Consider the following 72,089-nt stretch of genomic DNA (forward strand, 5'->3'; position numbering starts at 1 on the left):
TTTTGTTTTTTTTCGTTGTTTGCGCGCGCTTGAAGATAACAAAAGCGAAGACTTCGTCCAGCTTCCCTCCTCTAGAAAAGCGCACTGCAAAAGCGGATCTAGAAACGCACCCCCTCCCTCCCTTTCATTCTTAGGCACCCTTTTTTTTATATTGAGCTTTTCCCGCATGAATAGTTGACCTCAATTTGGTGATCAGTTTGTTTACAGTCCCCTCGTCGCCGTGTTGAAGACGATTGGGGTGTCCGAGAAATGTGTTTTTCGTGCAAGCTGGATGTAGTTTGGACGGTGTCGTACGCAGTTGCACGGGTCCAAGCGGATTCTCTTTCTCTTCGATTGAATGTGCTGTTCACTTTTACATAAATCAAAAATAAACGCCGCATGGATAACCTTTTTTTGTGGGGTAAGCACATTTTTTTTATTATCTCTTGGGTAGATTTTTCTCGCAGTGGGGACGAAGTTAGGACCGCTTAGACGCGGGTCGAAATAGAGCAACATCTTGGGCAGCTACGTGATCATGCTAAAAGCGCAAACGGCAATTCGTTCTGCAATCGGCGAAGCGGAGAAAGCGTTCACTTCGGTTTTCTGTAACTACGATCAAACGTCCACACAACGTCGTTCAATCAAGATGTGTCCGCGAAGCAGAGAGCAATGAGAGTGTCAAAGAAATGACCTGATTTTAGAGTCATCGCATCAAATCCAAAGACAACGCCGGGCTTTGAGCGCCTTAATTCCAAATATCGAGTCAAATATCGCATTTAGAATTGCATCTCAAGTCAAGCAATGTGAACAGAGTGCTTATTCTATACGCTTTATCACATTTATGCATATCCGACGGCGTTGCATTTTCCACAGTTTCGACGGAAACCTGCGGAGTTTCACGTCTGCTAGGATTCCAGGGTTGCGACCACTGATCTCAATGACAATTGCTGGATCGCGTTTGCCCGCTCTGCGAATGCGGTCACTGGCGGCCATCTTTATGTAGAGTTATATTACCTCTAGCCAAGGTACAGCTCCTGCAGCCACTGTAATCCATCCATGGCAGACAGCGTTTTGGTAGGTGTGGTGGCAGGCAGTGGCAGGCTGCCGTCAAAATAGGGTGGATGATATTTCGTGCTTGATTGAAATTGTTTGACGAAACATGTTCTTGAAACCCAGCGTGAACGGTAGCGCGATTTTTGAGGACCTGGTGAAAGTTTCACGAAATCGCAGCACCGGAGGAAAAGCAGCACAGCTCGCATCGAAAGTCGCATCGAAATTGGCATCAAAAGCAGACGCCGGTACGGAGTCTGCTTTCGATGCGAGCTGCGCTGCTTTCCCCCGGTGCCGCGCTTTCGTAGAACTTTCTCCGGGTCCTCAAAGATGAGGCTACCGTTCACGCCGGGTTTCAAGAATCTGCGTCGTCGAACCATAGAGTTATTATAATGTACGCAAGAGGTTCAAGTGGCGCTAGTGTGCTGACGCAAATTGAAGCAGACAGCAACCAGTCGAAAATTGACTTCCGGTAATGCATTTTTATGGGAAAAAGTGAGTGCATTTTCTCTCTGCGCTCGATCATAAGAGCAAATATCCCGAATAATTCATAGGTACTAGGTAGCTTGAAACATTTCTCAGTCAGGCCGACGAAATAATTGGTCAGTTTCGGTGTTTTTCTTTCAAATTCATCGCATTAAAAACGGTGCTAAAACAGCTTCGTACGTGTATCTATGTGCACTGTCGGACACTGTTAGCGCGAACACGACGTCGGTGCTTTTCAGCGTGGGGGATATACGTGCCAAACGAACGAAGAACATCTGGAAATTAAGAAAGACGGCAAGAACTACGCAGTAACAACGGATCAGTAACTACACGTGCATATACGATCAAAATTAATTGAAGGCCACGTAATCTATTCCTATTTTAAATAAGTAAGATAATTAACGCTTTATTCTCTCTGCTCTGAGCGAAGCTGCTTGTTCTACGTTCAAAATATCACCCGCACGCTCGAAATCTTTGAGAACAAGTGCCCGATAAAAGCTGCCCGGCAGAGAAAACAATACAAAGAGACACCTTTTATCGCCCACGGACTTTATTCTCTACGTTTTTGAATGTTTTTATCCGCTCATGCACGACGGGGTCATTTTTATATAGTGACAGGACTGGCATATTATCAATATATAAGCGTCACCGGATTGCTGGCGAGCCTTAAACACACTCTACATTCCTTTCAATTGTAATTTTGCTTCGAATCGTCGCTTGTTTCTACACACCTGCTGCGGAACACACGTTTGGGACTGAAATGTAGCGAAGTTAAACATCGGTCACTGATGAAGAAAAATGCGCTAACTAAAGCAATTACACTTTTACAGTGTTAATCAAGGTACATACTATTCGGTACGACCCAAATAACCAAAGTGTACCGTGTTATTTTCCGGCGAAGAGACAAAATGCATGCGCGCTTTCCCATAGGAATACACAGGAAGACTGGAAAAGTAGACTGGTTGCTGTCTGCTTCAATTTGCGTCACGGAAGTCGCATAGACACTAGCGCCAGTTGAACCTCTAGCGTACATTATAATAACCCTATGCGTCGAACAACTTGAATCAAGCACGAAATATCTCCCACGGTACAGTGTACTAGATCCACAGCTATTTTATGGCACCCGGCCGCCATTGCGCTGCCCGCCATATTACTATGATGGCTAGAGATGATATAACTCTACCTAAAGATGGCCGCCAGTGACCGCATTTCGGTCCATAGGAGGAGCTGGTCAAACGCGATCCAGCAAATAGACATAGAGATCAGTGGTTGCGACAGTGCGGTACGCAACAGTGCCTACAGCTTCGGCGTTTGCTCGTCTGCGACATCCGACAGCAATGCTAAGAATAAAAGGCCAAAAACGCATGAATCAACTCCTTCAACTTGATGCGTGAACAGCCCCAGGAGCAAACAGGCTGGCGAAAGGGCCGTCTCAGTGTTGCAAATATTTTGAGTTAGATGGCGCAACGTGTCACACCAAACTTGACTGCCCGAAGGGTATAGACTGGGGAAAAGACGAAGGACAGCACGACACAAAAAAGTTTTAAACACAGCTGAATTTTATTTTGCAGAAGTTAGTGTTTATATAGGGTTTCGCTGACCCCCTGAACCAGAAAAAAAAGAAAAAGAAAGAACGTGAGAACGCTCTTTACACGAACGCATACGAACTAAAAATACTTGGCACAAAGCCGAAAGAAGTAACACAAAAGGTTAAGTTGAACCTTGATCATTTAACTCCAACATTCAGGTAAGACAGACAAAAAAGAAGAACTACCAACTACCCTTTCCCTGAAAAAAACAACAGGACCGTGGCCAAAAATCTCGAACATCAAAACACTCAAACGAACACAAAACAAAAGAAAGGATATAAAAAGTGAGACGCCCAGGGCTAACACTCATTTAAAACCAAGCGTGCATCAACGGCGTTTTCCTCTTCTACCTTTAGAGCAGAGGAGGCTCTGACGTAACGTACCGCAAAGATGGCGCCGAACTGAAGCGCCCTTCGAATTTTGTCCTCCGCGTAAGCGCTACGACGTGGTTCACCCTCGTTTCTGCGCTAAAATGTTTTTGTGAATGAAAGGGGTCTCTCGTTGTGCGGTTTTCAAGCACCACACTGCTCCGCAAAATTTACAGTGCCGAGTAAAGTAGAACGCTGCGATGTATCGGCAGCACTGTGTCCCCACGGAGGAATAAGGTGCAGGACCCGACAATAGACCGATCTCACAGCCAGTTTTATTACGCCACCGCTGCCGCCATGAATCGTGGGAGATGTAGTCTTTCTGTACGCGCGACAACCCCGCTGAGGGCCTGCGCAAGCAGAGCCCGAGGCGGTACGAGCTGCCTCGTGAACTGGCGCCTGCCTCCTATGAACTACAGTGATGGCGGCGTCGCGCATGCGTGGAACGCTCAGTGGGATCGGTCTATTGCGACCCTTGTTTGACGTCACACAAGGAACGGGAATGCAGCCATTGATACTTTCAAAATTTTGCATGGAGTTTCGCATAATTATCCGTCATTGATTACCCTAAATTGGGGTGTAGTTTAATAGAATAAAAAAGGCCTATGTTAATAATTAGGCTCCTTCCATAAAGGCATCACTATGTATTAAGAACTTCAAGTTTTCACAGGACAATTAATTTAAGGGTTAACGGAGGACAGTCGGTCACTCAAAGCTCACTGACTCGGTGCCGAAACATGAGTGCAGCGAAAAAAGACACTACAAAAAAGAAGACGTGTTTTTTCATTGTCAGAAAGCCAACCAGACCAGTGGCAGCCACCACGTCTTCGATCGACAAGGTGCTCAAGCTGCCCGGTTACAAGCCCGACCGCGAGCTGGGAGATATCAAGGCCCGCTTTCGCGAAGACCGCCACCCGGCACCACCGTCGGACCGTCTGCAAACTTGCCAAGCAGGGTGCCCTCGCCAGGTGGTCCAACCTGGCCTGCTAGAGGTCACTAGCCCAAGGCGGCCCCTTAAAGATCACCGTTGCGATGAACGCCGCTGGGCCTGACGCTCCTCTTCACCCTCTTCATCAAGCCATCATCATCGTCATCATTCACACCATTCATTTATAAGATACAATTTATTCATCATTAGAAGCGGCGTCGCACGCCGTCAGGGTACGGGCGATTGCCTTTCTGCGGCGCCGTGGTTTTCTGAGCTAAAAAGGTATATCATATCATATATGATATCATATCATGTTATACTGATCAATGGATTCTCCAATTAAGGTCGGTTGCAGCGTTCGATGTCGATCGTCAGTACACCGACTCACGGGGGACTTTAGACATGAAGCAGTGTTCCAGGTTGGAGGCGCTGATTCTCGTTGCATATGAAACACGCTTTGCTGTCCTGCCGCGTTTTCAACTTTCTGTCAACAAGGGAGCACCAGTAGCGTCAGGACAATAAAAATAATTCGGCAACTTTTCTCACTGATTCGATAATGCGAACGCACGAAAACAAACTATTTTTTTTTTATTGTTAGAGCACGAATTAATGTTGAAGTTACGTATGGTGCTTTAACAAATCACAAGCGGGCATAAAAAAAAAGCCCCCTTGGGGTGTGAAAGCCATAACTTGCCGTACCGAAGGGGGACGCACAGGACCTCTGTACTACCACTTCAATTGTTGTAGATTTATTGCCAGTCACCAATCTACCAGGGTTCTAGACCATTCCGGAGGTATACAAACATTTTCAACAAATGTAAACTTAGGACATTTTTTCTTAATTTTGTTTGTTGCCATCTTTTTCGGCAATACTTTTACTGTGCATCCTTCCTCAAGTACGCAAAGAAAATTTATTTCACTCATATTTGCAGCTTTTTCATCCCGTTTTTGAGGGAGATATTACATTTTTGTTGAACGAAGCGAAGACTCATTTCGAGCACGCTGTTTGGCGATGGTATTCAAACACGACAGGTCGGTGAGGTGAAAACGTCGCCTGAAACTCTCTACTCTTTGAATCAATAATGCAGATAACATTTTTCATATTTATTTCACATATCATGGGCTACAGAGAGCCATTACGCGCGCTCCAGCAGGTCACCGCACGACTGATGTAATTGTTGTTTCAACCACTGAGTACACTTCAGCTTATCTTCAAACACCAAATATATTAGATGCTCTAGTTATAAACGAAGAATGCGATGAAAAGAATAATCACGGACAGGAGTATGTAAAACCTCGGGAGGCCGCGCTTCTCTGTCTGGAAGCTCGTGCAGTTGCTATTTAGCGGATAGAGCATTCTCATTTGGGATCCTAAGACGGCGTCTCGTGCTCCAGTCCATGAATGAGGGCCTTCGAGTCTGAATTGGTATGGCACACAAGGCCCCAGTAGGGCACGGAACAGCTTGTGGTCGGTGAAGAAGTACTTGAGCATCCCAGGACTGGCCCCAATCTTGTCCGCCAGATCATCCATGTACTCCATCCAATCCACGCGTAGGGTGGTATCGTACGAGTTTCCATAACGACGTCGCATTGCAGCTCTTTCTCTTGCAATGTCCTGGTACATTTCGGGATGCGGAGGAAGCTTGCACTTGCCAGCGAGCAGCTGCGCCACCCATCGGGCCTGCGGAAAATTAAAAGCGGAGCAAGAAATTAGATGGTTTGTTAGGCGACACACGTAACGGTGTGCTTCAGAGCTGTGAAGTGTTCGATAAACATTCATGTAAATTAAAGATTGCCATTCCCACGAGTGAAACGTTATGACGTAAAATTTGAACAAGTGGCACACGGATTCTTAGCTTGTCAAGAGCTTCACAGTTTCACTAAAACACAAAGTTTACCGTAAAATCTCAAAAGATTGCCCATCACTGAAAAATAACTCACCCCTACATTCTAAGAAAAAGGGGAGCGCGACGAACTGTCAGGCCCTTGCACTTGGACCCCTGAGACTAACTGTTACACCGTTTCAATTGAATCCCGAGGACCAACTGTTAGGCCCTTGCGATTCGACCCCTGGGTCTAAACGTTGCGCCCTTGGACTTAGACCCCTGGGACTACCGGTTTATCCCTTACATTTGGTCCCGAGCCTCAAATCTCTGAAACGAAATTGTGGAGTTCAGGTTAAACGTAGCTTTATTGCCTCATAGATACAGATCGTATTCAAGGATGACTGAAGTCGAAGTTCCTGAGGGGTAGACTCCACGATAAGGCCAAATTCTGAAGACTGCACTTGCGTCGACGATGGCTTGAACACTGGGACGGCTGTCCAAACCGGTCGTGGTCCAAGCACCGTTTATTGGGGCACGGGCAGCTTCTTGCCTGTTTGCGAGGCATTTGGATAATTAGCAACAGAGGCAGCGTGAAATAACTGATCGCTCAACAAAAGTGCACGCACACGCATAAGAAAATAACAAATAGGCTACAAAAGTGCCCCAGTGGTTCACATCTAACATGCGATCTGTTGACAGTAGACCAACGCACTATTATACTTTTAGTAGACCGTTCGCTGCGAATTACAGGCCCAGTGTGAGCGTGCTCAAACTATGATTCAATTTGACGGAACGAGCTCCCGCCATCAACGCGGAAGTCTGTACAATCCAATAAATGTCTCCATTAAAGCCGGTTCTCACACGCAGCGAAGCGCTGAAATAGCGCTGCTCCCGTGTCGTCAGCTGCTTTTCGTCTGCCATGAGTAACAGCTTTGACGGTGCGATACAAGGTTGGTGAAAGCTCCCGTCAGCACGCGCTTAGCGCTAGGTCAGCGCTATGCTTGTAACTCTCTGCTGCATGTGTGAACAGGCCTTTATAGTAAAGCGATCCTGCCAGGGTCTGCAGAACACAAACAAATAAGCCATCGGTAGAACTGGCGCTTTGCTCAATACGATCGAATATAAGGTCTCTGTGCTGCATAATAAAATAAGCAACCATGGTGCCAAAAAGAATAGAGCATGGCGCGCGCTTTGGAAGCTAGAGAACGCGCTCAAATTAAAAGGCTTTCTGAAGTTGCATTTAATGAATATACCACAAACTGAAGTACATTGACATACCTTAATCGAGTTCCCTGGTCTTGTGACTTCAGAGCAGATCAAGTGGAGTGTTGCAGCACCGCGAGTTTAACCCGGATCCCGCAATGATCGGAGACAACCAGCTTTTAGTTCTAACGAAGGCTACACTAGAAACAGGTTTTTTTCAAACAAAGACCGCTTCCCATTTTCCCAACTGACCCTCTCTGCCCCATCTGCCGAACCCCCCGCGTGAGCGAGGAATGCCGGGTAGGGAGTTGGTGGGTGGGGAAAGGGCACGTACACGGAAATCTCTTAGGATGGATGGCGGCATATCTATGTCCCGCTCAGCCCGTGGATTCACCTTTCATTCCCCATTTCAGTCGAAGAAAAGTGCCTAATGCGGCTTTCGAGAACCTTGAAAGCACTTATATCTGAACAGGGAGAGACATAAAAAATACGAAATTAGGGAAGGCGCGCACATTAGAAAAGCGAAAGCAGGCAGAGAAGCGGCGCGATGCCATCAGAGCTGGTAGTTTCACCTTATATCATTCTACGAGATTTGAAACGTACGTTTCGTTTTGAAAACATAGAAGTGCCAACAGTAAAGACGAAGATTGAGAGATTTGAACAAGCCTAACTTATCTACCCTTTACACGAAATTCTTCGAATGAAGAAAACAAACACATGCAAGCTTATTCACGTAATCGGAGGGTCGTCGCTTTGAAATGTTTTACCCAATAGTGACGATAGTTGAATGCGGCTATTGAAGGGGCGGTGCAACGATCTTCACTTGGAATGCTTTTCACTTTACACAAGCTTACTGGCAGTAGTGGAACTCAAGGATACTCGCACGCAACACCCCTGGCCAAGAAACTCCTTTGTTGCGGTGTAATAGACCCTTCTCAAAAGTCCGCGTCAACTCCTGACCACCATTGATTGCTCACCTACTCGAATGGACGCCAGCCTTCGGCGTCCACTCGACGTGCCTCGCATCGGACACGAGGACTGCGTCAGCGTTCGGTGAGGTCTAAGATCCAATCACGCACTTCATGTCCAATCACTGGCGACCACCAATGTTGCCGGACGTACTTCCGAAAAGGGTCTTTTCCAAGGCCAAAACCGAGCGTTTTCATTCACATCCTTTGCCAAACTTGATGACGTAACTACGGAATCGAAGTATCATCAGTGACGATAGTTGAATGCGGTTCATTGATTGGACCCGAACATTGCGTGGACACTTGATTTAGGTTTGTGAGAGTCAATTGCTCAAGAGGCATTCGGGTAGTGGCCCGTGTCCAATCGCTCCAATGACAACAAAAGCCAAACCATAACAATGTCTGGAACTCAGCGCGTGTCCTGTGCCTTGCCAACCCCAATGCGTGGCTATGATCGACATTTGCGCCATAAAATCGGCTCCAGATAACGTGACTGCGTTTTCTGGCTGCGACTTCAGAGAATGAAAGCTGCTCGTTTTTATTTAATTATTTTTGAGACTCCGATTGCGTGTGGTAAAAAACGAACGGGTGTTTTACAGGTCATTAACATCAGGGATTCATTCTACACTGTATTTTCACTAAGTAGAAAAATCATTGCATCGCCCCTTTAGCTCACGTGAAACTTTTAAAATCTCCTATATATGTTCGTTACTCTCACATGGCAACGCCTAAACATTTAAGACAGTTTCGATTTCTGTAGTTTACTAAGTAAGCAAACTCAACGTAAGGAAGAACCCCTTATCATATAATACTATATATACTATCAATGTATAAGTTTTGCTTAACTGTATTTTGAATTCGATAACAAATAAAACTATGAATATGTTACAAAAGTATCTAATATTAAAGTGAAAAACGAAATGATAAAGATAGGCATCGTGGAATTAAGGTTCAAATATATCTTTCTTTCAAAGGCACTGCTTAATATGACAAAGCTATATATGTCTAAAAATTATTTTTACATTTATAAGAGCAGATAAAACTCTTCGTATAAAAATTAACAATATGTCCTTTCTTAAAATGACGAAGAATTTTCTACTTTTAGCTTTTGTTCTCATGTTTAGAGTCTTGTTTCTTTGATATAAGCAATATATAAATTAGCGATATTAGCCTTTTTAAATAGGTTTAGATAAAAGCTTTCCTTTATTATATTTCTGATGCATTAATTAATGGTACATTGAAAGCTGGCACGATTCAAAGCCAGCCAATTATTGTCAAATGTGCAAGATTCAAGAATATTTATTTTATGAAATCAAATTTAAGTAAAACAAACTTTTAGAGAACTTTGACCTTTCTATATATAGTATTACAGAAGCAAAAAAGCTATCATTATTATGAAAAAGATAGCCCAAATTTGCGAGACTCCAAAATATATCACTAATGAAAACTGCGAAAATCGCAAGACCTAGTTTTTTCCCTTTCGAAGCCCAAACTCCAGAACAAAACTATTCCTGTAGTTCTTATTTACAGTTTTGTTTAAGCCACGCAGTTTCTACCAACATGTATTTTTCCAAAATGTTTTGGAGACCCATCCTTTTTTCTTGCACGATTCCAGATGAAATCATCCATCATGTATGAAGCCGCGTTACGATGGAACTTTTTTCTTGTAGAAAACAATGTTGTGTAAGCAGAATGACGTCAGACCTCCAGAGGATGCGGTTGGCATAGCCGGGTCCTGGCTTTCATGGTGTTCAACAAGGACCCGTGTTTTAGGGTCTGTTTTTTACTGAAGGGTCATACACGCGGTATTGATGACAATGAAGAAAGGGTCGTCCGTTTAACTTTCTCCTGGAACAGGGTAAACATGAGCACGAGAAAAACAGTCCGCGTCGTGGTTTTTGTACCGACGTGAGCACGACGGTACTGTGAAATTCTTGAGGAGTCAGGCTCCAGCGCGCAAGATTTCGCTGGAAGGGTCTTTGAGACTGGCTAGCCAGCATACTGAATGCTGATCACTGACTACCTTGAAAGGCCTTCCGTAGACATAAAGGCGAAACTAGATAGAGGCCCAAAGAAATGCAAGACAGTTATTTTTCTCAGTTCTCTGTCCTGGACAACGTATGCGATTACTCGTTTGGCCACTGGACTAAAACGGCTCGGAAACGAACGTTCCAGGCATCAATGTAGATTCCGGTCTCAGCGAGTTCATCGAATGTGCAAGAACCAGTGGCGACTGTAGGCGACTCGGAGCACTTGGAAAGCATTCAGCTGCTCTTCCGTCCACGTAACCGAAACATTCTCCCGCGTCTGTCAAGTGAGCGCTTCGGCGATTGGGGAAAATCACTTCACAAAGTGTCTATAATAAGCACACAGTCCAAGAAACTGTCCTGCGGCTTTCTCCACTCTAAAAAAAGCCCGTGCGTCTACTTTCCCGCACGACACTCGGAGAGCCTATCGCCGAAACTTACGGAGGCAGCTCAGCGAATGACGATGCTAAAACATATGTTAAACCGAAAAACGCAGTCTTAGTTATGAGATTAAGCGATGCAAGCATGACATTTTCTATTACTTAATGTAGCAATGTGTAGCCGTGTCGACCCCGAGATGAGCGAAGATGACAAGATCCACCATCTATTCAAAGTGCTTTCAGAAGGATTATTTCCCATCGTAGCCACCAAGTCTCCACCGATCGGGGCTCAACTTCTCCCTGAGTGTCGGAAGTATGAAGAGCTCGACAGGGCGAGAATACTCAAGAGGCCGTTCGAACGCCTCAATGATGTGTCTCTTGCTTCCCACACCGACATGAACGTCCTCAAACCTGATACGTCCATACCTCTACTATGTTTTATGAGTGACAAGTGTCAAGTGACAAGAGCAATTCGCTTCGACGCACTTCAAAAATTCGCTAAGTGATTTAGATCACACAGTGGTACTGGTAGCGCCTTTCATTATTTTTTGTCTCTGAGGAAACAAAGTGAGTTTAAAACAATAATAATGTGCGTTGTGATTTACAGCTAAGATAATGCACCACGCATTATCTTAGCTATCGTTCCTCTTGTATGCTTTTAAGGGAACAGACGCGAAAACGCTTCGCACATATCTGAAAATGACTGACAAGTTCATCAAAAAGCACGCACCTGCAGTTCAATCAGGGGGAGTGGAGATCCATTGCCCATCACGAGTCCAATGATAGCCAGGGTCGGGTGCTCCAAGCCGGGCGGGAAGACGTGCTTGTAAAGTTGTACCTGCTTGTGAACAACCGGGATCACGTCCTCGGAGAGCATGGGGAACTTGATCTTGTAACCCGTGGCCAGAATGACGGCGTCTAACTTTGTCACCTGTGCACGTGTGTTTATACTTGTTTAAAGGGATACTTCAACGACATTTGAAATATACCCGTCGTGTTAAAAAATAGGTTGAATATGATCCACAATATCCGTAAATGACAATCGCACGTTTGTAGTTTGAGCCTGGTGGCTGTATTTTTCGTTATAAACGGCCCATTCTGAAAAGCGCTCGGAAAGGCCCAGCGGAGACCACGCGACATCCGACGCAATCGTGACGTAGGTCGTCTCGGGACGAGCAAAGCTACAGCGAGGCTGACGTCGAGAGGAGGGCCTAGTCGTTCCAGCCACCGAAGCGGCTCCTTTTCTACGAATTTTGATTGGCGGGTTAATCTTCTATAACCTTGTGGGGGGACAATAGCGACTTCTAGGACACACAAAAGGAACTCTAGGGGACAGGGGAGTTCCTCCTTCCCCTCTTCCCTCGTCGTGACCGGAGGTGAGACAAGCATCGACACTGCCTGTCAAGGTTCCCAGACGGGCATTACAAACGAGGCGTCAGCGACACCCACCAGGTGCTCTTATCTAATCGTTTAATTCGTTTTAAAATTTCTTTTCGTGACTTTAAAACAAGATATTGGTGTGTTCGATGTGATACTGCTCCTTTGAACACGTAGACCAAAAAATGAGCGCCAAAATTTCGTTGTAGTATCCCTTTAAAGAGCTCACCCCACTAAGGTCATAGTACTTGCATCTACTGAGTGCTAATTAAAATAATAACATGTAGACGGTCATTTGCCTGACTGACTTGCATTTCTCCTCATTTGATTACAGGATAGTTTATCAAAACTTTGATTAATCCATCTTCTCTAAATAATGCAATGTAATTAAGAACCCTTATATTTCTAATCTGCATAGTATCCAAGAATGCTGCAATAAGAAACATGTTTTCAACAGATTATTTCATATTTTTATTAGTGCAATCATCACAAAGGATCTTACCACTACATAAATTTATTTAGTCATACCAGAAATGGCATGCTTTTATATTGCTATTGTATACTTTTTCTCTCGACCATCTGCCGACTGCAATAGACAGACTTAATTTGCTACGAAAAATGAATTCTGCCCCCAAATACTCTCCCGGACAAATTATGGTCTATGTTCCTTCATCAGAATCAAATATTAAAAAATATTGACAGCATTCTGCAATGGCCCGCCGGTACAGGGCTGCCTCTACTGTGATGCTTCTCAGCGAAAACGTTCAATGCGCGTCAGTGTCCGTTTGAACCTTACCTCCTTGTCATTCTCGAAGAGGACGCCGTCCTCTGCAAACTCGACCAGGTTTCTCTTAAGGATGACGATGCCACTCAGGATCAAGGATGGCAGCACGTCGCTCATGCTAACACGCTGGCTGTTGACGCGGTTCTTGGGTCGGAGCCCGTAGGCCTCATGGCTGAAGTAGTTATTGAACCGAGATTCTGGTTTTTCGAGATTCATGCACGTAGGCACCAGTCGTTTCTTCAAGTTCATCGCTCTTGTCGATAAAGCTGCGTCATATGGCATGCCGTTTGGCCCAAGCCTCTTCAACATCCAAACTCCCCCTCTTGATGACAGGTAGACCTGCGGCAGAAGAGAAGGGTTTCTGAGACAATGACCAACAGGCGCTGTTTATTGGTTGTTACGCTAAATCACTAGGTTTTCTTCCGCATTCGTTAAAACGCACAGGAACTCACATGGCAAAGAACGTTCGCCACGTTTACGTTAAATAGTGACGCAGATTCTGTCACCTCTGATTTATAAGTCTCCTCCCCTAATACGCCCAAACACATCCCCATGCTGAGTCAAACACTCCTCGCAGTCGCACCCTTTTCAAAAAGAGAGAAAAGGTGTGAGAGATGATAAAAAGACCGAAGGACGCCTACATCAGTTATCGAAAGTATCCTATAGAAAACGTGGACAAACATTTTACATATCGCCATCTCCGAAGTCCCTCAGAGGAAGTATTAATATCGTCCCGTGTTGCGGATTGTAGTTGAGCTAATTGGTTTATAGTTGTACATGTGGAAAGATAAATGTTGCCACTACATAAATTAAACATATAAGGAAGACGCTGAAGACACCTTTGTCTATTTCTTCCATGCGTGTTTCGTGATACTTCTGCCGCCCACATTCAAACAACGCGGGTTGTTTTTTACAATGAGTGACGTGGGCATTCGCTTTTCAGTAAACGGTGAAGAGCTTCATCAGTATACAGTGAAGAGCTGCAATGAGTTTTGTGAAAGCCTAGCAGAGGGATGACGTCGACGATCAAAAGAAAGGTGTTGTATGATGCAGATTTTGTGTATAGCAAAGTGCTTTGTTGGCGAGAGTTCTAAGGGAACAGAGGACAAACCTAAATCAAGATTATCCGTTGCTTGTGCACCACGTGGGCCTGGACACAATACTTGTAGCTTGGCGGGATCTGGGCGCGAGGCCAGGACTCGCAAACAAAAAAAAAACGGTAATCCAGCATGCTAGGTCTTCGGGCGAAAACAAATTATCATGTGAGCAGCGCGTACTCCTGTAGCATTCACTGCGTTTTGTTGCGGATTCTGAGTGGGTGTTGCCTTTAATGACTATGCCATATCTCACTGGACTTTTGCCTAAACAGAGCTAGCAGTAATGAACCTGATAAACCCCCTCTCTTTTTCACCGAAATTCCTTGGTCACCGTAACCCTGGAATTTATATTTATTCAATAATGGATCCATTGGGCATAAAAATGAAATGGTGTGACCTGACCGATATCAGCAAGGCGAAGTTAAGATGGTAGCGTGAAACATTTCATCTTGCAAACGTCAGCTAGAATACAGCGGTTTGAAATTCACTTGTACAAGAGGGCCCTAAAAGCATCGGCCGCACGCGGCTTAAAAAACTTTCAGGACTATGTGACTGATGAACAAAAAAAAAAACAGAGTTTCTCTTCTTGATGTCCCTGGATTCAGAATTCTCTCGTCCATTCTGTAGCTCTGGAAGTGGGAAAGCTTGATCACTTTCCTGTCGTTCTAATTTTTTCTGTTACGGAGTCGCCAGCACTCTCTACACCGGTTGGCTATGGCGAGGCGAAAACAACGCAAACGCTTGGCAATTTGTTCATGTCAGCAATAAAAGGCGCGGTGATCAGCACAACATTCGAAGGGGGATCGACAGATTTTAGATAAATTATGCCTAAAATTAGTGCCGCTAAATTTGCCATTGCGTAATTTATAGCTAAATGTGCTGCTTAAGGTTCAGTGCTTTCTGTTTTTTTCTTTTTTTTTAGGAGGGGCATATAAATTAAAAATTTAAGCTGGAATCAAATTAAAAGCTGCAAAATAGTGGCCAAAACGTTAACGTCGACTTAAATATCGATATTATCAATAAAAGAAAGCTAAACAAAATGCACAGTCAAGATTACAGCACCTTTCTGCTTATACCTCAAAGACCGTGTGCAGCCAAATTCCGGCGAAGTATTAAAAGTGACCGCATAAATCGGCATGGTGCTATAGTGTGACGTAGGTTGGCCACTCACTTAGGCCCCAGCGGCTCACTCAAATTCCTGCGCACCTAGCGGCTGTTGTAAAGTTGGACTCGGCTAGGTGTGTGTCGAAATTTTGTCGAATCTCGACTTTGACGTCGAACCTTAAGGTTCGAGTGGTTCACCGAACCTTCGACCTTTGACTAGAGTTCGAAGAAGTTGGACTTATGGACAATGTTTCCCGGCTTCTACCCGAATATATTGAATTTCGAGAAAGAAATGAAATAGAAAGTAGTTAATTTTATATGTTGTAACATGTTTACCAATGTTTACAGCATTTAAAAGCGCAAATATGCGCCTTTAATGTTTTCCTTGGTAATGTGAACCAGTGATGCCAATACACAATACAAATACAGCACTTTTTTTCCACCATGCTGTATTTTTTTATAATTTTCGCGCATGCGCACACAAGCTCAACTTCCATCGAACCCTTGTCGAACATTTCTTGAAGGTTCGGAAATGTAGACCTCTGTCAAACTTCAGCCTAGGAAACTTAGCAAAATCCCTAGCCTGGTCTTCTTTAGGCGCCTCGGGTGGAACCAGTTGAACAAAGGAAGTAGGGAGTTAGCAGAAAAGAAAGGCGAACCGACCGCTGGACTACTAACTGTTTTATTTCATCTTCCCATTCTTCTATTAGTTTATATTCATTCCCCCTTTTTGCCTCTGCATTTTTCTTCTTTTTTCCCATTGCGTTTATTTTTTTGGGGGGGTTTTATTCAACTAACCACAAACGGTGCCGTGTAGGAAATGTTCTTTTATGGCTTGCAAGGTAATTGAAGGGATGTGTTGTATTTTAGGAAAACAGACCTCCAGCAACTGTGACGTAGTCACCCTGCGTGATGTTGATTTTAATTATATCCCTTCTTGCTCTTTTTTTCCGTCAGTCCCCGTTCCCACTTCATCTTCGGCCAACATGACATGCTCTCCCCCTCGCAAAAAGACTGCAATGGAGAGTAACGATCAGGAGGCCGTGCATTCCTTTTGGGTCTGGACTTGACGGAGTATTCGGTACTTGGCACCTTTGCTGCAGTACCGGAATCTGTTGGAGCAACCGTTCTAGTTAACTTCGAGGCGTTCCAACAGTGTCCGTCTTCTGTTCGGGACGTTTTGGGTCCGCGTGCTTTTTCCATTCTGACTGGGGCACTAAACGATGGAGTGGCCTTTGTCGTATACCCTGGCAGTCGGACGCGCACGTAGTCCCCTCACTTGTACTTCGGAGTTTTGACCACCCTGCGTTTGCCAGCATATTTTTTAAAGTTTCTTTGGTATCTCTCCAGCCTGCTACAAAGGTCCTCTATCGCCTTCCTAACATTTTGTGCAATGTCTGGATGGGGTAGTTGCATTATGTCGAGTCTCGTGCGCATTGCTCGTCTCTGTAACAGCACTGACGGGGACGGATCAGTTGCTGCTTGAGGTGTACAGCGGTAAATTCCCAGGAAGTCCACCAGGTCAAGCTCTATGTTGTCCTTCTCTAACAAAATGCTTTGAGTGTAATCCTCGAGCACTCGTTAAAGCGTTCCCTCTGTTTTTTTGCCTGTGGGTAATAAATCGATAATGTTGCGTGCGTGATTCCTGTCTTGAAGAAATGCCTTAAACTCTACAAATAAGAATTGTGAACCGCGGTCCGATACCAGAACTTCCGGGTAACCTTCTCTGCTGAAGAATCCTTGCAGGAAGCCTATTACTGCATCTGTTTTTGGGTGTTAGTAGAACCCAACCTCTGGCCACTTGCTGTAATAATCTATTACGGTGATGGCGTATCGGCAGTTTCTATGAAAACTTTTGAACGGTGCGACAAAATCAATTCTGATCAGCTTCCTCGCGTCCTCGGGGTTGCGAGCTGGTTGCGTGGGAGCCGGTGCTGTTTTTGCTGTTCTTTCATGTTGCTGACAGTGCAACAATGCTTACATCCACTAGGTGATGTAAGCATTGTTGAGTTTCAGGTCACTCTTTTGTAAGTGTGTCAGGTCTTGCTCTAGATTCTCGTCGTCTTCGTTTTGAGATATCCCTGCAACGAGAATATCATCTGAGTAGTTGACGGTGCCACAGCATCCCTTCAGCACTGTCGACAGCCTCTTCTAGAAAGCTGCTGCTGCCAAAGCTAGGTCAAAGCAAAATCTCTTGCTCTCCTTGGTCAACTCCATTTGACGATAGGCCGATGAGAGGCCAAGCTTGGATAATACTATCATCCTAGTCAGTTGATGAAAACTTTCCTCTGGATAAGGAAGTGGATGACTTTCAGTCACAATTGCCTGATTTGGTTTTCATAAGTCGACGCAGAGTCAAATTTCCCAGTTTTCTTCGCGGCCATAATGATTGGAGAAGCCCATTCGGAGGCGTCGATGTTCTCGATCACGCTTGTCACCTCTAACTTTCGTAATTCATGAGATACCTTGTCTCGTGCTGTCAGTAGACGACGACGAAGTTTTCGTTGCACTGGCTGAACAGCCGTTCGTGTTTTGATTCTGTGGACAAAGTCCTTCACGAGTCCCATATCCTCTGAAGAGAGTTGTGGAAACTTATTTTTATACCGCTAAGGATTTTGTTGATTTCCCGTGGATAGTTGGTGGGACGGATGTTTTTCGATGTCTACCGTTACCTCCATGCCTCGAAGGATGTATAAATCAGCCAATGGTTTGCCTCATATGACACGGAATATGCAGGCAGTTTGTCCTGCACCAAACGGTACTTCAGACTTGGACATCCCCTCCACCTGGATCAACCCACTGGAGTAATTCCTAAGTTCCGGGTTATAATGCTGGAGTTTGATGTGTCGAACTTGTGTATTGTATAGCGGCGAAATTATGATAGAAAATGGCAATCCTGTGTCCACTTGCAACTTGACCGGCACGCCAATGATGACCGCCTCGCAGTACGAGGTGTTCTGAAGTCCCTTAATGTACATCAGCCCTTTCGCTTTCATGGAAGACGTGGTTTTTGCTTTGGTTGATTTTCTGCATACCGGCGCGAAATGACCTCGCGTACCGCATTTCTCGCATATCTACGTTTACGCCGGGCATGAAGTATTGTCAGGTAAGTGAGCCGAAGATGCGCATCTGTAGCACTTCTGACCTTTTTTTGGAGAATTCGCAGTAGTTCTTGTAAGAGCTGCAACCTCAGATGTGCTTGAGACTTTCTTGTTTTTGTTGAAAAGCTTAGACTCGCGCAGAGCTTGTTCCACTTGTCTAGCAATGACGAGTGCTGTGTCCAGTGTTAGTTCTTGTTCAAGCAAAAGCCTCTTTCGCACTTTCTTGCTGCTGGCTTTAACTACTAGCTGCTCACATATTAAATTATCCGCGAGTTCTCCAAACTTGCATGTCTTGGCCAGGCTCCGTAATGTCGCGACATACTCTTCGACCGGTCCTCCCGGTAGTTGTTCCATTTGACGGAAACAATAGCGTTCGACAGTCTTGATGACGATTGGCGAGAAGAATTTGCTCAGAGTACGTACTGTGTCTCCGAATACCTGAGTAGTCGAAGCACTGTTCGCACAAGTTGATGGTTGAGGGTCTTATGTAGTAGCAGGTAGAGAACAAAATACTCGCTCACACTCCACTTCAAGGCAGTTGAGAAGTATTGCCTTCTTCCTGTCGTCTGGATAAGCAATCGCTCCGCTCACCACCATGAAAGGCTCCCAACAGTGGGTACCATTCCACTCATGGAATTTTCTGTTCACCTTGAGCCGGTAGAAAAGTCGGTGGCCTTTCCAGGTGTATTGTCGACAGCACCAGTTTATCGCATTGTAGAAGAACAGAGAGGAAGGAACTTTAACTTAGTCATTCTGCGTGACGTCTATCTTCATTCTGTCCCTTTTTCTTCCTCCTTTTTTCCGTCAGTCCCCGTTCCCACTTCTTCAGCCAACATGACAGCGTGCTCACGCATTTGTCATCGTCGTCTATAGAGAGTATTTACTGGCGGCCATAGCTGTGCGCACGAATTCTGAGCGCCTGCTGATGACGAGCTTGCACAGTTCTTTTGCAACGCGCATTCCTCACCATCGAGAATGCCGGCCTTAGCAGCCTATTGATGTGAGCTCGTTCTGAGCATGCGCTTTAAACAGCACCCACAAATATGGCGTCCAGTGAATACTTCCTATAGGAAGGGCCTCTAACACATCCCCTGCAACTTGATTTTTATGATGTCCTGTTATCTGAACATGGTCGAGCTCTGCTTTATACAAATATGTCCGACAATGACCAGCTAAATGTCCTGGTCCTTGCGAGGTTCCTAAGTTTTACTGCATGTTCGCGAGCTTTGTCGTTAATACATCGACCGGTCTGTCTTAGTTCACTTCTGTTGCAGCACAGCCGAGCTCGTTATCCGCGGTTCCAGTTCCACACCAGCGGCATGGTTTCTTGTCGGCGTCTTCGTCGTAGTTGAGTCGCACCTCAGAGGACATTAGTGTCGCTCACCGCACTGCGTGTGGCACTGCGCACTAGCATAGTGTCGTCCTTGGCCCATTACCTGTTGGTTATTCAGTATATGCAGGGTCGCGGCGCGCAATGCAAATAAACGTAATGCCCGGCGAGGACGAACGAGGCGTAGCCTCCATAGCGTCACATCGCTGTTTTTATTGGGACTAACTTCGAACGAGGGGGAAGAAGAAAACAAAGCACACAAAAAAGAGAGAGCTCTCGCGCGCCCCATCTGGTGGTCGTGCATGACACCTGCTAACACGAGTTTGATAAAACCGACTTCGGGGTTAATTTTTCTGGTATATCGGGGTTTACACAAAACACTAAACCATAGTCTTAGGTCATGCGAAGTGGGCACAATGATAAATCAAGATTCCGTTATCCACCCCCTCCCCCTTCAAGCTGGAGATATCGCAATCATGTCTTGAATTACGACACTTGGCGTCGGTGAGCAGGGAAGATTTCTCTTTACTATTTATTCGTGCGTTCAAGCAAACATCCAAAACGCTATGAGGTGTGCAGCGAGCGTTCCCTCTCTACCCGCTCCTCCTTTTTAATATTAGTCCCCCCCCCCCCCCTCAGAGGGTCCTTTGGATCCGCCCCTGGTGCAGACACGGCTGAAGAGTTTGAACTCGCCAGACGTTTTGAGATCCGACCGCGGCACCTCGTTCAATGTCGCGGGAGGCGACGGCTTTGCCGGCGACGCGCGTATTGGTTGGTCTTTGTGATGCGCACTTTCGAAACGCATTGTCATAATATAAAGTCACCTATAGGCTTCTAGTGCTAAGACCTTGCGGTAAGTGAGTCAAGATACATGAATTCAAAATCGCAACGTACGTGATTTAAGGTTGTTTTTTGTGTTTTTTTTGCGCATTGGAGACGTTCGGGTGCGATAACTTCGTCTGAAGAATATAAAGAAGAATTTTTTTTTTTTAATCAGAGTGGTTAGACAGTTAAGATTTCTTGATGCTGATATCATTTAGACCTAGCAGGGACCTGCTTGGATAATCTCAATATAGGTACAGAGTACTTGAATAAACTCGAATTTCGGTTTCTCTAGAAGCCAAATCATTCTAAATAGCAGATGTGCCCAAAATATTAAAAATTCGAATACTATGAATTTGAAAAGCGAACCATAGTATTATAGAAGTCCCATTCATTTCAAATTCGACGCTCGAATATTCGCGCAAGCCTACTTCTTCAATTATGGGAAAACAAACGCAGGGTAGCCTTTATCTCGCTATTAGGCTAACGTCTCCAACATTTAGCATAATTAGAGCATTAGACGCTCGTGAGTTGCAGTGTTTAGCAAACATCAGACTCCTCTGTGCACGTACTTGTGACTATAAATGATGTAACACTTCGAAACCGGAAATGTCTCCCAGTATTTACAGGTATTTTAAGAGGCACCCAGAACGAAGTGCACAATAATATCAGTAAATCAACTCGCCATTCTTACCTTGCACATGTTTCTTGGCATCCGCCTGATATATTTTTTTTTTCAAGCTGTGCAGGTTTGCTTAAAAATGCCGTGAAATCTACATTTATGCAGTTTGTGCAGGTGAGTTATACGGCGAGGGCACATAGTGTAGGGGCCTGATCGGAACGATCAATAAGTTAAATAAATAAAGTTTTTGAATTAACATTTTAATTAAAAAATAGACATACAGTTTCAATTAGAAACTTGCTGAGCATCATCAAAACCACCAAATCCCTAAATGAGTGTTTTTCAGAAATCATTTGAGCGCTTGAAAAGCGCATTAGAGCACTAAAGCTGCCACTGGTGCAGCACGAGGATGGCTACCGGTGCAATAAGGGGCCGCGTGGTTTTTCCGTCTCTTATCATAGCCACAGCCTTGTACCTGTTGCGCGACTGGTACTTAAAACACGATGCTAAGCGATGTCATTCCTGATAGCAGTATTTTTCTCACGTGGGCAGAGTACAATTTTTTTCGTTGTGACAGGAAACATAGAAGGGGAGGTGGCGTAGTTCTGGCGATAAAAAATGATGTGCTTGCGGTACCTGTGCTAGTTAACTCTTTTTTGGAATGTGTATGGGCTTCCCTGAAGTGTGGTGGCCGTGTCATACTTATAGGTGTTTTTTACCGCCCACCAGAGGCAAATACTGACTTTTCTAGTGAACTTACCCGTGTCCTGACGCTACTGTGTTCTCGTTTTCCTAATTCTCTCTTAATAATTTTTGGCGATTTTAATTTTCCGAGCATTTGCTGGTCAACTCTATCCGTTAGGGATGGCCATAGTGAATCACATAATTTCGTCCACTCTTCTCTCGACTTTTCCCTGGTTCAGCTAATTACTCATCCCACACGGCGGTCGGCCACATCAGCTAATATTCTAGACCTAGTATTTACCAACAACCCTGATATATTTTCTGAAATTACTCATCTTGACGGGCTTTCTGACCACGACGTCCTTACTGGAAACGTCCGGATTTTCCCTAACAAGCGCAAAACTACCAACAAGCAAATAAGGTGCTATAATAGAGGTAATTACGATAGCATTAACAGTGAATTCCTGTCATTCTCAAATAAATTTTTGGAAGGGTATTTATCCCGGTCCGTGGAAGATAATTGGCTCATGTTTAGAAATGTACTTACCAATTTAATCAACAGGTTCATTCCTCTTATCACCATCAAAACTGTAAACACCGCTCCGTGGTACAACCAGCAGCTTCGACTCCTCAATAACAGAAAGAAGAGACTTTACCGCCACGCCAATAAAACAGACCCCCTTTCAGTTTCCTGGTTACGCTATAAAACATGTGATAAGGAATATCAGTCACTGCTTACAACAACTAGACGTCATTTCTTCAAACATGATTTATCATCTATGCTACTAAATAACCCTCGGAAATTTTGGCGTGTCATTAACCCTGTTGAGCATCCTGATATCGTCCTTACCGCCAGTAATAATGACGTCATTCCCATGTCTCAGTGCGCACAGGTTTTTAACGACGCATTCATATCAGTATTCACATGTGAAGACATCTCGTCATGCCCGAAAGTTAACCTCATTCCTGATATCAGCATGCCAGAAATAATAATAACTGAAGCGGGTATATACTCCTTACTAAATAAACTCAAAATTTCTACCGCTTCTGATCATGTCGGCTTTAATAATAAGATACTAAAGAATATATCAGCTAGCATCTGTCCCATACTGTCAGCCCTTTTTTCACAAATGTTATTGTTAGGTTGCATCCAACATGACTGGCGAATCGCAAAAGTAATTCCCATCTTCAAGTTTGGTGAACGCTCATCGCCATTAAACTATCGTCCCATCTCGTTAACCAGTACCATTTGTAAACTTCTTGAACATATAATACACACACAAGTAATTAACTACCTGGAAGATCATAACATCATACATAAATATCAGCATGGTTTTCGCCGAGGATACTCATGTGACACGCAGCTCACCGGCTTCATTCATGACATACATTCAGCTTTGACGGTGGATCCCAGGTTGATGCTGTTTTCCTCGACTTTTCTAAAGCTTTTGACCGTGTCCCTCATCACCGGCTTCTAACCAAACTGTCCAGGCTTAACATTCACCCTAACATTTTGGCATGGGTAAAAGATTTCCTTTCGTCTAGAAAACAGTTCACGTCCGCTAACAATTGTAACTCTTCCTTCAAACCAGTAACCTCGGGAGTCCCACAGGGTAGCGTACTAGGTCCACTACTGTTTCTAGTCTACATTAATTACTTGCCATCCTGTGTCTCATCCCGAATTAGAATTTTTGCTGACGACTGTGTAATTTACCGAATAATTTCCTCTGTCAATGACCAGAAAGCTTTGCAAACTGATCTAAATGCTATTAATGCATGGTGCTCTTCCTTGCTAATGACCTTAAATTGCTCTAAAACAAAGTCAATGTCTTTTACTAATCACGTACCCCGGATTCCTACCTCCTATGTGTTAACTAATAATACTGTTGACCTAGTCTCCACCTATAAATATCTTGGAATTCATTTGCAACCTGATCTGTCATGGCACTACCATATAAAGCTCACCCTGGCGGCTGCTAACCGCTCTTTCGTATTTCTCAAGCGTAACCTTAAACAGGCTCCTCCTAACATACGCAAACTTGCCTTTTCCACACTAATACGTCTGAAATTAGAATATGCATCAGCCATTTGGGATCCCGAACATGCTTACATCATAAACAACATTGAATCACTGCAAAATCGTGCCGCTCGCTTCATATTTTCAAATTATTCACGTCATTCCAGTGTCACAGCACTAAAACGCCGAGCAGAGCTACCCGAACTACTCCATCGTCGCAAACTTTCACGCCTATCTCTTTTCCATAAACTTTACCACCACGCGTCACTTCACGGTGATTTCTTCGAGCCACCTGCCGTTATTCTTCCACGCCGCGATCACCCCTACAAAGTTAAGCGCGTAACCTGTAAGTCATCTGCTTTTTCCCGGTCATTCATTCCACGTACCACAATCGATTGGAATAATCTACCATCGCACATTGCCTCAAAAAAAGACACCACGAAGTTTCAAGAACAAATTCAAAATACTGATGCCATCTAACTTTTGCTGTTTTACATTGTTGTTTCCTCTTTTCCGGAACGTGCAGAGCAAATGTGTACTATTTTGTTTTTACCTTGACTCAGCTTTATTGCAGTGTGATGAGTGAGTGTGTGTTTTTTTTATTCGTTTTTGAGTGTATCCTTTATTTTCTTTTTATTATTAAGTGTATTGATTGTTTTCTAGTATTTTCATATGTTGTTCACTGTGTACTAGTTCCTATTGGAACGATTTATGAACCCCCCCAATGTAATACCCTCTCACGAGGGCCTTTAGGGGTAATATGAATAAATAAATAAATAAATAAATAAACGATAATGTGGCCAGAATGACCTTGCCTAGTTAGTCGAGCCCTAGCTCTTTTCCGAACATTTTAGGTCGAATATTCGAAATGACGAGCATGGTAAATAATGAGCCGAGCGCAGTATTTCCGGTTTATTCTCTGATTCTCCGTCGCGATAGCCTGCTATTACGCCGACCTACCGACGCTTGTTGCTGCCGCCGTCAACGCTCGCTGCTGCTTTCTCGACGTAAGTTCTTCTTTTTCGTTTCAGGCACAAGTTCGACCCCCATTTAATGTTTATTTCAGTTTTCTTCTGCCTCATCGTCTGTCATTCGTGACATTTCTGGTGGAGGTGCTGGGTAACGCAACCCTTGAAGCGTCTCCCTCCAAGCCGCGAGCCTAGTCTCCGGCTCAAGAAGATTTTCCATGGAAACGACCGAGACCCAACGAAGCCACCGTGTTCAAGGTTTGCCCCCGTAATTTGGTCTACTGCCGGCGAAGACCCTCCAGTAGACGAAGCTGACAATGAACAACCAATCTTCGCAGACCCTTGCAGCCGCTCCCATCGCCCGTCACTCCTCGAACGCCGACACCCTTTCACGGCGAGATCCACGAGGACGTCAAGGACTGGATTCAAGACAACGAACACGTGGTACGCCACAACAAATGGACTGCTGAGCAGTACCTGCAGAACTTCTACTTTTCGCCGAAGGGTACTGCGAGACACTTGTTCGAGAACCACGAGGCTTCGCCAACGTCGTGGGACATCTGCGTGGCCGAGTTGGAGCGGACCTTTACGACCCAACACCGACGGCAGCATGCGTAGTATCTGCTTCAGACAGAGATTCAGGCCCCCAACGAAAGCGTGAAGAGCTTCGTTCAAGATGTGCTACGCCTAACTCTACTCGCCTACCGTCAAGCCACCGACGATAAAAAGTTGCGCTTTCTCATGAGATGCGTCAAGAGCGATATCTTCGGCGGCTTCATCCGCAACCCTCCAACGACAGTCGATAGGTTTGCTGCCGAAGCAACAAACATCCAGCGCGAGCTAGCGGCCCGAGTCAGCACCTCCTAGACAGCAAAGCCTGCCCGTTACGTCACATGCCGTCTCGTCCGAGGGTCCGGCATGAGAACTGATTGGATGCGAGTGCCCGTCAGCGTTCGCCGTAAGGCCTCGTCTCCTACCATAGTCCCACGCAAACGCTGACGCGGCACTCGCACCCCATCAGCGTCTGTGTGGGGCTCCCGCATGTGACGTCTTGTGACGTAACGCGCAGGCTTTAAAGCTGTCTAGAAGTGTTACCCGAGCTCGCCACTATCATCGGCTGAGCTACGTTTCAACTCTGTAATCGGTCCGCGCTGTGTTCAGCACCAACGCCGTCGAGCTTCGCACAATTATCCGCGACGTTGTCCGCGAAGAACTCACGAAACTGCTGCTTTTTGGCAATCCCCCAGCATCGATGCCCATCGCCGAAGTTGTGCGAGAAGAGTTCAAGAGAGCCATCAAATCACGGACTCCTGTCAACCCTGCACCGCCCGAGCAACCTACCCTGAGCTAAGCCGACACGGCCGGACGACCGCCGCCAGAGACGCGCGAGTACCAGCACCCGGCGCCCCTTCGACGGGAGCCCCTTCGCATTACGCTAGACGCACTGAGGAACAAGCACCGTACGTCCGAACCGAACCCCCGGCGCCAAGAAAGACGGACGTGTGGCGCACGGCTGACCGACGTCCGCCGTGCTACCACCGAGGGGAAGCCGACCACGTGTACCGGCGATGCCCTTACAGGCAGACTTGTATGTAATCCGTTACAAGTAACGAAATTACTTGTAAACTCTTACATTTATCAGTAATTTAATAACGGATTAATTACATATTTTCTAGAGTAATTTTAAAGTAATTCCCTTACATTTTTTACGTAACGGATTCCTTGTAATCCGTTACACTTTTTTTTCAGGACCAACCCCCCCCCCCCCCCGCCCCCTAACCTATCTAAAGAAGAGTTTTTTTGTTTGTTTTTCGGGGAAGGGGGGGGGGGTTGATGTCGAGCGCAGTGACACTGTCACGCGAATTGACCAGCGCCAGAGGGAGGCTTGACACTTCAATTCCGCAAAATATTAATTTTTTTCTTTTTGCAACACCAAACTTTTAAATTTATTTTTCTATATCCTAATAACAATGTCAAAAAATCCAAATGAACATTTCTACTAAAAGAAAAAAAAGGAGGGGGGGAGGAGGGGTCAAGTTATGTTAGCTTTTTTTAGTCCCTTTGTTTTTTCTTTGCGATCGAAGGCGGGGAGAGAAAGACGCCAAGGGATTGTATGCCTCTTCGGGAAGCCCGAGGCGGTAAGTGCACTGAAAAGAATAAACAATGTCCTTCTTGGTTATTGTGACTACGACCATTTTCATAATGTCACAACACGAGACAACCGTTCCGTCTACCCTACCCTTTTTGTGAGTCGGCTTTTTGCGAGCACTTAGAGAATGGTAATAGTCTTCCTTTTTTCTTCTTCCTGTTTTGCCCCAGCAGGACGCATCTTTTCTCAAGCAGATAGTTTTACAAATGAAACATAATGGTGGCTGACGTAGACTTAATATTCTGGGCTTCAGGAGAGAGTGAAATTCGTGAGTGGGGCCATAGCGCGGCTTACTTAGTACCTTACCCTTCGCTGCCCGTGGCATCAGCGGACGTCTATTTGGAGAACACCTGAGTAAGCTGCAGTCGGTTCGTACTCCGTGCGTTTTTTAACAGCACGAAGAAAGGTACACAGGGCAAACGTGCGTTTACATTTCCTTGTTTTAACCACAGTCCTAATTACTGTTGTTATGAGTGTCCTTTTTTTATTACTTATATTTATTTATTGGAAACCTTTTCTTTTCTTTTATTCACCAACGTCTCAACCGAGGCTCGACCTGTTCAGAACCAAAGGAAGAATATCAAGCCAAACCTTATTTATTATTGAATTACCAGCTTACAGTTACAACTATGTTTTGCTATTGTCTGGCAATATATGCCGGTATAGTAAGATGTACATACTTATTTTAGTTTTGGCTAGATCCTAGATGCATGATGACTTCTGCAGCTTCGCGATTTCGACGATGGAGAATTTTGGTAGATCGTCCCGATGAGTCCGATAACGATACCCGATACTCCGCCGCCGCCTTTGCGCATTCATCATATCGTTATGGGGGTATCGAGGTATCGGAACGATATACTAAAACTCTCGAATATCAACCAACGGCTGCTACGAGGAAGCTTTGCTCTATCTTCGAGATAAATAGTACTTCCATTGCTTCGCAGAAAAATCTCAATGCAGAGCATAAAGCATTCGTGACGCACAATATGGCACTCCCTTGCAGTGCTTCAGTTCAAAGGGTGTTCAGCGTAACAGTCGACATATTGAGTAAGAAATAACGCAAAATGTCTGACGAGAATTCCCAGAGTCAGCTGTTATTAAACGGAGTCATTAAATGGAACAGGTTGCAACAATAAGAACTTGAATAACCCTCTTCCCTTTGTTTCTTTCTTGAGGGCAATAATGATGAAAGTAACGTCACGGAAGTAACGGATTACTTTTTGGGTAACGGTCACTTACTTTTATTCGAGGGTTATTGTAATTGTAATAAATTACAATTTAGCCTCGAGTAATTATAAATGCAATTCCTTAGTATTTTTCAGTAACGTGTACAAGTCTGCCTACAGGCCGACCCACATAGGGCGTATTTTTAACGAATTTACGCGCGTTTTAGTGGCTGTAATCATGATATTTGGCAAGTGCTTTTTTCACAGAAGGGAAGAGGGGAAGGTCGCCAAACCACACACGACGCTTTTCGTCGACCTCTTGTCGGCGTTTGGTGCAGTGTAACCCGACTCGCGCCTTTCATGAAAGGAGGCAAAATGTAGACAGGCTGCTATTTTATTGCGTTTCGCGAGGAAACAGAAATAACTGAATGTTAATAAGCAACAAAAGCCAAATTTTCTTACACCTGTTTCAAAAATGTTCGTTGCAACCGTCAAGTTGCCAAACACTCTCGCAGGAGGACGGCCGCGATCTGTGCTAAAAACCCTTCCTTTTGGAATTCTTTTCACATCGCCCGCAACATCGATGGTATTGTCCTCTGTCTGTCGTTCATCGCTCGTTCCAAAGAGATATAGCGATTTCGTAGAATTTGCCGATAAACCGACGAATGCGACAAGTGAGCTCCCATTTCGGCGGCCGAGTCAAGCCTGCCAGCCGGCCGCATAGCTAGACAAGCCGATTTTCGAGGAACTTCCGACTCTCAACTCGGGAGCTGATCGGTCGGCACCGCGCCGCACATTTCTGGATACGCCACGCCGAAATACGCCGATGCGCCGAGATCTGTCTCGGTCGGATCGCCGAATATGCGCGTGTTTACGCCGACCTCGGAAGCGCTCGTCATGACGCCCGCTAGAACGCCCGCAAATACGTCGCAAATACGCCCCATGTGGTTCGGGCTTACCAGCAGCTTGGGCTTCGTGGGTTCGTACCGAACGCCTCCTGCAGGAGGAGCGGAGAGCGACCGTGGGACATCGAGGAGTACCTGCATCGACCGCCGTTACCAGCGCCCACTTCCCACCGGGGTTCCCGTTCGCCGTCACCACGACGTCCGGCGTCGCCACTTTGAAGCTCTCGCCGAGGGACCCTGTCTCCCCTACTCGCGTCGGGTAAACTAAGCGCGGCGACTCCTGAAGGCGGAGTTGTAGAAGACGACTGTCGGAAACATCCTCCAAGAGCGTCGGAGGGTACCCACTCTAGCGACGACAAGCATCCGAACGACGATTCTGCAACAATGCCCAACAACCTCAACGTTGTCTTCGACGGCCAAGACGCGTCGGCACTTGTGGACACCGGAGCAGATTACTCCGTTTTGAGCCGGAAACTCTCTCGCCGCCTTCGGAAAGTCACGATGCCCTGGAAAGGCCCGCAAATACGCACCACCGGAGGACACCTCATCATGCCTGTTGGGACGTGCACTGCTCGCGTCGAAATTCACGGGGAAACCTGCCCAGTCAAGTTCGTCGACCTTCAGGAGTTTGCGAGAAAAGTCGTCCTTGGCATGGACTTAACGTGTTAGATTGGTGCCGTGATCGACCTTGGAGCAAACTGGTTGACGCTGTGAAAGCCCGGCCTACCTCTAAAAATGACGCCAGCAGCCGTCTGAGTCATTGCGGACCACGTGAACCTGCCGCCGCTGTCGAGTGTTCTTGGTCCCGTCGTTACCCGTGCAGTCTTCTGCGGGGAAGCTCTTCTAGAAGGCAACGTCCAACTGCTTCTCGGAAGAGGAGTAGGCGTCGCAAGCTGCGCACCAGAACTGAAAAATGGACACACTGTGATCCTCGTAACCAACCTTCGACAGATGGCGCAGGATCTCAGGAAAGGTGCCGCTGTAGGCCACGTCGAAGAACTTCGTAACGCCGCCGAGATCGCCGCGGTCTCCGATGTGGTCTCGCCATCTCAGCCGCGCAGCACACCGCCGCCGCAGCTCGACGTTAATGTTTGAAAAAAAAGTAAAACAGCGCCAAAAAAACGGAGGACAAGAAGACGAAGTGTACAATGAGAGCGCTGACTCTTAGGCGATTTATTGGAAGAAAGCACACAAATCGACAAGCGTCACGATCATCAAGAAACATCAAGTCACCGCTCCCCAGCGCGTGTCAAGCCTGCGCCAGCCAGCTGATTATACACATCGTCGTCTTGTCCTTCGATGTTTTGGTGCTGTTTTACTTTTTCTTCAAGCGTGTACCACCAACTTTCCCAACGTTCTACCATATTGCTCAACGTTAACACCAGCACCAGAGCCACGGAACGGCGACAGCTCATAGACCTCCTCTCCGAACTCAGCGACTGCCTTGCGACGACGGAGACAGGGTGTGGGTGTGGACACACATTCGTCGCCGCGGCCTCAGCGAAAAACTGTTGAAAGGGTGCTTCCTACCGTACAAGGGACTTCGTCGCCTCGGGGAGCTCAACTGCGAAGGGGTGTCTGACAAAATGCAAACATCATCCGGACGCCGACCACAGCCCGAGGTAGTTCACGTCGGGAGACTCAAGCCGTTCTACGCTTGATAGCACTGAGGAGTTTTTTGTTTATCAGTACTTTTTTTTGTTTTGTGTTGCATTGGGGTGATGTGCTTTTAAAGGGAGAAGTAATGCAGCGTGAATGATCGACAAGATAGCCTTCTCCGTTCATCATGAAGATTCGCGTAACCTATTACCCCGAGCGTAAACCACGAGGAAGCACGAATGACCTTGTCTAGTCAGTCTCGCCCTAGCATTTTCCCGAACATTACAGGTCGAATATTCGAGATGATGAGCATACTAGATAAACAAGCAAACGCCGTATAGCCCATCCATTCACCGACGCTAGCTGCTGCATTCTCGACGTGTGTTCTTTTTTTTCGTTTCTGGCACAAGTTTGCCCCCCTTATAGTTTTAGTTCATTCCGTTTTATTTTGCCTTTTCCTCTTTCATTCTTCAAAATACTACTCCGGTGACTTTCATATTTTCTTTAGGCTGGAGGATTCCACGCTTGCGTCACGTTTTCTTCAACGTGATCCCGAATAAACACCTATATATTGCCCCGTATAAAGAACTGACTCGTAAATCACCAATATCTTGGAAAGATTAATCCTTTAAAAAACTCTTCTGAACTCGAAGGAAAATAATTTAAAAAAGGCCGAACTTTAGTTATAGATCTGCGTGCTCGGGTCTGCGGGCTGGCATATGTATGTGTGTAGAAGTAGGCGATAAGGATGTGAGACTCACCTGTGCAGCCACGCGGGAGGCGTCTACGGCAGCGTCGATGCCCGAGTTGCCGATGCCCACGACGGCAACCCTCCTGTCCTTGAATTGCTCTGCGTCCTTGAGGCTGTGGGTGTGCACGATCTTGCCCTTGAATTTCTCCATGCCCTTGAACGTGGGCACGTTGGAAAACCCGTTGTGCCCTGAGGCCACCAGCACTGCGTCGAAGGTTTCTCGGCGCTCGACGTTGTCGTTGAGATCCTTGACGACGACGTCCCAGCGACCGGTGGAGTCATAGTCCTCGGCTTGTGTCACCCGGAGGACTTCGTGACGAAGGCGTATTTTACTGGTAATACCAAAATGGTCCGCGTAGCTTCTGATGTACTCCAGCACCTTGGTGTGTTGCATATAGTTGGGAGTCTCTTTGGGAGGCGGGAAGTCGCTATGAAAAACGTAAAGCAGCAGTTTTAGCGTGTTATTGTGCTAGGCGTCATGGGCAGTCTTCTAAACTTTACGGAAAAAAGTAATCAATTACCATCATAAAATGTTTCGTTTTCACAGCATTAGTTTAGCTTGTTTGATTATTTGAGAAGAAAATAAGTGAGCATTACTTTAAAAAGAACCGTTACTTTTTCGATTACTTCATATTTATTTATTTATTTATTTATTTATTTATTTATTTATTCATTCTGCCAGCCGTGAGGCCAAGGCAGGAGTGGTACATATTTTCAAAAACATACCAAGGACACACAAAGAATTCAATAATTCAGTCACATCCCTTGGTGACATGGGAAGAAAGAAACATTTCAATTTCCTTCACAAAAGTTGACACACTTTGAGAGTTGACTATACATTCAGGCAGCTTATTCCAGAAATCAATACATCGAACAAAAAAGGAGTGCTTAAAATGATCCGTAGAGTATTGATAGGATTGGATATTTAAGCTATGTTTTATTCTGTGGTACACCGGAGGAGACATCACGACGTATTTTCGGGTATCCAACATCGAATGACCATGAAATATCTGAAAAAAAAGTTTCATTCTATTCGTTTCTAATCTGGTCTTTATGCTAGGCAGGCCTGCTTGCTCCTTGAGTTTTGTGACCGACTCAGTCGACCGGTAGCAATTAAAGATAAATCTAGCAGCCTTATTTTGAATTCTTTCCAATTTATAAATATTTTGATTTGTGAATGGCTCCCAAACCGGACTAGCGTATTCCAGAGTTGGCAAAATTAGACACTTAAAGGCGGTTAATTTGACATCGGAACTAGCGAACTCCAACTTTGTTTTAAGCATCCATAGTTTTTGAAAGGCTTTCTTACATACATAGTCAATATGGGAGTTCCAGCTTAAGTCACTTCTTAAGTGCACTCCAAGGTATTTATATTCGTTAACTTTAACTAGCGGAAGACCATTAATACTGTAGTTAAATTGTAAGTGTTGTTTTTTGCGCGTTACATTCATGTAGACCGTCTTACTTATATTCAGTTCCATCTGCCAGTCAGCACACCATTTCATTATCTTACGCAAGTGCTTGTCCAAATTTAGTTGGTCTTCATTGGAACTGATATTGGAGTAAATCACAGTGTCATCCGCAAAGTGCTTTAAAGTTACCGCGGAGTCAAAGTCCTTTCCCATGTCGCTGATAAATAATATAAAAAGAAGCGGTCCAAGTACCGATCCCTGCGGGTCGCCGGATATTACTTGTAATGATTCTGTTCTCTCCTTTTTAAAATACACATACTGTTCCCGCCCTGATAAGTATGAGTTCAATCAATCGACTATCTGATCATTCTTAAGAACGTGACTAAGCTTGTACAACAATTTCGGGTGCGATACGCGGTCAAAAGCTTTAGCGCAATCTAAAAATATAATATCTGTCTGCCCCCCTTTATCTGCGGTTATGCTCAAATCATGAAAATTTTCGATTAGCTGCGTAGTTGTAGAACACCCCCGTGTGAATCCATACTGATTAGAGCCCAGAAGTTTGTTACTCTCAATAAAAGTGATCAAATGTTTCGATAAGATATGTTCTAAAGTTTTACAGCACGTGCTCGTTAGGGAAATCGGTCGATAATTACTCAAGATAGTTTTATCACCCTTCTTATGGACCGGAATTATCTTGCCACATTTCCAATCTGGGGGAATTATTCCTTTGTCAAGTGTTAGGTTAAAAATGATTACCAGGTAATGGGAGCACCATTCTGCATATCTTTTTAGAAATATATTAGGTATTTCGTCAGGCCCGGATGATTTTTTAGCATCAAGGTTTAATAACAAATTGAACAGACCTTGCTGGTTCACTGTCACGTCAGTTATAGCAGGAATGCCACAAGACACGTAGAAATTGGGAAGGATGCCATCGTCTCTTGTGAAAACTGACTGAAAGTAATGGTTGAATGATGAAGCAGCTTGCCACTTGTCTGTTATAATAGAACCGTTCTTGACAATACCTGGAGCAGTTTCCTTAACCGGAGATAAATGTCGCCAAAACTTTTCTGGGGAATTTTTTAGAAAGTTTGTGAGTGAATTTTCCATATAAAAACATTTAGCATTGCGAACCTCCGATTTAAAAGTACCCGAAAGGCCCTGTGCTTCCTCTCGCTTTTGAGGTGTCTCGCATTTTTTTAGATTCCGCCTTTTTCTTTTTAGCCTACGCTTCATGCGAATAATATTTTTTGTTATCCACGGGTTTTGCTTGGAGATTTTTTTGACTCGGAGGGGAATAAAATTGTTGATGGCAGTGTGAACCATAGTTTTAAATCTTGCCCAGATATCGTCTACAGATGTCGCGTTTAATGCGGAGAATTGCCTAAAGCTATCATAATGTAGATGAAAAAAGTCACAAATACTTTCATCATCTGCCTTAGAGAAATCCGGAAAGGAAACAGTTTCAGGCGGTACTTTTTCACGCTTTCCTAAGGGACACGTCACGAGGACCATGTCGTGGTCGGAAATACCGTCCAAAACTTCGCACGAGTATCGCGACTGCGACAATCGTTTACTTAAAAAGACCAGGTCAAGCAAAGAACTAACAGAACCTTGCGTTCTAGTACTTTGTTGAACAATTTGTGTCAAATCATGAGAAAATACTAAATTGATCAAAGCTTGCGACGTGGAAACTTCCCCATGTGTTGCACACATGTTCAACCAATCAATGTTGGGCAGATTAAAATCCCCAGCCAGAACAATTCTGCTATTTTTACTTCGGTCATGTTCACATAGGTAATCATTTACACTCGTAAAATAGGTTTTGTTCGTCAGAGGAGGACGGTAAACAGCTCCGATCATAATTGGACACTTATTTATAACGATCTTGCAAAACAATGATTCAATACCATCTAAATTAGGCATCACCTCACTCTCTAGCTCCTCCTTGATAACAACTGCGACACCACCTCCCCGAGACTCCCGATCTTTACGAAAGCAAACATAATTCGGTGGTACAAAATCCGTATCTTCAACTTGAGTGCTCAACCACGTTTCTGTTATTATAACCGCGTCAGGTTCATGTTCCAAAAGTATGGCTTCCAACTCGGCTCTCTTGTTTAATACGCTTCGCGCGTTTAGATTAATTACGGTGAGTAAATCAGGAACACGACTGATTTTCAGGGCCCTCTCTGTGACTCAGTTCCCCTTCCAGAATATCGCCGCTCCCATATGGACGGCGAGAACCGGATGCCAAATCCCAGTAAAACAAGCTACCGTCTACGGCTATCTTGTCATAAACTAACCGGACTTTAGCGCCTCGGTTTCTTTCATCTCTTGCGGAGTCCCAAAGGCATTTTCTTAAACTTTGAACTTGCCTAGAAAAATCATCACTTACAGAAATATTTGTGCCCTTAAGCCTATTACAGTTGCGTAAAATTCCCATTTTTTCTCGGTAGTTGTAAAAACGTACTAAAAACGTAAAAACGTACGAATCTGCCGTTTTGAGGAATATTCTTTTGTGCATTTTGCATTGTTGAATTAGAATATCAAAATTACAAACTACTCGTCCTCTTAATCCACAAGTTTGGGTTGATCATTCTTCTTTCGCGGTTTTACGGCACAAGCATACACATAGAAGGGAAAGCATGTTTCTCTCTCCTGTAACGTTTGTCTCGTTCCTGCTTTATCACAAATCGGTGGACGTAAAGCGAGTGCTAACACGCACACGAACCTAGTGCCTGTAATTGCCAACCTATTAGGATTATCCACTGCTGATTATATTGCAAATGCCATAGATGTATTTTAAGCACGGCACATCAGAGACGCATCTACGCACGTACACATTGTGTAGAAAAGAAAAACAGCAAGGTACACGAGAAAAATGTCTATTTTCAACAACCATTGCAAACAGGATACAAAACTAAGAAATTAGTACAATTTTCTAAAGTTCCTTCCAGGGGCGACACACCGCACGGATTTTGATGCGAAACGCGCGAGCGAACGTGATACGTATATCACATTAGGCTTATGTGGAACAATATTTCTGGCATGTTTTACACATGAAACATGCACGTTCAAGGAACGCGTGTCCCTTGAAGGAAGGAACTACTCATGGGTCCAGCTTCCTGGACGCACTCAACAAAAACCCGTAACCAGGTACGTCGCCATTTTGAATTAAAAAGGCTTGCGTCACCGGCGCCCATCTCTGTGCACTATAAACTTACTCTCTCTTCTTAGGTTCATGTAATGTATCCCGGGCGAAGCTCAAGCCACGACACCGAGGAGCGTCCAGATGTGCGTTTAATGGCGCCTGGAATTGCAATGCCCGAGCACCCGTCCCGTGCCCCAGGTCCGTGCTCTTGAAAAGCGCGGGATAAGCGCGTGTGCCCGGTGACGCCATTTCTTGGCCACCAGCTGATACATGACACTTCCCCCTCAGTTGGCTGAGAACCCGAATCTTTCTGGCGGTCGTCGCACGCGAGTGCTGGTGCGTATGATCGGCTGGGTGGAACATGAAGGTCCTGTAGGTTGTGTAGGAGCAGTAGCCGGCCCTTGAGGGGTGATTGACACCTCGCATGGCTCCATGACCAAGTCCCACACAGGTAAAGGTGTAGTAGCCGTTCTGCGCGGTGGCGTGGAACTTCTAGGTCGTATATGTTCCATATGTCGCCGTGTCTGCCCCTGATCGGTGTCGATCATCCACGACCGATGGCCCAGGCGTCCAGTGATGCTACCCGGCATCCATGTGCGTCCACTTGGAAACTTGCGAATCTATACTGCTTGTCCGACCAAAAATGCTTCCGGGACTGTCGAACTCGTGGGTTCATAATTGGGTCCGTGGAGGAGCCTCTCGAGCGGAGACGGCAACTCTCGGCCAAGTAGCATCCACGCGGGAGTTTTTCCCGTCGCTGTGTGTACGGTAGTGTGCTGCTTGTATAAAAAGCGTGCCAACGTACAGTTCAACGTGCCTTTTCCGCCCCTCGCCAACGCCTTCTTTAACTGCTGGACCATTCGTTCAGCTTGGCCATTAGTTGCAGGGTGATAAGGGGCGCTGGTGACCGCGGCGATGCCGTTGGAGGTGTAAAAGCTCTTCATTTCTTCCGATACAAAGGCGGTCCCGTTGTCGGACATTACTTTCCGTGGTATGCCAAAGGTTGCAGACACGCTGCGCAGTTCTGAAATATGGCGTCATTTTGAATTAAAAAGGCTTGCGTCGCCGGCGCCCATCTCTGTGCACTATAAACCTACTCTCTTTTCTTAGGTTCATAACATGAGAAATTATTGTCAGTGAACGAATAGCGGCGATAAGTGAACCGGCCTCCTTCAGTAATCCGTCGATCCCCGAAGCGTCGAGGAGCTATACTTTGTTTCAGAAAATGTCTGGCCCCAGCGGATGCTACGAACTATTAGAGCCAATCGAAGGCCTTGTGAGTTTCACGTGAACTTCGAGAAGAATCGCCGTGACCAACGAGGTAGAGGGGATTAAAGCGATATCCCCAACACCAGGCAAAAGTGACCACCACTTTACTGCAGCCATGTCGTACAATTTTGACCACTACACCCATGACCGTAACAAGTCCTGAGGTTTTTACGCAAAACTGAGCCGAGATTATTATTGCAATCGCTGTAAAAAAAACACATCATCAACTACTTTTTTTAATACTTTTAGCCTCTGAAATCAATGTCTCGCTAGTGTCTAGCTCCGATAAAAACCCGAAATGCAGCATCGCGGCTGACGGTATCTAGCGGAGGCATTGCGAAGCTGCCTAAGTTTTCGTCGTAAAAGCACATTTTGGATTTAAAACAAACGAAATAAAACTTATCTCGTCGGTACAGTTATTAACGATAAATAAGCAATTATTTTTGCGCGGTGCTACGGTAATTTCTACAAGTAAAACTATAAGGACACGTGTCTAGTGGTCAAAAATGTGCAGCATGGCGGCGGTCAATCAGGGGTAACATTCAACTGCCAGATTATCGCTCTAAGCCCCTCTCCCCAGTGTTGTACAGAACGGCGTTCCAGGAACGCGTTTTTTTTTTTTTATGAGGAACAAAGAAACCCCGCTGTTTCATTTTGCATCGATGGAACTGGAACGCGAACTCGTTACATTTTTACAGCGACGGAAGGCGGAATGGCGTTCCTTTTTCTTCGTCCAGTAGAGTAATGAATATTTTTATTTCCAAGCGGAAAATTCTCAAAACAAAAAGTATAAAAACAATATATTTACGAAGAGCGTGATCTCGTGAACCTTTTGGTACTTACGGTTTGTTTTTTGGGGTCCTCGCGTGGTAACAATCGGGTACAGGAGAGTTAGTAGGAATTCTCTTTGCCCGCAGTCTCGGGCATTGAATATTAGTGCCCGAGAATGTGGTACAGGAATCAAAACATTTAGTCGACGGAAAAGCAGAAAAAGCGACGTCTTAAAGTCAGCTACTTTCTTTGCTTACACGAATCCTCTTACAACCAGAAATCTAAGGCCGACTACATTCATCACTGAACTCGCACAAAGGGACCTCTAGTTACAACAAAAGGACGGGTTACCATACATCGAACACACTTGTATCTCAAAGATAGGTCACTCAAAATAAACACAAACACTAATAACCTTGATATTTTCTCCTCTTGTCCCCCACCTTCAAACTGAACAACGAATCCACTCTTCACGAAGAAAGACATGATGTTTTTAACACTGACCTTCCATAAGCCCGCCCTTTTTTTTCACTTGCTCGTCTTGCGTAGAGCAACATCGAGAAGCAACTGTAGTTTAGTTTAATTCTAACAAGGGACTTTGTTAGATTGAAAAGTATGAGTGTGTTGTAAAACACTCGTGCAATGTGGGGTTACAGTATATTTGGCTCGTTTGGATCGCCCACCACAAACATAAATATGGCAAAACTCTGATACTTTTAGGAATGAGTATATCAAGAAATGAAACCTTGCTTGCGCTTGTTTTTCTGTCCTGGTGCCTTTCCATCACAGCATTCAAAATCGTATGTTCCCATTTGATGGGATAGATAAAAAATATAAAGAAAGCTTCGCTTAATCTAACTAGTAATCAGCAAAATACAAATGTAACGTATATGTTACGATCCGTTCCATCTTTTGAACTGTGACGAGAACGAGTTCCTTTCTCACAGGTGGAACTTGTAACGGGAATTTCAAAAAGTCAAAAGCAACGAGGAATGTGCTTCCGTTCCTCTTTTTGAGGAACGTGTACAACACTGCCTCTACCTCGTTGGCCGTGACGCGCGGAAGCCGTAATCACCTGCTACATTTACACAGCTGAGTTGCCTGGGATCGCTTGTAACGTCCGCTGCGGCCTGATGTCAGGTGCAACGGAGTGTAGGACAAGGCGGCAGGGTCGGGCAGGAATACACTAAAAATTATTTGGAAATAAACATACTCTAAAATAAGGCAAAGAAGGAAAAATAGAAATCCTGACATATATTCCTAGAAAGGAGTATCTCGATACGTATCAAAGACATTTGTAACTTATAAAAGTATTATAAGATACAAATACTAGAATACTTTTTGCAGATACACAGATAGTGAAATATTTTCGACAAAATGCTTTTTGAGATGTCCTCATACTCGCTGGAATTCGGTGGGTGCACCTGCTAGTGTATACGTGGTACAAAAAATAGACATGATAATAATAATAATAAATCCTTTATTGCACAGTCTTTTGTACAGTGAAATCGATGGCCCACTTAAGCGCGCAAGCGCTTGTGTGCGGGACCATGGCAACCCAGCAACGCACTCAAACAGTGCATATATCTCGCTCGAAACAAAAGTAAATGATGGCAGTCACATCTTGCCCAAAACAAGTGCACAGAATGTTAAAATCGTGGTGACGAGTCCGCTGGGAAAATAGATGATACATGGGAATTGATAACGTTTATAATTCAAACCGACAACACTATTCCTTGAGTTTCTGTTTGGCTACTTTTAAAGATGGCAAGTCGCATAAATCTTGAGGAAGTTTATTAAAGTAGGAGGGAACATATTATTTTCTTAGACGTCATCCGTAATTTGTGTATACCATAGGGATAGAAAAGGTTTCCGAATGTCTTAGGGTCTTTTGTCTGGTGACTCTGTGCTTGTAATTATTATTATAATAATATTTTCTTAGAACAACAAATTCCATTAATTCCTCTATTTGCAATATTTGGAGGGAGGCCAATTTTTCTGCTTTATCAAGGTTTTCATATTTCGAACCATAGGCAATGCTAGTTGCAATTTTATAAATTAGTTTATTTAATTTTTGTTTTCGGTGGGAAGAACAGGAGCCATACACAGTGATTCCATACCGCAAGAGAGAGCAACCGAGCGCTTCGTAAACTTTTTTCCTGATTGTAATATCACACAAATTTCTTAGTTTATACATATACGCCAAAACCAATCGTAGGCGTTTTACTAAATTTTCAATGTGGCTATTCGATGCTAAGTTTACATCAAAATTTAGTCCTAAATATTTTGTTTCTTGAACATATGTTAATGGAGAGCAATTACAAGAACCACAGCCGCTTGAATGTAAAAAGATAGGATGTATAAGGTTTACTCTTTTTTGATGTGCCCGGAAGCACATTAAGTTGGTTTTGGTTTTATTCACAAATATTGTATTCCATGAAAACCAGTCTGCTAAACTATTTATATCCCTTTGAAATATGGGAACAGCGTCATCGTAGTTTTTCTGTGCTAATACAATCGCAGTGTCGTCCGCGTATTGAAATAGCTTAGACTTGAGGAGTATTTTGTCTAAATCATTAATGTAAATATTGAATAGTAAGGGACCTAAAACCGACCCCTGAGGCACACCAGAGGTAACGAGCAAAGGTTCACTAAAACTGCGTCCTATCCGTACTCGTTGTGCCCTGTTGTGCAAGTAATTCTTAAAAAACTGAAGAAAGGGACCTCTAAAGCCCATGTTTTCTAATTTACTTAATAACAACTCGTGATCAATTGTATCAAACGCTTTTTTTAAATCTAAAAAAAGCGCTAAGATGATATAATTATTTTCTATTTTTTCGTTAATATAGTCAGTAAAATCTTCTAGTAGAAGAGTTGTACTTTTTTGCTGTCGGAATCCATACTGACATGTATTCAATAGGGAAAAGTTTTCACAATATGATTGCATAATTTTGACCATATACTTTTCTATAATCTGTGATAGAACTGGTAAAATAGCTATGGGTCTGTAGTTGGACATCACCTTTTGATTACCCTTTTTTTGTATACTGGACGGACTAGTGCCACCTTAAGCATGTCTGGAATTCTCCCTGTTTCTAAAATACCGTTTATTATGGGAAGCAGAATACTTTTTAGTTTTTCAAAGTTATAGAATATATCTCTTACTCTAATCCTATCGCATCCCTCTGGCTTAGTGAGTGGCATTTTTTTTATTATATCACTGAGGTCTTGCTTAGTCATGGGCGGCAAGTAGGCAGAGTTTGGTGAACTAGAGATACTATACGGAGCACGTGTAGTTTTCGGTGCTTGGTTTCGCAGATCCTGTATTTCCTTCACAAAGCTGTGATTAAACTTATTGCTTAAAAGGTCAAAGTCTGTTCCAAAACGCTTCCGTATGACCTCATCAACGCTGTCTTTTGAGTTTTTCCCAATGATTTTGTTCACTATGTCCCACGTTTTTTTTACATTTCCCTTTGACTGCTGGAACTGGTTATTGCGGTATTTCCTCTTCGCTAGCCGTATTTTTGCAGTTACTTTATTTCTGATTTCCCTAAACTCCCTGCGTAATTGGGTATCGTCAGGGTTTTGTTTGCAACGACTCCACAATCTATCTTTTGCGTAACACAATTCTAGTATTTCTTTATTTATCCAGTTATTTGCTGGTTTCCGTTGCCTTAATTTTATTTTACTTTTGGAATCACTGTATATGCGTCCAAATCTATCCACCATCAGTTCGTATATTGCAACGTGGTCATGTTCGAGTAATGAGTCCCAGTCATATTCACGAATAAGGCGGTCTATAATTTTTGAATCCAAGACATATCTAAAACCATCTCCATCACTCTTGTATACGGTATCGGCACTCAACACTTTTATGGTTATGAAATAATGGTCAGCGACTTTCTGTTTTATAACCCCAGATATCGTTGTCAGATCACTAATTCTGATAATAGCATGACCTATATATACAGGTTCTAGTTACTTTGTTTCCTAAGTACTCTTCTCTGGTGTAGTCACGAATCACATTCTGTAAACCATAACTGGACAATAGATCAAGGTAGTCTCCAACTTTGTACTTGCTGCGGTTCATAACGTCAATGTTCAGATCACCTGCGATTATTACTTGGTCATTGTTGTTATATTTTTTTAGTAAATTTTCGAATTCGTTGTAAAACAAATTCACATCCGCACTGGGTGGTCTGTATATGGCCACAACAAGAAACGAAAACTCATTTTTGCTCACAAACATAACTATAGTCTCAGCGTAGTCTAATGATACTTCAACTTTTTCTGCTATCCAATCTTTTTTTATATAGATAAGTATCCCTCCTCCTTTTCCATTTTCTCTGCATACTGATACCGAGTGGAAACCCGGCAACTGATAAACGTTTTCATCTGCTGTTTTTATATGAGTTTCAGTTATAACTAAAATATCAAGACTGTTAAATCTGCTTTCCAGGTACACATTAAGTTGATCCCAGTTTTTTTTTTTTAATGCTCCTTACGTTAATGTGAATTATGTTTAGTACTTCTTTCGTTTTTTCTTCTCTCATCACACGCCTGGCGTACTCGTCCCAGTGAACAAAACTGTTAAAAGAACCTATGTCACTGACATCTTCAATCATTTATCTCAATTTGTTCAGATCTGCTTCACTTTCGATCCGGATCACCGCAGCGCCTTCTTTTTCTCTGACAAAGATCTGCCCATTCTTCACCCAGATAAACTTATATTCCTTATCTCTGGCCTTGTTCTTTGTAACCCATAAGAGGTTCTTCGTAGTCGCCGTTAGATTTTCGTTTACGTAAACACCGCCTCTTTTTTCTTTTTAAGGCCACTCGTTTTTTGACCCATAGGTCTCGTGGGTTCCTTTCCGTGAATCTTTCGAGTATCGGAGCCACTCTTGCTTCTCGCGTTCTTAATCTGTGAACAGCCTCCACTGAATGTTCTGTTATTGGTGGCAGTTCTAGTTTTTCTGAGAGACTCTTCACTAAATCCAGTACATCCTCGTTTTCTGATTGTCTTACTCCATGAATCTCAATGTTCTTGCGCCGGGAGTATTGCTCAGTTCTGTTAATAACAACCTTCAAGTTAGTAATCTCGCAGGTTTGTTCCGAGATAATGACTTCAAGCTGAGTGGTTTTTGCTGTCAGCTCAGCAATCTCCTTCTCCTGGTGCTCAGATCTTTTGAGTAGCTCGTCATACTTCTTCAGCGCTGTTTCTAGTTTCGTGACCTTCTCTAAGACGCTCGTTAGTTTTTTGTTGATTTCAGCTATTTCGGCTGCTACGCTCACTGGTCCAGGCTCCCCCAGCAATGGGGGCATAACGGAATTGTCATTCCCTTAAACACCAGACTGCCTTTCCTCGTGCACCTTACACGTCAAGCATACCCAGGATTCGAACGTTTCAGTTGCCATGATATATAATATTTGTGCTCTATTCGTTAAACAATAAACGAGTGCTCGCTGCAGGATTTTAACGTCGACGTTCTTGAACGCGAAATGAGAAAGCGACTCCTCAAAAATTGTCACAAGATACATCTGACCTCGATAGTATCGCTGGTACCAGTTATACAACTGAAAATTAACTTAAGTACAAGAATGCCAAATACACAGAAAGAATATTAGCGCGTTACTGAAATATTAATACAAATTTATATTTCAGTACTACTATGGCGATAGTAGCCGAATCTCAAGAGATTCGGAAAAGTTCGGGAAAATTCGGAGCGTTGCCTAGGTTGCCAGATCACATTGACGAGTGTTTCAACTTTTCGGGATATTAAATTTACTAAATTCTACAAAGCGCACAAAATATTGTTGTAATATAACATCGTAGCAATAAATGAAATGTTCCGCTCTGTTTATAATATTTTGTACGTTTGTCGAGAACGGTAACCAGACATCGCGGTAAAATTGGTTTCGGTTCCGGATGATTACGACCAAAATAGGCATGCTTGGTGCACGTGGAAACGCAAGCCCATGCTTTCATCGCCCGGGCAGTTCGGCGACAGTCGGTTGTGCGGCAGAGTGGTTTGACGAGAGTTTCTTGGGCACCAGAGACCTCCGGCGTTGTCGGGGGGGCCATGGCAGTGACCACAGCGGCTGCCCTTGCGGCGAAACGCAAGCGCGATAAGTTCTTCGTGGATTTCGTCAGGCTTGGCGTGGCCGCCCCAGCCCGGCGGGATTTGGCGGACGTGCAGCCGGTGCAGCGGCGGGTCGACGGAGCGAGGTGATGTTTACGTGAAGATCAAGTTCTCGTACCCCGGGATTCCCGGAGACCGGAGACGTCGACCGTTCTCGTCCGAGGTTCGCAGCAGTTCCCCCCCGCAAGAGATCGATGCCGTACGTGCTGTTCGGCAGAAGCACATTTCGTGCCCATAATTACGGTCATAGTAGCACACACTACACAAGTGAGTATGTTCGATTCGATTATTTTAAACGTGTGTCCTCCGCGGTATTGTTATCGGAAAACAGGAAACAATCTAAAACTCCTTATAGCCGTACTATTACTGCATTTGTACCTTTCTGGTTAATAATATCTGAAGTAGTTAGTGCTTGTTTTTAAACAATAAAGTTGCGTTGGACACCCCTGTAAATTTTCTTTTTCGTCAAATAAAGTTTACGTATACAAAATTTGCTGCCGAGAACGGAGAAACGACTGTGCGACGCTTTTCTTCGCCGGTGCCGGTACGCGGTCGAAGATGGGACGAGCAACACTTTTCATCGCTCTTCCGTCTCACGCAGCTCTAGAGAAGGAGATGAGTCATTTCCTTGCCTGAATATATTTATTGCGCGTTGCGTCACATTATGTATAATACACAGCATTTCGCTACATTCTATTTTACCGATCACCGCGAAACCGCGCAGAAACCGAGACCGTGAATTGGTTATGCCTACGTCAACCCTACCGATCAGCTCAGCTGGACCTGGACGCGTTCCAGGGTTTAGAATGACAGTACAGTACATACCATACGTTGAAGTAAAAAATACGTAATCTGGTTATATGCAGTAACAGTACCTGAGAAACTCAAGTGGCCGCATTCGCGAGGTTCACGCCGCCGTCTGCAACCAACGACGAATTTCCGAATCTGCCGAATATTCGTCGCGGGAAGTTCGGAAATTTCCGAATCTGCCCGAATCCGACTCTCCGGTGATTCGTCTTATCACTAGTGGCAACGTTACTAGAACCACTCAGTTGGGAAAGAGCAGCCGAGACTGCTCTGAATAAGTGGCACCGACCCCTACTCGAGAGCCAAGCTAATGGCGATCGCAACGCCACCATTTCTCCGGCAGCGGCCACTCGAGGAACTGCATGTGACTTCTATTTTGGCTTTAATCGGCCATTTTGGCGCCAAAACATATACGGTGGAAGGGATTTCAGCGTTGAATAAAATGTATTGACACTGTGAACTGTAAGACGTAAATCACACTGGGAAACAGGTATGTGGTAAGAACCTATACGCTACAAAGATCCAGGGGCAGAGGTAGAGTCTCCCAAGCGGACGCGCCACGATTTACAACCGAAAAGTTAGGATACGCCTAGGTCAGGATGCGCAACCTGAAATCACCGCTGAGGCATAAAGCAATATTAACTGTGCCGCAAAACCTTCCAAACTAAAGATTTCAGAAAACATTACGCGCCCTTCATTTTCTACAAAACTCCGATAAAGATTACTACAAAAAAAGATTTTCCGCTGTTTTTTTACGTTAAAAAAAAATGCCCGCATCTTCACGTGGTGAATGATGTTGATGAGGTGAAGCTCTGGTGGTGCTGATGATACTGGTTTTGTTCATAGGTATTGCTGATGGTGCTGATTTTTTTTATTACTCATAGGTAGTGCTGAGTTCCGGGTTTCGTTGGCATGAAATGTGTGGTATGGAACGTGGTTATATATGCATTTGAAAACTTGACCGCAGCGCCCTCTCGTCTATAAACGTTGAGCCAATGCATACAAAGTTTAACGCGATTATATACGCATTTGACCGCAGCGCCCTCTCCTGTATAGACGTTGAGCGGCTACATGCAACGTTTCATCTATGACATCCCCAGCTCTTGAGTTACTACCACACCTCAGAGCCCCCTACTCTTCCCGCAGTCGTGGCCGAGTGGTTAAGGCGATGGCCTAGAAATCTATCTCCCCGCGCAGGTTCGAATCCTGTGGACCGCGGAAATATTTGTTTCCTTTTTTGAAGAAGACAGATGGGATGGCAATCGATGTGAGCACGGACGCCGGACAAGGCTAGACAATAAAGAGCTTCGCCCCTAAAACATGCTTTCTAAAACCTCAAGGCGACCACAGTACCCACAAATCACAAAGAGTGGCACTGCTGTCGTATTCAGCTCGGTCTCGGTGGACGCCAGCGGCCAAGGTTTTGACGGTGAGTTTCCCTACTGAGGGTTCTGGTAACGTTGATGGGTGGGCACATCCTTGAGCTGTGTCTTAACTCCGTCAAGTACATATGGTAATTTAAACCGTCTTTATTCGTGCTAGCCTCTCCACGGTTTTTTGCTAGTGCGAAGGAGTAAACATGTAAGGCTTTTAATCCAATATCATTCTTAAGCTACTTATCACAGGTGTTTGCATATGTGTGTCGCTTCTAATGTAGTAAATTTCCCGCTGGGTTTCGCGGAAAATTGACTTCGCACCTCTACCGAAAAACCCATTATAATTTTCGATATCTGGATTATGACACTTGAAATCTATCTGGTTTTTATCTGCTTTCCTTTTTTCTGAAATTATTGCTTTATTTGCAACCTGGACTTCAGGTTTCCAGGAACACTTCCATTTAGAGTTCTAGACATAATCCAGATAGTGAAAAGTTATACTGGGTTTTCCGGTAGGGATGACCAATGCGCCCATTCGGGTTTCCCGATAAATTAAGCGGAATCAGGTTCCTCACAAAATTTAGCGGAATATTGACTTCAAGTTACCTATGCACCCAAATCATGCTCCCTGCCAATATTACCGAAATCAAGTTATTCGCCAAATTTAGCGGAACATTTACTTCCCGTGACTTACGCACCATTTCCGGTTCCCCGCTAAATTTAGCGAAATCAGGTTCTCCTCTAATTCAGGGGAAAATTGACTTCACGTGACCCATGCACCAATTCAGGATCCTCACTAAATTTAGCGGAGTCAAGTTCCCCGCTATATTCAGCTGAAAATTAACTTCCCGTGGCCTATGCACCAATTCAAGTTCCCCGCTAAATTTAGCAGAACATTGACCAATTCACCCTATTAATAAAAGCAGCACCGAAATCGTGCTGGTCTTGCTGGTAATTAGGCTGGTCAAGCTGGTAATTTAGTTAGACATACCGGTCCAGCTGGGAGTGAAGCTGGTGAAATTGGGAGTAAAACTGGAGAAGCTGGAAGTCAATTTGGCAAAGCTGGGAGACAAGCTGGTGAAGCTGGAGTCGAGCTGGTCAAACTTCTAATCGTGCTGCTCAAGCTGGTCTCGCTAAGAGCGCGTCCGCCAAGGTCGGCTTCGGCTGTGTCGACGCCACTTTCTGTGCTTTGTCCTCTCGTTTTAAGGAAGCGACCAGGCGCTTCAGGTGCGCTGCCAGCTGCCTTTGTGTGCGAGAAAAGAGAGAGAAAGACTGGTTGGAACGAACAATTTGCGACAAGCGTGGCTAGCTTAGGCAGATTTTCCGAAGGACGGCAGTGTGTGCGCTGTACGGAGACCACTTGGACGGTGGAGCGAGCAAAGCGGGTTTCGAGGCGACAAAGAGCGGCAGTCCTTTGAACGCGAGAAGTCGGACGTCCCGACTGAGGCGTCGCTTCGTGTCTTCGAACGTGTTTATGCTCGTGGAGTAGGGTACGTGGTGCCCCTGAGTATCGCCAATGCCTTTCAAGCCACGCGGATTTTCTCGCATTTGCCGACTACGCAAAAAGCCGTTTCGACCCCACTACTGGCGGGACCCAGGTTCGCTTCTCTCATCTGTGGAGTACTTTCTATTGTTATTGTATATTTTGCAATCGAAGACGGGGAGAGGAGAACACCAAGTGATTTTGTGCCTCTTCAAGAAGCTCGAGGCATAAGTGCATATGATCAAGCATTAACAATGTCCTTCTCGGTTACAGTGGATACGCCCATTTTCATTAGATCACAACAGGAGAGGACGTTTTGTCTACCCTAAAATCCACTAACGCGATGGGATAACAAGTGAAGGTGTTATGCAACAAGCATCCTCGTTGGGTGCTACACAAAAGGGTATTAGAACGCTTCTCAACCTCTCTTAGATCAGTGGTTCTTGATGTTTCACGGATCCCTTGTGCACCGGCGGGATGATGGAGGACCCCGTTCGAGACCAACAAAATGGTACTACTTCCATCTAGTGCCTCAGTTGAAAGGGTGTTCAGCGTTGCAGTCAACATCTTCGCGAAGAAATGAGGCAAGATGCCTAACGAGACTTTCGTGAGCTGCTCTTGATAAATATACGCAAGTTCAATCATTAAGACTGGTGGACACAATAAACGCTTCTCTCTGATTTCCGGTGTCTTCCCATCATTATGGAAGAAAGGGATTGTGGGAGGCGATAACTCCGTCACAAGTAATTATCGCCCCATATCTTCATTGTCGGGATTTTCTAAAGTTTTTGAACGGGTAATGCATTCCCGAATTTGTTTTTATTTCTGTCAAAAGTTTGTGTCTCGACAGGTTGGTTTTCTGAAAGGACGGTCGGTTGATATCAATGTTTTCTCTTTTTTAAACTACTCTACCCCATTGTTTTAAACAGAAGCCAAGTTGATTGTATATATTTTGACATGTCGAGAGCTTTCGATAAAGTAAATTATGAGTTGTTGTTACACAAACTATTGCTATATGGTTGTTGTTCAGAGCTGTGTACGAAAGTTACTTATCATCTCGTTCAAACAGTGTTCGTATTCATAACTGTTATTCCAACCTTTTCCTCTCAAACCTGGTGTCCCTCAAGGCCATATTCTTCGCCCCCTTTTGTTCTTAATCTTCATCAACGATCTAGCGGCCTGCGTAGATAGTGCTGAGTTACTGATGTTTGCTGATGACATCAAGAGTTTTATGAGAGTAAAGTCTCTTGTTGACTGTTATGTTCTGCAACATCATGTCTTACGTGTTGTCCAGCGGTGTTCAGCAAATCTCTTATCACTGAATCGCCTAAAAACAAATGTATTGACTTCCTGCAGGCGTCGCAGTATAGTACACTATGATTACATTATAGACGTAGTGACAATCAAGCTTGCACCTGTTGTAACAGACATTGGCGTGTATCTCGATAATGCATTCAAGTTTACTGCTCACGTGTCGTTTTCTGTTGGTAGGGCGACGTGAGTGTTGGGTATTATATGCCACATTACTTAGCCATTCAAGAACCCCGCCCCCATTATTCGCCTATTGTGTGCTCTAGTTACGCCTAGGCTCAAGTTCGGTTCTGTGGCCTGACTTCGTTATCAAGAACACAAGCAATGTCCATTGATAATGCGCAACACAAACTAATATGTATTGTTTATGATCACTACTGCCAACGCCGTTTCTATTTTGACTACACTTTTTTGCTTAATAACATTTCCTTGATACCATTGAATAATAGAAGAGCAGAGCGCAACTTATTTTTTTGTGAAAAATTGTAGATAGCGTATTTGACATTGCTTCGCATTTACCTGATGTAAACATTCATGTCCCTCCTCGGTCCACTCTGACCCGCAGTACACTCAGCATTTACACCGTCTGTAAGCCATCTCCTCTGTCACGATACAATTTCTGTTTATCAATATTAGAAATGTCGAACTTGATATATATAGTGGCATTAAAGTGTTCAGGAACCAACTGAAAGTGATTGTTGCCAAACTTTAAATATTGTGTGTATGTTGCTTTGTGTTTGAAACCTGCAATTGTGTCTTTGTTTCTTTTCTGTTCATATTTAAATATGTGGGCTCTAAAGAGGAGATGTGCATGGTTGTTTTTTGGCACGAAAAATTAAAATAAATAAATAAAAAACCCTCCTCCCTCTCTTCTTTACTTGAGGAGAGTAATGCTGGAAATAACGCCACGAAAGTAACGGATTCCTTCTTGGGGTAACGGTCACTTACTTTTATAGAAGGTTAATCGTAATCGAAATTAATTACAGCCTATTCTGGAGTAATTTTAGATGTAGTGCCTTAATTGTTTTAGTAACGTGTACAAGTCTGCTCTGTACGGCTTCTTTATGTGATAGAGTTCATGTTTCTTCAGCCTCCTCCGAAACATTCTGAATCATAACACGCAACAATTGCGCATGCGCGGAAGAGCAATAAGTAGGTAAATAAAAACTAGTTTTCCCCTCAAGGAGTATTGAACCCAGGACACGAGGATTGTAAGTTCGACACTCAACTAATGTGCCGAGGAGGAAATTTGTGAGGCCACAGTTATTCCGTGGCATCCTTTTTTTATTACCGGCCGCATGCGCAGGTCAGAAGGCGAGGAGCTCACTGCATACGCTGCAGTCTTCAGAATGTTCGCAAGAGGAAGGAGCGGACTGGAGATAAGGCGGCTGAACGGGCCCGTTCTCGGTATTATGAACATTGCGAGTCAATCTTAGTGTTCGTATTCAATTCAACATTTGACTTTTTGCTACTAAAACTCCCTGATAAGGCGCCTTCCCCGTGGCAGAACGTTCAAGCATCGAATCCTCTTGTGTAGTAACTGGGTTGTTCTACATTGAATTATCTGCTACGCGAAAGCCTGCACGGCACAATATGTGGGTACAGTTTCATAATTGGTCATTAATCATAGGAACGAACAGATTGCTTTCTAGCGCGTTCTAAATTCAAAGTTTTCTCGACGTCTTTCATAATTAAACACGATAATAATGTAACACCTGAGCGCATGGTAGGCTCCCGCAGCCTTAATCTCTTTGAAGGACTAAAATTTGTAATCCCCCTTCCCTCAAAAAAACAAACAAAAAGGAAAGCTCATTGTTAGAACATATTTTCCCACCCCTGTTGATATGTGAACCAAAGTTTTATTCAGGGGGGACATAAATGACAAGCAGAATTGTCTCGAGTGCTAAAGTACTGTCGAATTTTAAAAGGACCTCTATAAACGGCAGCAATCACCACTGCGCGGTAATGTATTGTGTTAGGATAGATAGCCTGAACAAAAGAAGGTATCTCAAAAGGTGTTACTGCAGACCACTGCGTTTAACAGGCTTGTGTCACTTCGCTCAGCTTCATCTGCACACTCAGCCAATTAAATGACATCGAGCCTTCAAAATGCGGCTATATTTGGTGTCGATATTTCAGTTTCGTGCAAACATTTGTTTGAAGACCCCAATATGGATCGCTCCCAAGACGCGCACATGCGCTCTTGTGGCACGCGCCCTCATTTCGCAACTCTCTCCTGTCGCGCGCTCTACCCGTCGGCGTTCTAGCAAATACTTTACTAGGGGGAATGCATTCCACTCTGCTCATTTGCATTAGACAGAAGTCCTACAGCGCCGAATCCAGCCCTGACGGTGTGGAGGTCCGCGTCAGTCCACGCGCAAGTGCATGTGGATGTTCGCGGCGGCCGCGGCGGTGTCGTCTCCGATTCCACCTAAAGCCCCTTCATGTTTTAAAAGTAGCGCAAGGTGCGTCAATGCACGAGGCACGTGGAACGTGCGACCCTTGGGAAGATCATGGCGGCACAGCGCAGCAAAATATTTAGCGCACCACTGAGCTAGAGCTTAGACGCCATGTTATTCTTAGAAGTGGCGCGCGGAACGTGACTCGCGCATTGCCACAAAAATGAATTTGGTATGGAGAACATCAATATCATCGATAACCGAGACCTCCCCGACAATAGATGGCTCTCGCCAAGCCCAGAAATCCTGTCCGCGCCGAGGCTATTGTATTTGAGAGGAGTGGAATGTATTCCCCCTAGTAAAGTATTTGGTTCTAGTGTCGTGCGCTCTCACGTTATACAGCCGATTCGACTACTGGCATAGCCTCCTCTCTACTGACAAAGCCTGGCAGATCGTCACGTGACGCTGCCGCCGAAAGTGAAAAGGTAGAGCGGCAGACGTGAGTCATGTAACGGGCGCCCCGCTGCGGCGAGAAACCGAAACACCCTTGTACCGAGCGATAGAATGTCCGATCGTGCTTCTCGCGTTCCTCGGGCTACCGCTTCTTTTCTCGTCGGGTTCGAAAACCATGTTTCGGGTCCTCGCCGCTGCAAAAGCTGTGCGCTGAACACCGGACTCCCCAAATGAAGTGTAGGGCTCATGCTCTAATCAAATCCTATTTAGAATATCGTACTCAGTTTGTGCAAATTAATAATGAGAAATCAATTCCATTAACCATATCAGCTGAAGTGCCCCAAGGAAGTATTCTAGGACCACTTCTTTTTTTGTTGTATATTAATGATATTGTGAACATTGATTCAAACTGTAAATATATAATCTATGCGGATGACACGAGTATCTTTTTTTCTGATATATCCGAAGAGGCCCTCATGAATAAAGCTAGCGCATTTCTTTCAAAGTTAAAGGTATGGTATCAGTCCAATTGCTTGACTATAAAGACTTCGAAAACAAAAGCAATAATGTTTCGCCCACGCGGCTCAAGTAACCGAGTTTACACTCCTCTTCATTTCGGGTCTTCATACATTAAATTTGTAAATAGCATAAAACCTCTCGGAGTCATTTTTTCCGAAGACATGCTCTGGACAAATCACGTAAAACATCTCTGCTCTAAATTAGGCAAAGCCGCAGGAATTATAAATAAGCATAGGCACGTTCTTCCATCCAGCGTAAAAAAGGTTTTGTACAATTCCTTATTTTATTCTCATTTATGTTACTGCACCCTCATCTGGGGTAACACGTCTTTCTCAAAATTGCATATAATACACTTATTGCAAAAAAAGTGCTCAGAATAATAGGTAACGTTTCCTACGTACATCATACGGATTCACTGTTCAAATCATACAAGATTATTAATATTCACCAAATCTATAACTATCGTTTAACGATGGTGTATAAATATGCGGCATTAGGACGCTCAAATGTAATTCTTCAACTGTCTGATTTAAAAGAAAAAAGTGATTATTATTCATCGAGAAATCACCAGCCCTGGCAAATTCCAAAATGTAGGACAAACTATGGAAAACAAAAAATAAGTTATGCTTTACCGTCTATTCTGAACGAATATTTTGTTAAAAACGTAGATATTGTGCAATTGTCCAGCAGCCAAATATTCAATTTGTTCATTTGGTTTTTTTCTTTTTTTTGACCAGCGTATTGTATGTACTCCGTCGTAGCTGCTGAATGGGGGGCCCGGAGCCTCGTCAATCTGCATTTATGCAGCTTTTTCTTCGGCCTCCCATTCACCATTTGTTTTTGTGGTGAAAAATCAAGTTCGTATCGTATCGTATCGTATCGTAAATGCTCTGTGCTACCAGATCCCCGCGCTCCAAATCTGCGACCGGGCACTTTATGTCTCCGTCATCGAACTGACAGGATTTGTGAGTATAGAGGAGGCTATGCTTCTGGCAATAAATATCGTACAGACCCGCACGTCACCAATTGAGAATATTTGATCTTGAGAGACAATCAGTAGAAGCTAGTCCTGATCATGGACTTCCAACAAGAACCTAAAACATGATGTACAGCGCAGACTAACGTACTATCATGACGCATTTGGGATACTTGCGGTTTCCGGTAATTTTCACAATTCTTATATACATTTTTCGGTTAACTCAGAAGTAAAACGTGCAAAACACGCAATTGCTTCTCAAAGTGCATACCTGAATGCGCTCATTTCCTTGCTGCTATTGAAGACTGTAGACCGCATGATGGACGGCACGCCCTCCTCACTATGGTCGCGGTAGGCCCAGAGGCCGCCCAGGCTCGAAGACATCTCGTAGACGATTGGCTGGAAGCCCTCGTCAAGCATCTGCCGGGCAGAAAGGATGCCGCTCGGTCCGCCTTCCACGATGCAAACCCGCAGAGGGCTCTCCTCATCGCCGCTTCGGTGCATGGTGCTTGCGGGACCGTTGATTCGGTTTGATGCTGTTCGTTCGAAAAACTGCTCATAGGCACCTAAAAAAAAAAAACAAGAAATGGGGGGCTTAAAGAAATAAGAAGCTCCCTTTGAAAAATGCACGTACACACAAATTCAGTTTCCCCGAAAAATATGGCGTTGAAACTGTGTTGGTATAAAGGTATCGCGACGTTATATGGCATCGATTTTCTCCTATATTTAGCGGGGAACGTCAAGTGGTGTATAAATCACGGGATGAGAGGTTTGTCTATGCATTTAATGGAGAGACTATAAACTCCTATATAGGTCACGTGACATAAGGTCACGCAACATTATTTTCTCCGCGAGATTTACCCTGAAATGCATAAACGAACAAAAAGGACGGACAATACGTTTTATTATTCGGAGAAGAAGTTTAGTTAAATAGTATCTCGTGATTTCATAAATATCACCGTGGGTCATCCTGGCATTTATTGCGACAAGTAAGAAACAGTGCTTGCATTTGGTGTCCAACCTATCAAAATAAACACCAGAGCGGCCCATCACTGCCTTTAATGATTCCTCAAAGGTTGGGCTTTAAGTGAGTGCATAGCATATTCTCTTGCATATTTTGGCTTTGACTAAGGCAAATTCATCCTTAGATATTTATTTGAAAAATTTATCATCTACATAGAATGCCTCTGCACAAATTTCAAACGAAAAGGCAAACAGCGCACAGTAAACGGAGACTAAAGGAAGCGCAAACAGGACAAGCGCTGACTCTCAACTGAATTTTTTTTACATCGAAACAAGACAAATACAACAGCAACTCCGCCCACGTTACATGATCCATTCACCACGTGTCCAAAAAAACAATCTCTTTGCTGCTCAGGCCCAGTGACGTTTGGCTTACGCAGTTCACCCCCGCTTTGATGATTGCATGCGCCTCTAAAATTTCTCTATTCACTCTGTCCCTCCCATTGCCAATGATACCGGTCTTACTTAAGATAGGTTCGCACCCACAACCATGACAATGCAATGGCAAATGCCCCCCTACAGCTCCCATCACTGATCGCAACGACAAGCCATGCTCCCGCAGTCTGTGATTAACGCATCTGCCCGTCTGACCGACGTAGGATTTCCCACACGTTAGTGGAATCGTGTAAACAACTCCCACTTTTCAAACAACATATTGATTCTCATGCTTCACCGAGCAAGCGGGGCCTTTGTCCTTCTTATCGGCAACTCTCGCGCATAGTTGCGCCAGCTTACACGGTGCGGAAAACACCAATGGCACATCGTACCTCAAGGCAACTTTTTTCAAGTTCTGTGAAATTTTATGGAGATACGGTATTGCGAGCGGTCTCTTATTTGCCCTTTCCCTCCGGGGACGGGATTCCCCCCTTGAGTTTCTTTAACAAACCCTCCGCAACGCTCAATAAAACCGAAGTTGGGAAACCTGCCACGGTCAGTCTCTCAACCTGCCGGGAAAAACTATCGTTAACGACATGAGGACATCACTTCTCGAGTGCAGCTTGTAGGCGAGACGAGGCAATGCTTCTCTTAACCAGCTTAGAGTGCGATGACTTATAAGGAAGAACTTTCTTTGAGCGTGGGTGATAAGGCCAGCAAACGTGTTATCAATGAATTCTAATCTCAAATCCAAAAATTGCAGGTAAGCCCCATCCTGAAGTTCGTGAGTGAAAGTGAGCCCCTCCGAATGATGTGTGAAAACTTCTAAAACAGACCTCACAACATCTGCCTCAGATATGCCCTCCAACCCAATGAACAAAACCAAAAAGTCATCCACGTACCGAAACCCTCTACAAACGCGCTCGTCATTGTTTTGTTTTTTTTCAGTTTTTGTTTTTTCTCAGAAATAGCCCTATTGCACTTGGCTAAAATATATCACAAAGCACAGGCGCCACAGACGAACCGATACAAATTCCTTTTTTCTGAACGTAAAGCTTACCGTTAAATAGGATAAAAGTTGACTCCAGATAAAACTTGAGAAGCTCTAAAAACCCATCAGTACACACACCGCTAGCGTTCTAGAAGCCAATCTCTGATTTCTTTCAATACATTCACGTACCGCGACAAACAGAGCGCAATGAGGGATGGAATGAGGGAATTATCAAAGCGGGGCTGACCTGCGTAAGCGAAACGACACTGGGCCTGAGCAGCAAAGAGATTGTTTTTTTGGACACGTGGTGAATGAATCATGTGGCGTGGGCGGAGCTGCTGTTGTCTTTGTTTTGCTTCCATATGAATAAATTTCAGTTGAGAGTCAGCGCTTGTCCTGTTTGCACTTCCTTTAGTCTCCGTTTACTGTGCGCTGTTTGCCTTTTCGTCGGTATGAACCAACTAACCCACATCGCCACCTTATACAAATTTACATTTCAATAAAAAAATCTTATGCTTTGTCTTTAAACGCCCACCGCATCGCCAGAGCTTGCCTGTGGAAAAATTCGACTGACGTAACCTCCCTGCTGACTTAAGAGGTAGGTGAAATTACTCCCTAAAAACGCGCTGAAATCAATTTATAAAAATGGGGACGATTTATTATCTTCGACACGAAACCGATGAAAGAAGCGAATGTAAGAGGACAGGCTTTTTCATTGTTTAAATATTACTATGTGGCTCGGCCTTTTTTGGAAATTCAAAAAAAAAAACTCGAAAAATATCCTTTATTCTATATAAAAGTTATCTTTTACGGCGGGTAAATCCTGCCTTTACCAAATGCTTATTTGATTAAGTGAGCAAAGATTGCTACAGCACATAAAACTACCAGTACCTCGAGTTATCTTCAAGTTACCAATACCTCCAATCTCGCCCACTAAATAACGGACGTTATTTTTTCGTTCGTTTTTTTTTTTAATAATAACACACCTAAAATGTATATTTCTTTCTAGTGCCACCTCTATATACAAGTTATCTATTTAGCATGCAGATCGAAGCAACATAAATTCAAATTGTTTGCAGGCGTAATTATAAGAAGTAGTATTTAAGCCACAATGTACGAATTACTCAAATGCAATGTGATTACTTGCGTTACATATTTATATATTATAGTAAGCTGGAAGCATAGCAATAATAAACTAACATTGTGTTGCATTCACTTATGCCGTTTACAATTTACTTTTCCATATGTATTTAAGCGAGAAAACCCCGATCAAGCCGTAAACGAGCTCGCGGCACAAAGTCCTGTTGAGTTAGATATGAAAAGACCCATAAAAATAAGTAATGAAAGTTAACGACCACCAAAAACCAAGCTTACCAAATGGAACCTGTGCTACGTACAAACCTGATGCATTAAAACATCACCTTTGTAGACCGGCTGAGTCTAACGTTAGAAACAACTGGCCTCAAGCGTCACATGATCCTATGTTCCACTCATTTCTGTTTTATTATATTTACATGAGCCGAGTGCACCTGGAGCTCATATTCATATTGTGCTAGTGAACAACTTTCATTCGTATCTTTACCTCTATCTGTCTTTCTTTCTCTCTTATTTTATACCGTTGCGGTCCCGTTAAAGGGCACAAAACCACTTTCTGTGGTAGTCTATTTATGGCTATAATTGAATCTATAGGCTGTAGGCATCCTGCAAAAATCAAACATCACATTCATGCGTGGCCGATCTTTCTATTGAAATCGTTATCTAGTAACACACGTTCACTAGGCCAGAAAAACAGGGGGAAAATGGAAGGGCAAGGCGTCGATGGCTACGAGGCCTGGTCTACCTCGCATATGACACTCACACATTGAACACGAAGGGAAAGCTATATGTGCACTTCTAGGCCCGAATCAAGCACACAGTCGAATGGTGAATTCTCTTCGCAGGTTTGGAGCGCTCCCAAAGCATCCCTTTTGGAGAGCGCATTTTCACTGGCAGATCCGGCTCAAGTTAGTCATTTTCCGCTCGTAGCTTTGCGGCGGCACCTGTCCCGTGGAGCGCCTTCAACCCCGTCGAACCTGATTCGTCAAATTTCACGGAGCCTGTCGAAAGTTGACTGAAGCGCGCGCTACTTCATTTCCTCTAACTCGGCGGTGTGCATTGCTGTCAAGTTGGATCTGCTCGGATGCGTGGGTTGTTTAGACGGGATTGTGATGACTCGGACGCTTTTACAGGGGTGCAGAGCCGGGACTGGAGAGTGGCAAATTATAGGCGCTGACTTCTGTGATCGTGAGAGTAAAACCGTAAAGAAACCGGCTTAGGATTACGCCCAGAGATTGGCGTCACTAGGGTCAGCGGCACCCAGGTGGTAGCCCGCCGCGAACCCCCCCCCCCCCCCCCCCTTGTGACACCACTGCACCCAAGACAGAGTGTTCCTCCGTCTTCTTGATGTCCGGGCCTTTAAACGTGAGCTTCACCCGGCTCGCTTCCAGCACGGGCCAAACACCATGTATTTCGCCTTTTCGGGCGACCCCATCATGCCCGCACACGCGAAGAACGCGTTTACCGTGTTTAGCCCCCGTTGTATCGTGTCGGTCCGCTCCGCTTCGCTCGTTTGGGTTATCGTCCATTGAGTGACATCGTCCGCGTTCACAGTGAACGTCAGGCTCGGTATTTGACCTAGTTCCAATAGCAGCGGAATCATGGCGATGCTGAAAATGGTTGGAGACAGGACTGCGCCTTGCGGGACCCCGAAAGCGTTGTGACGTTCGCTGCTCTCGTGCTCGCCAGACTTTATCTTGCGCCTTCTTACGTGCAGAAATGTCTTAATGAAGGTTAACGGACTTCCATGCATTCCCAGCCCTGTCGCGGTGCCAACTACAATAGCGTAAGGGGGACTTGTCACAGGCCTTCGATATGTCGAGCGCCACTAGCGTCCTTCGTTGTTTTTGCAGTTTCCAGGCTTCGCGGTTTTATAGAGATCCGCGCCCAGAAGGCTTTCCTTGATAAGTGCGAGGTTGTTTCGCGTGTCGATATGCTTTCTAAAACCCGCTTGGGCCAGGTCAAAGGCTTCATTCTCGTCGGAGATCCAGTCGATCCTTGCCATGAACATTCTGGACTGGTCTGCAGAGGACTGATGTGAGCAAGATGGGCCTCGTGTTCTGCGGTCTGTCTCGCCTCTTTCCGGGTTCGGGGATGGGGAGGCCCAAGAGTTTCAACTCATCCGGGATCCGCCCCTCGTGACTGATCACGTTGACCTGCTCGAGAAGCTTGCATTTATGCACGATCGTCCAGGTCCTTGAGCATCGCGTTGTTTACGCCATCGGAGCCCGCCGCGCTCCTCTCGTTTCCCTTCTCGATGGCTGCTTGTACATTTCAAAAAAAAAAAAAAAGGTCTCTATAGTCCTTCCTAAAGGGAGGAACGCTTTTGTTCAATGAGGCACCAGGTTCTAAGGACTCGGAAGTGTTTGAACGGGCCTTAGCTTTTCGGAATCCGAATGACAAAGAACCGTTTATTAGCAGTTTTGACTTGATGGTCACCCATAATCCCAGAATTTCCGGAATTGATCGGAGTTGACCTTTAAAGGACACATGCAAAGGAAAAAAACACTTTTTTAAGAGCCTAGATTCAAGAAGGACGTCATATATGAGTTGGTTCCTCCACGTCGCCACCGCCGGAAGGGAATTCCACCACGGCGCGTCGCGCTGTTTCTTTCTGACCGGTGCAAAGGTCTATCACGTGGTGCTTGCGCTCTTTCAGGAGCGCCCTTTGAGCTCGAAAATTTACATATTAATCTTCGTTTTTTGTTGCACTTCAAACGGAGATAAATAAGCAACTTTTAGAGCATAGGAAGCTCCCAAAAGAGAGCAAGCACCCCGTGATAAATATCGGACAATTTTCCGTGGGCGCCCTCTGGCGCCAACAACAAATTCGTTTCGCGCCGTAAATATAACTCTAATTTTTTTCTTGTTCGTTGTAAATTCGTTTCCAAACTACCTTTTACCATCCAGGTTGTTTAAAAATATAATCTGGTTGCGACACTGGTGTCTAAAAATTAATTTAAAGAGAAACAAAAAATTAGGGAAATATTGACGGACTTGAAATTCTGTTCGCAAAGTCCATGACGTCACGGGTCATTCGGGAATGACCATCTCGCTCGTGAAGGCAAAGGCGCACCTTTTAGAGCGCAGCTCTTAGGCGCCCGTTTCCGGCTTGAGCGGCGTCGCCGTCGCCGTCCCCGTTGGCGTCGCCGTCGCCGTCGCCGTCGGCGTAACCGCGCGGTGCATTATGGGTAAATTTCTCCGCTAAATCTAGCGGGAAAATTTCCCCGCTAAATCTAGCGGAAAGATTTCCCCGCTAGATCTGGCGGAAAAGTTTCCCCGCTAAATCTAGCGGAAAAATTTTCCCGCTAGATTTAGAGTAAAAATTTCCCGCTAGATCTAGCGGAAAATTTGCCCCGCTAAATCTAGCGAAAAATTTGCCCCACTAGATCTAGCGGAAACAATTTCCCCGCTAAATCTAGCGGAAAATATTTCCCCGCTAAATCTAGCGGAAAAAATTTCCCCGCTAAATCTAGCGGAAAATTTTTGCTCGCGTGACCTGGGGAGTCACGTGACACACCGAGGTCACGTGACCCACTCCCGAGGTCACGTGACCTCTGAGGGGGTGGCACGTGACTGCCCCCACGTGACCCCACCAAGGTCACGTGCCCTCGGGGGGGGGGGGCACGTGACCCCCCCCCCCAAGAGCACGTGGCCCTCAGTACCCTTCCCTCCTCCTCCTCAAGAGCTGCGCTCTGATTCGGCGTTACAGGGAGTGGTAAACGGCTTTCACTTTTTTTTCAACGCGCCCGAAATGCCGACTGAGAAAACAAGCGGAAAAGAAGTGACTGCCGACTAAATCGCGGCTCGCACCGTCAATATTGCTCTATTTTTTTTATATTTTTTTCCTTTTCGCGTATAATGTATTATGTCTAGTAGATCTGCATCTTTTGTCGCAACAATACTTAAAAAAAACCACCTAGCTGGTGCACTTTAAAAGAAGGGGTATCATCTTAGAGCCTTTTGTCCCATAAATGCAGCCCAATACTTCAGTTCGACATACACCGTAATATAGTCAAACAGACGGCCCCAAATTTTACGAGGGGCTTGATAACGGTGCGATCTAACTTATTAAGTACCTAAAGTACGCATCAAAGACCACAGAAAGAAAACACTGAGGTTTTACAGTAAAATCAATATTTATTTATATATATATATATATATATATATATATATATATATATATATATATATATATATATACTGTAAACGACTAAATTATCGGGCGGACCTAATTTTCGCGAATTTCGCGAATCACCTACAAACGCGAAAAATACGTCCCGCGAACAATTTAAAATTTTCAGCCTAGGCCCGATTCGCGAAAATTTGAGCCCGCGAAAATTAAGTCGTTTACAGTATATATATATATTGTCAGTAACACGTACATTAACTATTTTATGAAGTTGTTCCACACGGCTATCAAACCTCTCGTGAAAGTTAGTACCGTCAGATCGACGTCAATCTAGTGCACTGCACGGGCCGGGGCCAGCCAAAAGCCTGAGACCGGCCCGGCCCGCGGGCCGTGCTCGGGCCGGGTAGAACGGATTTTCTCGGCTTGAACAAAAAGGTCTTCGGGCCGTGGCGGCCCGGGCCGGGCTCGGGCAGTCGTGTGCCGTAGATTCTAAATCGTTGAGAACAAAAAGTTTGCGCATTCGTCTTTTAGGTTTATTGAAGAAAAAAAAAAAAAGGCGAAGTGTGAAGTTACTACAGCGTCGTTCACAACGACAAAAAGGCGTCTGCAGTTAGAAAGCCTTCAAGCGGATAAAAGAAAACGTATGCACTCCACCAGCATAGTGGGAAAGTGCGGGCAAGAAAACGAGAGCACTCCGGTCGGCAGGGTACAAGATGAATGTATTTTCCCTCTGCTTTTCAAACTAGAAAAAAAAAAAAAAAAAAAAAAAAAAACGTGACCTCGACTTTACACTTTTTTGCGGGGGCCTTTCTATGAGAAGCTAACGTGCTCTAGATATTTTTTTTTTTCTTTTACGCAGCCTTTTGAAGATGCACTAGCGATGTTGTGATTGTATTTCTTTTCTTCTAGAATCTTGCCGGGTCCGAAATGACCTATAGAATCGACCTATGTCCTGCCCGTTTTACCCACCGTCCAATAAGAAATAGACGCTTGACGGGTCCATCTTTAGAAACTTTTCTTGTATTATCATTTATTTTCTATACTGCCACCTTCTGTCCCGGTGACAGCAATGGAAAGTGTCGCGCCAATATCACCAATCAGTGAGCTTGGCATCACCTACGCTCTACAAGCTTGTTGAGAAGACAAACTTTAAGGCTCTGTATGGGAAAAATTTCTCACAGCCGTGAAGTCCAGAACGCCGGTGCAAAAAAGGACATGTTCAGGGTCGTTTGTTCAAAGACCGGAACGTCTCATCTCAGTCGCTACAAGTGCAAGGTTTCATCGAACAGCGCAAGTATTTTTTTTTTTAATATTTTATCACCTCAATGATCCATACGTCCCTTGCCCGCGGACGTAAAGGAGAAAGTGACAACCACGTGCGTCTGTCTGCTCTTAGTTAGAGGAGATAGAAGTTCTACTGGAATCAAGGACCAATCCAGTGTTGGAAAGCGTCAACAAGACAACACTCAACGAGTTAATCGAGTTCCTGCAACCCTTTAAAAATGCTAGCGAAGCGCTCAAGAAAGAAAACCGTCCAACACTTCCTCTGATCGCGTTTTACGCTTCCGCGTTGAAGAACTATCTTGAACATGCACCGTTGTCTGCAGTAGAAGCAGTGGAAATCGAGAAGATCAAGGTCCCTGCTCGTCATTTCCTGGACACGAAGCTGAAATTTCACTCCTCCAGAAAACCGCCACGTTTTTCTGGGCTCAGTTCCACCAACTCCGCATGTTGCCCGAGGACGAGCGCCTTCAAGTCTACGCGCCGGTCTTAAAGCTACTTGCCCGTGTCACTGTAGCAATGACCCTAGATGAAGATGAGACTAACGATGATGTTCGAGAACCCGCTTCAAAAACAAGGTGCCTGGGTTTGTTTCAAGACTGGTGTGAGGCCGAGGATGACAAGGGAGCCACTGGCGAATTGGAGGGATATCTGCACGGCAAGAAGGACTACTCGTGCTCAGGAGTGTTTTAGCTTTGCGGCTTCTGGAGAGCGCACGAGACGGAATTTCCTAAACTGTCACTTCTATCCAAACGCATCCTGTGCATCTCTGAGTGTTAGCAGCGAACGGAACCTTAGCGCGGAGGGCTACGGCATGCAAGCAAGACGGACCTGCCTGAAGAAAGAGTCAATGGACAGTTTATTGTTCCTCCACAAAACCATGTAGGAAGGAAACTTCTCTGTGAAACGAATTGAATGCAACAACGAAAAGTGCATAATCTGTTCAAAACATTCATAAATAAGCAATGTCCTTTTGTCTCGAGAATTCTCGGTGTGCCATGAGTTCAAAAACGGCCGCAAATGATGTGCATATTGTCACAGATGACAAGTGACGAGGCGGCGAAGGACTGAGTAAACAACGTTTAATGGGGCGAACTTGTGCCCAAAAATAAAAGGAGAAAGAAAGATAACAGACCGTCGCGGGCGTCGAAGGCGGCGAAGCAGCAAGATCGAGCGCTGAGGCGAAACTGACTCCGACTTGGCACGCGGAGCAGCTTTTGTACACGCATGGGCTTTTCCAGCATTCGGCGTAGAAGGTTCGGCGCGTAGAACACTCTAACTTCGAATCGACAAGACGATTCTCGAATTTACCAGAACATCACATTCTAGTGTCAACAAAAATGTGTAGCCGCGGCCGGGACTTGAACCCTGGCCTTCTGCGTGAAAATGCGCAGTGCGCAGTTCGCAGTGCGCAGTTCACAGTGCGCAGTTCACAGTTCACAGTTCACTCGTCAACGAGAGTGGCAAGTTCTATCGTTCGTAATACGGCTTCAGTTGGACGACGTGCACCACCTCGGGTCGTGGCTGCCGTCTTGCAGATGGGCGCGTTCCGTCGGGAAGAACTTCGTAGTTCAGATCGCCGAGGCGTCGGATGATCTTGCAGGGTCCGAAATAGCGTTTCAGGAGCCATACCCAGTTTCCATACCCAGTTTCCGGGTTGAAAGTGGACGTCCCAGCGACGAAGGTTATGCCGGCGTGCATCGACTCGCTCTTGGTCTTGAATCTTGACTCTTGCCAGTTGACGAGCTTCCTCTGCGCGCTGGGAGATCAGTTGAGCGTCGTCCTTGCCATCACCGGTTGGCACGTGAGGCAGCATGGAGTCGAGCATCGTGGTAACCGTCCCGCCAAAGTCGAAGTCAAATTTGGGGGTTTTACGTGCCAAACCTACGACGGGCATCTGGCACGCCCCAGCGGAGGACTGAGGATTAATTTCGACCGCCTGGGGATCTTTTGACGTGCAACCGAAAGCTCGCTTACACGGCGCCTTCTCCGCAATAAGCCTCCGCCATATTGCGGGCACCTCGGTCGGGATTCGAACCCGCCACCTGGGGATCAAAACCGTCCCGCCGTGTACCACTTGGAACGGTGTCATTCCCGTGGTTTCTTGAACCGCTGTGTTGTACGCAAACGTGACGTACGGCAATACCTCGTCCCATGTCTTGTGCTCTACGCCGACGTACATGGAAATCATGTCCACGATCGTCTTGTTGAGCCGCTCCGTTAGCCCTTTGGTCTGAGGATGATAAGCGGTTGTTCGTCGATGGCTGGTAGGACTGAGCCGAAGAACTTCTGGAGTCAGCTGCGTTTTGAAGGATGACCCGCGATCTGTAATCAGCACTTCAGGTGCGCCGTGTCGAAGGAGAATGGACTCGACGAAACATTTGGCGACTTCCATGGCAGTTTACGGTGGCAGGGCTTTCGTCCCGGCGTATCGTGTAAGATAATCGGTCGCGACGATAATCCACCTATTTCCTTGCGCCGATGTTGGGAACGGCTTAAGTAAATCCATTCCGAAGTGCTGGAAAGGCCTAGTCGGGGCAGGTATCGGCTGCAGGAGTCCTGCTGGCTTCGTCGGAGGCCTCTTACGTCGTTGGCACTCATGGCACGACCTTGTGTACTGATGGACTGTTTTCGGGAGTCTCGGCCAGTAGTACTTGTCACGAATCCGGGCGAGCGTCCTGCTGTAGCCAAGGTGTCCAGCCGTCAGTTCACCATGGCATGCTTGAAAGATTTCTTCCCGCTGGCTGGCCGGAACAACCAGCAGCCAGGCAGGGTTGCTCGTTCCGAAGTTCTTCTTGAAGAGCACGCCTCGCCGCAGAACGAAGCTTGACAAGTCTCGGGCCAAGACTCGCGGAAATTAACTTCCTTGGCCTTCGAGGTGTTCGATCACGGCGCGACGTTTCGGGTCGTCTCGTTGAAGTGCTCCCATGTCGGCATCTGTCACTGCGCCGAGAAAACAGGCGTCATCGTCGTCGTCAGTGCTTTCGGGAAGAGATTCGACTGGGGCCCTAGACAAACAGTCGGCGTCGTTATGCTTGCGGTTAGACTTATACACAATGGTCAGGTCGAATTCTTGCAGTCGCAGACTCCAGCGAGCGAAGCGTCCTGACGGGTCCCTGAGGTTGGCGAACCAACAGAGAGCGTGGTGGTCCATGACAACGCGAAACGGGATCCCGTACAGGTACAGGCGGAACTTGGTTAACGCCCAGATGACTGCGAGACATTCCTTGTCGGTCGTCGAGTAATTTTTCTCTGCTTGGACAGTTTCCGGCTTGCGTAAGCGATCACCCTCTCTGCTCCTTCTTGTCTTTGGACGAGTACCGCGCCGAGTCCGGCGTTGCTGGCGTCCGTGTGAACCTCCGTTTCCGCTGATGGATCGAAGTGTCCGAGGATAGGGGGCGACTGGAGTCTTTCCTTCAGTTCGTTCAACGCTTGTTCTTGTTCCTCCCCCTAATGGAAGTTCACGTCGTCTTTGGCCAGATGCGTCAGCGGTGCAGAAATCTCGGCAAAATCACGAACGAAACGTCTTTAGTAAGCGCACAGTCCAAGAAATCTTCTTGCGGCTTTCTTGTCTGATGGCTTCGGAAATTCGGTAGCAGCAGATGGTCTTGGCAGGATCAGGGCTTACACCCTGAGCACTCACGACATGGCTCAGGAATTTGAGCTCGCTGTAAGCGAACCGACATTTTGACGGCTTTAGTGTCAGTCCAGCATTCTGGATAGCCTGTAGCACGGCTCGCAAACGTCTCAGGTGCTCGTCGATGTCGCTTGCGAATATCATGACGTCGTCGAGATAGACGAGGCAGCTTTGCCATTTCAAGCCGGAAAGAACGGTGTCCGTTACATGCTCGAATGTCGCCGGTGCTGTGCACAGTCCGAACGGCATCACTTTAAATTCGTACAGTTTATCTGGCGTGACAAAGGCAGTCTTCTCACGATCCCGTTCGTCGACCTCGATCTGCCTGTACCCACTCTCCAGGTCCATCGACAGAAAGAATCGGGCATGGCGCAGCCGGTCCAGAGTGTCGTCGATGCGTGGCAGCGGGCAGACGTCCTTTTTCGTTACAGCGTTTAGTCGGCGATAGTCCACGCAGAACCGAAGAGTCCCGTCTTTCTTTTTCACCAGGACTACCGGTGAAGCCCACGGACTGCTTGAAGGCTGGACAATGTCGTCATCGAGCATTTCTTAAACCAGCTTCTGGATGACTTCTCTCTCTTTGACAGAGACACGGTACGGCGACCGATGGACAGGAAGCGCGTTGTCTTCAGTGACAATTCGGTGTTTCGCAACGGTCGTTTGGCGCCAGGGTTGCCAGGTGTTTGAACTCCAACCCGCCAAACGTCTACGAGGTCTAGCCCAAAAATAGCCAAATGTCGATCCAGAAAAACAGCCCAAAAAATAGTAAAAAAAAACATATCATTTGAAACGTTTATTTTGAGGATTTTGAGCAGAAAAGACACATAATACGTTTTTATCCATCAAATGCCCCAGAAATGGCGTCCCTTGCACGTTCGGCGAATTCCCCAAACGCTCGTACAAGCGCATGACAACATACCTACGCTTTGCAGCAGCTGTGCATGGACGCCGCCATAACTGACCTTCAGTTTTTGTTTCCTCTTATTTCGTTTATTTCACTTCATCATTACCATAGCAGGCCAGGTTATTGCCATATTAGACTCAACTGTGTCCTTTTCTAAAGCATCGGCCTTTGTACAGGCTCGTCAATGACCGTTTCAGTTGCTCGGCATCTCGGTAAGACAAGAGAAGGTCAGCAATGGCGGCTGTAATTTGGCGCGTGTGTAAAGCGTCTATATTGGGACGCTTGGTGACCAGAATGACGTCACGGGAGAACTATGCAGAACTCAGACAACCTAAAGAATGCGCAGAACAGGTGCTGTTAAGGCCGCAAGGAATCGCGCCGTCACTTGCTGAGATGGAGGAATAACACCACATGCTTGCATTCGGAGGTAAACAATTGCACAAGGCGCGCAAAAAGAAGACGAATTTGTTTGCTGACGCAAACTTATCAGGGTTAAGGGACTGAAGCACCAAATGTTCACGTAACTTACTCTAAAAATACATTCGAACCTATAAACCCAAGTGCTTTCAGGCATTTTGGTTCCAGCACAGGTCAGAAATTGCCCAATGCACAGGTCAGAAATAGCCCAATGCACAGGTTAGACATAGCCCAATACTAGCCAAATAGCCAACTACCATTTTTTCCCGCCAACTGCAAATAAAACTAGCCCAATTTGGCTATTTATAGCCCAACCTGGCAACCCTGTTTGGCGCACCTTTGACGCCGTGGAGAAGCACTCATTGAACTCGGCGAGAAGGTCACTGAGTTGTCGTCGTTGTGGGGTAGGCAGGGTTGGGTCGACGTCAAACTGCGAAGGTGGCGTTGTCTTGGGTGGCCACGAAGAGAGGTCTTCTGATATTCCGGCGATTGCGGCTGAGTCCGTGAGTTTCTCGGCGTGACCCACGGCGGGGCCTTTCGTAAAGTGCTGAGCCTCCTGTCGGAAGTTCGTTACGAGTGCGACAGTGCGTCCGTCTTAGAGCTTTTCGACGCCTCTTGCGATGCCGATCCCTCTTCCTAGAAGCAACTGGAGGCTTGCTTCGAGCACAACGTCGCCGCAGAAAGACTCATCGACTCTGACGGGTACGAAAACACTTGACCGCGGCGGTAGGTTCAAGTGGTTTGCTAGGACTCGTACCGCGGATGACGTCGCTTTGGGGTCCTCCTGTGCTGGAGCAGGTTTTCGAAGCGCCAGCCGGTTTGCTCCGAGGTCGATGACGGCGCCATACTCGCAGAGGAAGTCCATTCCGAGGATAACGTCCCTCGAACAGTCTTGCAGAACGACGAACTTGAGAGGGCATGTCTCACCGTGGATCTCGACGCGAGCAGTGCATCTCCCGACCGGTGTGATGAGGTGCCCTCCGGTGGTTCGTATTTGAGGTCCATCCCACGACGTCGTGACTTTTCGAAGGCGGCGGGAGAGCCTCCCACTCAAGGCTGAGTAGTCTGTTCCGGTGTCCACGACCGCTGATGCGTCGTGGCCGTCGATGATGACGCTTAGGTTATTGGACACCGTTGCAGGGGCGTCGTTTCGATCTCTGATAGCGTTCAAGTGGGGGCCCTCCGACGTTCGTGGAGGATCTTGGCGTCGGTCGTCTTCGGAAACTCCACCTCCAGGGGTTGCCGCGCCTAGTTTCCCCGGCGAGGAGCGAGGGGCGACAGGCTTTCACGTCGGGGTCGGTGCATCGGCGAAGCTGGACGTCGTGGCGACGGCGATCGGAACTCTCCGCGGGACGCAGGCTCGGGGGACTGAGGTCGTCGCAGGTACTCGTCGATCTCCCGAGGTCGTTCATCATAACGGGGGCGCGGGTCGTTCGGGTGGAACCCGCGCAGCCCAAGTCGTCGGTATGGGCATCGGCGGTAGGTGTGGTCTGCTTCCCCGCAACGGAAGCACAGAGGGCGTCGGTCGGGCGTTCGCCACACGTCGGTTTTCCGGGGTGCGCGAGGCTCCGGGCGGGCGTACTGCACCGGGCCGTCCTGGCGTGACTGGCGTCTCTCGTGTTGCGGCGCAGGAGACTCACGTCGGGGCGGCGCGACATAGGTGCGAGGGGGAGGCGGTGGCCGTCGGGCCACTGCGGCGTAAGTCAACGTGGGCTCCTCAGTGGCTGCCACGACGACGGGAGCCTCTGGTTGTATGGCTCTCTGAACTTCTTCCAGCACGACCTCGGCGATGCAGAGCGAGGCCGGGCGTGCGGCAGCGAGCAGCAGCTTTTTCAATTCCTCGTGGACGACTTCACGGATAATGTCACGGATGCCGGGGAGGGTGGTGCCCAGGTCGGATCCAGATGTCGCCTGAGTAGTTACGCCAGGGTGTCTGGCGTAACTACTCCGGTAGTGTCTGGCGCGTGCTAGCAAGGCCGGTTCCATATTTGTCGCCTCCGTGACGAACTCGTCGACTGTTGTCGGGGGATTGCGGATGAGACCGCCAAATATCTCGCTTTTGACACCCCTCATCAGGTGGTGCAGCTTCTTCTCCTCGGTAGCCTGAGGATCGGCGCGGACGCTCAGGCGGAGAGCATCCTCGACGGAGCTGGTGATGCCCTCATTTAGGCCTTGGGTTCTTGTTCGCAGGAGATCTTCGGCCCTCTCACGTCGGTGTTGGCAGGCAAACGTCTTCTTCAGTTCTTGCTTGCACAGCTCCCACGACGTCAAAGAAGCCTCGGGGTTTTCGAGCCAGTGCCTCGCAGTTCCTTCCAGCGAGAAGTAAACGTTCTGGAAGCAGTGCTCGGCTGACCACCCGTTATGGCGGGCTACACGTTCATTATGTTGCAGCCAGTCCTCGATGTCCTTGTGGGCGTCTCCGTGGAAAGGCGTCGGGGTTTTGGGTGTGACGGGCAGGTATACGACGGCAGAAGTGGCTGGGGTCTGCGCCTGGTTGGCCATCGTCGTCTTCTTCGGCTTGGGCTTGTCCAGCAGCAAACCGTATTCAGGATCCTCTCCCTTGGTGCGGCGGGTGGTCCGAGTTTCAGGTTCCGCGTAGAGTGGTCTTCTCACCGGGCTTGGAATCGGACTGGCACTGCGGGCTCTTGGAGGGGAACGCTGCACGGGCATGCGGTACCCCGCACCTCCACCAAAATGTCACAGATGACAAGTGACGAGGCGGCGAAGGACTGAAAAACTGAACGTTTAATGGGGCGAACTTGTGCCCAAAAATAAAAGGAGAAAGAAAGATAACAACAGAGCGTCGCGGGCGTCGAAGGCGGCGAAGCAGCACGATAAAACGCTGAGGCGAACCTGACTCCGGCTTGGCACGCGGAGCAGCTTTTGTACACGCGTGGGCTTCTGGAGCATTCGGCGTAGAAGGTTCGGCGCGTAGAACATTCTAAACTCAAATCGACAAGACGGTTCTCGAATTTACCAGAACATCACATTCTAGTGTCAACTATGCAGATGTTGGTGACCAGCTCACTGTTGCAAACATGTTTTCCCAATTGCTCGAAGGTCAGAGAAAACAGGCTCAAGATATTGCCGAAATCAAGTTATTTCACCTATCAGTGAACTCACGATTTGATGCTCTCGAGTCGCGTGTGGCTGCTCTTGAGTCCTTGCCAAGTACGTCTGGTGATTCTGGTGCACCAGGTGCTAATTGGCTCACTGAGTTTAAATCGCTCACTGATGTGGTAGATAGGCTCGTTTCAAGAAATGACGGCTTAGAAAACCGCTCCCGCAGAAACAATCTTATCTTGCATGGACTCCCAGAGCAAGTTAGCGAAAGTAATGAAACGCTGATGTCAAGTGTCTCCAAGGTTTTCTTCGAGAAACTGGCAATGGATTGCCCGCAAATTGAGAGGTGTCATAGACTTGGTAGAAGACAGGATGGTCGTTCACGCCCCGTCATTATGAAATTGGTAGATTTCCGTGAAAAACTTCGTGTCCTGAAGAACTGTGTTATGCTTAAAGGCTTGGGGTTTCGTCTATCGGAAGATTTCTCCCCTCACGTGCGTTCAATTCGGAAAAAAATGTGGGACGCGTCCGCTTCTTTTCGGAACAATGGCTCTAGTGTCCGCTTTCGTTTTGACCACGTATTTATTGATAACGTCAGATATAATTCGGGTGACACCACCGACGCATTAGTGAAGGGTACTAAGCGCACTCCTGAGGCTTCCGTTGCAGCCTCTTCTACCGGTCCTCGTTGACTCCGGCGTGGTTGCCAAGACCTACGTGTTATGAATGTTAACGATAGAAGCTTAAAAATTTCCCACCTTTTTTACATTAATTTCCTTCCACTCCGTTCACGTTGCTGGCGTCACGGAAACATGGCTACATGACGGCATATACGATACCAAAGTAACACCACCGGGTTATTTTGTGATTAGAGACGTTAGTGGTCGCGGTAGAGGCGGTGGTGTTGCTATTTTTTTACGGTCGGACATTAAGCTCTCTGTGATTCAAGGTCCTTTCAATATTGATTCAGTATGGTGCAAGCTTTACTTTGACAGTATGTCCCCAGTAGTTGGCGTTGTTTACCGTCCGCCTGGTTCCCATATCGATCAAACATACGCCTTATGTGACTTTATGCACATGCACAATTTGTATTCCTCAAACCTAATCTGCATGGCCGATTTCAATCTGCCTGGACTCCAATGGTCTTCTTTATCAATTACCGGTCACGTTGCTTTAATATTTTGAGAGTTGCTAAACTTTTCATTGTCATGTGGTCTGAAACAAGTGGTCCAGCAGTGTACTAGACAGACGTCAATCTTAGACTTAGTTTTCATTAGTTCACCTCTTCTTGAAAGCTGTCTTAATTGTGAGGTCGTTGATGGCATATCGGGTCACAAGGCTGTTTTGGTTTTAATCGCTTGTTCTGTTCCGAAAACGCGTTTTGTTTATTCCTTGTTTCACGACTTTAACCGCGCCGACGATGTGTCAATTACTGACATACTAAGTGATTCCTTTGATAGTTTCGAGCAGATAAGTTTCTCCAGTGATGTCGATTTTCTGGTTAGTTTTTTTGAACAGATGGTTGAACTCTGTATCCAGCGTTTAGTGCCTACCAAAACTAAGAAGAAAATATTTATGTTCCTTTGTTATCACGAGAAATATTGCATTTATCACGTCGTGTCAACAGACTCCGGCGTGTAAGACGTTCCGGTGATCCAGAGAAGATTACCCAGTTTAACGAAGCGAAGGAGGAACTTCTACTTAAAACTAACTCGGCGAAGGATTTCTATTTTCGAGTTACCTTGCAAAATTTAATGAAAAGCAACCCCCGCAAATTTTGGCAATCGATTTTACCTCGTAGTTCCACTTCATACTCTT

General features: G+C 45.6%; 1 protein-coding gene across 1 annotated transcript; it reads right to left on the reverse strand.

Moving 5' to 3' along the window:
- Positions 1–5,637: 5,637 nt before the first annotated feature.
- On the reverse strand, positions 5,638–53,857 carry LOC8053684 (flavin-containing monooxygenase 5-like). Its single transcript, XM_040221636.3, has 5 exons — positions 53,625–53,857; positions 31,291–31,708; positions 12,978–13,304; positions 11,535–11,735; positions 5,638–6,081 (listed from the first exon to the last, which is right to left on the reverse strand). The coding sequence occupies exons 1-5, from the start codon at positions 53,855–53,857 to the stop codon at positions 5,638–5,640; spliced, it is 1,623 nt and encodes a 540-aa protein (XP_040077570.1).
- Positions 53,858–72,089: the final 18,232 nt, after the last annotated feature.

Source organism: Ixodes scapularis, unplaced genomic scaffold, assembly GCF_016920785.2.
Source record: "Ixodes scapularis isolate PalLabHiFi unplaced genomic scaffold, ASM1692078v2 PGA_scaffold7__128_contigs__length_106722199, whole genome shotgun sequence".
Taxonomy (NCBI): Eukaryota; Metazoa; Arthropoda; class Arachnida; order Ixodida; family Ixodidae; genus Ixodes; species Ixodes scapularis.

Coding starts and splice junctions, on each gene's coding strand:
- LOC8053684 (XM_040221636.3), bottom strand. CDS start 53,857: ATGCACCGAAGCGGCGATGAGGAGAGCCCTCTGCGGGTTTGCATCGTG. Junction 31,709..53,624: donor AAGGAAATGAGCGCATTCAG/GTATGCACTTTG, acceptor CGTTTTTCATAG/CGACTTCCCGCCTCCCAAAG. Junction 13,305..31,290: donor CCTCCCGCGTGGCTGCACAG/GTGAGTCTCACA, acceptor CTTCTGCCGCAG/GTCTACCTGTCATCAAGAGG.